Below are 72,089 nucleotides of genomic sequence, written 5' to 3'. Positions count from 1 at the left end.
CTTGAAAAAATGAAAATGAAATATTTATTTTTCAAGTAGGCAATCGACTTGAATATAATAGTATAACATTTTATCTGGCTAGTATTAAATCGTTTTAATCCGTAGGTGAACCCTATATTACAATGTGGATATGTAGAATATGTACGTCAAATAAAGCTACGCCGGCTCTAACTCTACGCCTCAGCCTCGAGCCATCCACTATGGGACCGGCGAGAAACTCGGCGGGCCTGTAGGTACAATTTATCATGCAAAAGTATTCATCAAAAAATATTAACAGACTAGGTACTCTATGGAAATTAATTAGCTGAGCAGGCAGAGTCACTGTCACTGCCCATTAGGGCAGACAAGTCGTCAGTGTCAAAAATGACGTTTTTGTTTGAAGAAACGTCCACGAATGTAATATATTAGCAACCGATTTAGGCTTATACGTGTGACTACTAGATCCTACGTAAATGGGCACAGTAGCTAATCCGAACTAACGGACAGCGCGGTCAAGGCGAGAAGGCGCGACCTTAAGTGACTCGGGTGCACGCATGCACGCATCATGATTCATGCACGTTATAAGTGGGGTTTACACATAGTATATATACACGTGATGATGGGATACTGGGTGGCTAGCCGAATGGCACAATCGCTCACGAAACGCTCACGAAACGAAGCGCTAGTAGATATCTATCTCTATCGCGCTTGCGTATTGGCGCGACAGAGCCAGCGGCGTATCGCTTTCGTTTGGCGTCGGAGAAATGCCATTCGGCTACGGGGCCAGGCGTGATTGTATTATTATATTTTAGTATGTATATATACACGTTACGTTTCAAGTGCAATTAGAACGTTTTCATATGAAACTCCACCAAAAATGCGTTCTTATTGAAGATGAAGCTGAACTACTCTAATCACGGAACGCTACATACCTATAGCTCTTCGAATAACTGACGACATAGTCGGTAGTGACTGTATAATATAGTGACCTTGCCTATGAAGTCCTGGGTTTGAATCCCGGTAAAAGGAAACATATTGAGATATTTTTTTGCTGTCAGTACGTACTTACACAGTAGTTGACCCGAATTAGCGGAAACACGGTCAAGGCGCGATTTTAAGTGACTCGAGTGCACGCGTGCACTCTTTAGGACTAATTTTTCCTATGAAATAAAACTATGGAAACGGATTATATCGCGTATAATGAATTTACAATTCATCCCGACGTTTCGAACACTACAACATTCGTGGTCAACGGGTGACCCGTCTAAATTCATATACGCGATATAATCCGTTTCCGTAGTTTTATTTCATGAATAACTATCGCGGTAATCAAAGACCATATTTTCCTATTAAGAAAATTTTGTAATTATGGAAATTTTCCATCGGCAGTCCTATTTACTCTTACATCATCATTAAGGTATACGCAAATACTTTAAATGTTCAAAAACTCGAAAACCAACATATCACCACATCAGAATTGTAAATTCGCAGCTTGAACACAAAAAGGGAAACATATTCATTAAGAACCTCTTTTGAAACCGAAGTCTACACGGCCGCCTTACAAATTGACTATTAGCGGATTACGGAAAAACTGCTGTCGTTTAAGGCAAAATCTGTCAATGGACATCTGTTTTTGACATCGTTGCAGAGTACGATTAGGGAGAGATCAAACCACGAATAAAAACAATTATGAATTGTAGAAAACATAGACCAGTGTGCGTAGCTGAATGCACTAACGCTTACGATAATATATTTTTCTACATACATACATACAATCACGCCTGTTTCCCAGAGGGGTAGGCAGAGATCACGGATTTTCATTTACTACGATCCTGACAAATCACTTTCGCTTCACACACGTTCATAACGTTTCTCATACACGCTCGTCGGATTCGAGTACTTCTGACCTGGCCGTTTTGCAATATTTCCCCAATTTGAACAAGAAAAGTTCGCCTAGGTCTTCCACTTCCGACTGACCCTTCCACTCTTTTTTCATATACTTTCTTCGTTACTCTCCTCTCATCCATCCTCTTTACATGCCCGAACCACCTTAACATACCCATCTCAATCTTTGTCACCACATCTACATCCACTCCACACTTCTCTCTTATCACGCTATTTCTGATCCTATCACTCAACATATATTTTTCTCTAGCTATCTATCTCTATCGCTCTGTGTGTATTGCCGCGACCTAGCCAGACTACATTTCTGCGGCGTTGCCGGCAATGTCATTCAGCTACGGTGCCAGAACTTGCATTGAACTACGGTATGACGTCATAGTTCCTATTCCACAATTCTCGCACTTTTCATAATATTTTTATTTAGAATATCGCATTGAATCTAGTGATATAAAATTGATCCATATGTATATGAGATAAATCACACTTAAAGTTCTCATTGATAATTTTATTCGCACATTTTATAAAAAAAATATACCAGACAACATAATAAGTTGACAGTTACAATAGTACATTGTGTATTAAGGGCGGAAAGTCCTTAAGCCGCCCGTGATATAGACCGTGTTTTTCATCACACTCGCCCGTGATATAAACCGTGTTTTTCATCACACTCGCCCGTGATATAGACCGTGTTTTTCATCACACTCGCCCGTGATATAGACCGTGTTTTTCATCACACTCGCCCGTGATATAAACCGTGTTTTTCATCACACTCGCCCGTGATATAGACCGTGTTTTTCATCACACTCGCCCGTGATATAGACCGTGTTTTTCATCACACTCGCCCGTGATATAGACCGTGTTTTTCATCACACTCGCCCGTGATATAGACCGTGTTTTTCATCACACTCGCGAAGTAATAACCAAATTTTAAACTAGAAATTTATTGAAATACATACGCTGACAACATTCGTCGATTCGTCATCGAACATTCGTCCGCCATCTTGCAATTTTCGACAGTTCGTGGAAGGCCCCACCGGTATACACTTTACCGCCCTAGGGTGGTAAAATAGCTCATTACGTAACAGTATGCAAGCATGTAATAATACTTTCTTTTCGCCGACCAGGCCATACACTGAGAGAAAATACAACCAGTTTTCATGTTCGTTTAACAAGTTTGTTGGTTAAAATAGCGCCTACGACTACGTGCTCTTTGGTTCAAACAACAAGCTACTTGTCATTTGAATCGGCAATATATTCGAATCAACAAGTCGATTTTATAAAAACAACCTGACACATATTGTTTTAAACAAATAAAAAATTTGGCTGATTCAAACGGATAAACCGCAACAAGTCGAACTTGTTAAATTCACAATGCAAATTTCTCTCAGTGTACCATAATAACATCTAGCGTCTACATACATAATCAAAAGTAGGTACACATGTCATGTAGGTATTAAACATACACTATAATTTTCATACCCTGTGCAAACTTAAAATGTCATTTAGATGCGCAAATAGTTTTTACCGGTAGTGGGCGGTTACGTAAGAACGTAATTGAATGTACATGTATTAACATTAACATTAACATGAACTGGAAATTAACAGGTAACACGTGTAATATATTGAATTAAGTTTTTTGGCGGCTGTATTCATTTCGCGTTGCTGGAATTTTATGTAAAACTCTTGGAGAAAAAAAGAAAGAGTTTTATTATAAAAACCATGAGTTTTCATTCGGTTTAGGGTTTATTTATTAGCCCGTGTGGTGAGGGGTTAAAGATTGTTAAGAATTTCACCACTCTCTTTCTTCCCGTGGGTGTCGTAGGAGTCAACTATGGGTTACGGGTTAAATTGCGGCGTAGGCGAGAGGCTGGCAATCTGTCACTGCAATGTCACAATTTCGTTTTTTGCAACCCCTTATTTGCAAAGAGATGGCACTGAACTTTGAGCAGTTTCATGTGCAGCATGTGCTGTTCTTACCCCAGTAGGCCTAGCACATGATTGCCACGAGAGTAGGTATATCGCCGCGACATACTCTCAAAAAAAGGCCTGGAGGTCGGAGTCGAAGGCCGACGCTCCAGGGGTGGAATACCGCTAAGGTGCTGGGCTGAGACCGTGAAGAAAGCTTGTGGTTCCATGCAGATGGCAGTCCATATGGCCCTAGACCGCGTCAAGTGGAGAGAAACCACTGTTGGTCACGCTCCTCAGTCATGAGGGAACGACTGAGAAGAGATGTCGCCGCGAGATAGACTACCCGTCCTTATGTCATTAATACGGGTCCATATTGGCTCATATAAAATTATTTATAGAAATCTGGTAACAAAAAAGGAAGGTTTCATACAAACTACATAGGACATTTTGGGAAACCTAGTGGATCTTGCTCAGCATCATGGACTCTATCAGCCTACCAATTTTTATCCAAATCGGAGACGTGATCCAAATGTACAAACTTAACGGGAATTGCACAAGTCATTCGAAGTTACGATAGTTATTAACATAAAATTGTTATAAATAATGATCGTTATAATGTAAAATTGTATGAGAAACATTTTCAGACTACCAATAATCTATATACCAATTTTATATGAACTTTGGCGCACCCCATTAATACAGTTAGAAGAAGACGTGTCATCTATCTCGCGGCGACATACTCTCGTGGCAATCATGTGGTAGGCCTGCAGGCGTGATTGTATGTATGTACTCGTAGTATGTATGTATAAAAATACCGAGTCCTAACAAAGCCCCGGGCAACAGATACACCGGATTCCAGTACAAATCTCCATACATCAGTTCGCAGAAGTCATCGGCATACCCAATCTAAACACGTACCGTGTCAGTGTACGAATAGCGACTTTGTTTAAATGCTTTGATAAATCTGGTAATCTCTCTTTATCTATACCATCCCATCGAACAGCACGGGAAGCATGGTCGCGCGATAGACGATAAAATATCAGCACGGGAAGCATGGTCGTGCGATAGACGATAAAATATCAGGCCGTCCGGCGTATCATGCTGCCAATTTTATCAATTATCCACGTGGATAAAGCATCCGTCACGCTTTAGCAAGTATGTCAGTGTGAGAGTGACAGATGTCTTATCCACGTGGATAAGTGATAAAATTGGCAGCCGATGATGGCACAATCGTCTATCGCTCACAAACGAAGCTTCCCGTGCAGGTTGCATGTCCTATTCCTTTTCTATTCAGGCAGCTCTGCTTTGGAATAAGTAAGTTAGTAACTTATTAATAATCTGTGACAGTTAGGGCCACTTGCACCAACCACTTAACTCAGGGTTTAGTGGGCTGTCATCTGTCAAATTCCACATAAAATGGTGGGTTAACCCACCATTTTTGTTGGTGCAAGTGGCCCTTACACGAACAAAAATCTGAACACGCTTTTATTATAATAAAATTTCCCTGTGTATAACAGGATTTAATAACCACTTTCAGCCCGTGGGTGTCGTAGGAGTCGACTGTGGGATATAGGTTCGTACTAATTTACGGAAAATAGTGGGTCACAACTAGATGAGACTAGCCCAGGACCGAAAGAAGTGGTGTACTAGAAGAGAGGCCTATGCTCAGCAGTGGGCGATAATGGGCTGATATGATGATGATGATGATGACTATTTTACGAGGGCGGCGGCGGGCTAACAACTTGTCACAGCGATATCACAACTTCGTATTTAACCCCTTAATTGCGACAGGTAGCACTAAAACTTGAGCAGTTCCATGTGGTCTACCTACCCCCTTTGGAAATATAGGCTTCAATTCAGTAGTAGGCCTGTGCAAAAAGATAATCAACAAGGAATCCCGACAAACGAGTCAAAATCGGCACGAACAAACAAACAATTTTGCAAAAACATCATCATTATGGTTTTAGCGTGTGTACGTGAACTCTGTACAGTCGGTATCATTTAAGATCTGTTGTTTGTGAAGCCTACGTAATAAGACCGGTTATGAGATATTATGCTGCTTATAAGTTTTCGTAGGCGTAGTACATACATTTTATATTTAGAACTAAGTGTTTATTTAAGCGACTGGGGATCTTCCGCGAAAAAGCTTCCATACTAACAGATAAACTAATAAGAGTTTTAAATGATACACGGTTAGTTTCATAAGGCTTATATTGACCGGGATATAAACCGTGATTACCTTTTTGTGAACGTAGCCGACGCGCGCGAATGAAAGATCGCGCGCCTTCTTCAGGGTAGATCGCGCGCCGTCTACAAAAAGGTAACTTTGACATCCACCTTAGATAATATCTAAGCCTTCCGACTCAACTATGTTTCCAGCTGTGATCATGATGCATGCAACTGCGTCGAAATAACGGACCTCAATAAAAATCAAAAAGGTAATCACGGTTTCTATCCCGGTCAATATGTCTTAGATAATATCTAAGACAATAATCTTCAACGACTTCAACTATGTACATGAACTTGGCACGAAAATGAAACAAATAAAAAATGTAATATCTAGAGGTAGAATTAGTGCGTTTTCACATTATGCGATCCGATATCGGATGTCGGAAGGATTTCAAAGGCAAAAATTAAAGATAGCGGCTTTTTAAATGTCCTACATCCGAAGCGGTCCTACATCCAATATCGGATCGGATAATGTGAAAACGCACTTAGGTAGTACCAATTTGTCATTAAGTAGGTAATTATACGTTATTTATGGGCATAATTGGTTACAAAATATTTTAAAGTGCAATTTAGAACTATCTTCGTGATTTAGGTCAAGCAAACCTCAAAACCCCCGTGCCCGTGCCCGTGTGGTGACGGGTTAAGAATTTTACCACCCCCTTTCTTCCCGTGGGTGTCGTAGAAGGCGACTGTGGGATATGGGTTAAATTGTGGCGTAGGCGAGAGGCTGGCAACCTGTCACTGCAATGTCACAGTTTCGTTTTCTGTCAACCCCTTATTTGCCAAAATTGGCACTGAAACTTGAGTAGTTTCATGTGCTCTGCCTAGCATGGCATGTTCCATGGGATACAGGCGTGATTGTATGTATGTATGTATGTATGTGTAAACCTCAAAACAAGTGCTACAGCTTAAAAAAGTTCATTTTCTGACTGCTCCTTATACTATCCAACTGTACTAAAACCTACTATATAAATGCTGATGAGTAATGTAATGAGTAACAAACACTGTCAACACGGCCTGCTAATAAGCTACGGTGACACTTACTTGACAGGTCATGAGGCCACTGATTTATTGGGTATCTGTGCCTTTGATCCTAATCTGTGACTGTGAATTTACCGTAACCAAGGTCCAGTTAGATATTACCTACTTTTGATCTTATCTACAATTTTTATAACCTAAATAGATGTCCTTTATAAAGACAATATGTATTTAAATTAAAGGAAAAATAGAATTTCTTCTATTCTTCTATAAAATGCTGCTGAATGCGTGCGAATTGAGGGAAGGCATGAAAAAATTCACACGCATCCAGCAGGCCTCCGTGACTAAGTTGGTCATAGCGACTGCTCCGACGACCGGTCTGGCTCAGTCGGTAGTGACCCTGCCTGCTAAGCCGCGGTCCTGGGTTCGAATCCCGGTAAGGGCATTTATTTGTGTGATGAGCACAGATATTTATTCCTGAGTCATGGATGTTTTCTATGTATATAAGTATGTATTTATCTATTTAAGTATGTATATCGTCGCTTATCACCCATAGTACAAGCTTTGCTTAGTTTGGGGCTAAGTTGATCTGTGTAAGGTGTCCCCACCAATATATTTATAATTTATAAAAAAAAAGCAGCAGGTCGCAGGTTCGAGTCCTCCCAGAGGTGGTATTTTTTTCATTCTTCCTTTCAGTTAAAAATATTAAGTTATCGCTCGCAGACGTTTCGAAATGATAAAAATTTTATAATAATAAGTTTGTTTTCCTTTAGAAATTTTTAGATTTCTCATAATAAAACCAAGCATTTTTAAAAGTATATTTTTATTCAAAAAATAACATTAAAGACATATAAATTCGGTGCACATCAAATTAGACTGATTCCATAAAAAAATCTTACATTCCCATATTAAAGCATACTTAAAAACTCCTTGCAAGTCTCACGTAAAAGTCGAAACTCAATAAAGTCAGCTAAATAAATGTATTCTCAATATAAAAACCTGTAAACTGTTGTCAATTTGTCAGGCATTTGCTCTGTACCCAGAGTTGCGAAACCTCGCCCACGGAGCCCAGCGGTGGGCGGAATGGCCGGCTAAAAGCCACTTGATTGGCTGTTTCCATTGCAACATACGGTACGGCATAAAATGTGCTAACTACCCTTATATTAGCCACCCAGGTACAGTCGGCCAAGAAAGTGGTCTACCACTTTTGACAAAAGTTTCTGTGACCTCTTGCGATCGCTAAGGTTGACTTGACACATGGCATGACGTAAATATCATATATAGACAGAGCAATTGTCACTGACATAATATTATTGCAAGCGGAAATCGACCTTGTTGTCTCATGACGTTCAAACGAATCGCACCCGTAGGGTGGTAAACCACATTTTTGATCGACTGTACCCACCCTCAACTCACCTTTTGTCCGAGTCTGCCTAAAACGCACTGTGACTAATTTGCATTTTGCCAAAACCCATCGAGAAGTAGTCTGATGAAGACTTAGGCCTAATGCATTTTGTCCAAATGCGACTCAGCCATACCGAGATTTAGGCTGGTTGACTTTCTCGTCAAAAGCTAATCCGACACCTGGAAGCAATGCCCCATGTTTAGGTAGGTTAGGTTCGTTAGGGATTCAGATGCCCGAAGTGCAAACCGCACTGGGATGTCGAGTTTAATGCAAATAAGATTACTTTTAACGTTTTTGAGCTAAGTAGGATCAAAATGGGCAAACAGCATCTTAGACTTAATTTGTGCCAGAAATAGATAAATATAAGTAATAGGCAAATAGCGACATAGTCCAATAGCGAATCCCAATCCAAATGTAGTTTTGGCAAAACGCGAATTATCAGAGTGCGTTTAAGGCAGACCCAGACAAAAAAGCCAAATGCATAAACGCTTACGATAATACCGTTATCGTAGCTACCAGCCACGCTCCTCAGGCTCTTCCGTATTGGTGCGACAGAGCCAGAATAGAATGGAATAGAATGGAATAGAATGGAATAGAATGGAATAGAATGGAATAGAATGGAATAGAATGGAATAGAATGGAATAGAATGGAATAGAATGGAATAGAATGGAATAGAATGGAATAGAATGGAATAGAATAGAATAGAATTTTATTGTATGACTGTGTACATGCATAGGTGTTTTTTTTACTGGTATCAACAGTTGCCTGCTAGGGCGTACAATTATGGTAGGTTGCGAGACTGCGTTTCAATCGGCGTCTAGCGTCAACGATGGTCGTTTCGGTTCGGCAGGTTGAGACGATATTTTATCAATCACGTATGAAAATGGAAACGCGCTCACGTTTGATCGTTACTACTCACATCACCGGCCAGCGCCCAATTTGGACAAAAGCTCTCGGTCGGCCTAGTGGCTAAACTGACATGACCTTTTATGATTTTTTTCTCAGGGCTGACAGTATATTGTCATGTTTAATTATAATGTTAATTTTAACTATAAAACGTGAGACTGAAACATATTAAAATATTCTAAGCGGATTACTCAATTATTATTTTTTAGTCGAAATACCGCTCAACATGTTTCGATCTATTTCCGAAGATTTCCGCGCATTCGACGAGTAAAGGCGGTTTTTTTTTACTCCGTGACAACGATACTCCGAATTGGATTGAAACATGTCGTTATTTCAACTTAATTCATACGTGAGTATGTTAACCTGCTTAAAGTATTTTAATAATGTTAATGGTGATTTTGTAGATCAAGGTTACTATTAAGAATGTGTTATGTCATGAAATGTTTTGCGCGTACGATTTGATTCATCTTTCTTAGTATAAATTGTTAAGGAATGGAATTTGCTACGTCTATATTCTCTGGAAATACAATCTGGTGAAGACACAGGTCTGTTGGATGACTAAAAGAGAGAGACTATAATGTAAACACAGCGAACTATATCGGGTAACCACCTACTTGTTTGTTGTTTTTTTTAAATTTCCAAGAACAAAACCCAACACAACAAAAGACAAAAAAAAACAAAGAAAAATAAAAGTTTCTAAATGTTAGTTTTATATATCTAGTGGTATAACTACTAAGGTGTACAAAATTAACATTTTGATAAAACCCCCGAGATATTGAACGACATACCTAAATAATTCAGCTTTCAAACAAAAAAAATTAAATCTAAATCAGTTCATTCCTTCGAAAGCTACGATGCCACAGACAGACACACACACAGACAGACAGACTCGTTGGGAGACGCGTTGGGCTCCAGGGATCCTTTAGGAAGGCAAAAATCTGCCTGCGTGGAGAGCACTGCAACGTACAGCGACTTATGGTGGTCACGACCCTCAGTCATGAGGTTTCGACGAAGAAGAAGAAGAGAAGACAGACACATTAAACTTGGTTTTTGCAATATTTTTAAAGGATACGATTTTATTCATAGGTTAAGCTAATTCAAACTCACTGAATTTGGGAAGTTTTAGATTTACGGTACTAAAATGCTGTAGATTCGCATAGTTATGGCAAAAATTATACAAAACATACTTACGTAGGTACAGAGAAAAGACAGGGGGCCGATTTTTGAGTCTCACGCGTTCGAATTCAGAAAATTGTCATTGAAAATAATAAGCAAGTCACCGTTTTCAACCAGTATTTTAGTGACAAAATCCCGCATGCGAGATTCAAAATTCGCCCCCTGGTCAGCTAAACGTTTGCGAACCTACCTGAAAATATAATATGAACGTTTCGAATTCATTTTTTTTTATTATTATAAATGGGCTTACTCCTGGCCACAGACTAGCCAAAGGCAAAGACGTGGCCTATGATGGAGTGAGCTCGCCCAGAAGATGCCTGTTCACCCTTGATTCTGCGCTCCACGCAAAACGTTTTTAAATTCCTTATAATTATGTACCGTAGGTACTTATTTTAATAATATAATGTATCGTTTCGACAGCCCTATATACTTATATTATATATAAGGACAAAGGCTCGCATTCCGTCCAAATATAGAGATTATTGTGATAGTCGGAAGTGGACCAACACACGGAACCGCTCAAACTCACGAGAACCGATTCAGAGGTCAACACATATGGTCCAGTGCAGACGAGAAAGGCAGTATGTGTATATTGTTCATGATCATCATCATATCAGCCCTTTATCGTCCACTGCTGAGCCACAGTATAAATAAACGGACAGAGTACTATCGTACACGGAACCCTATGTCCATTGAGTTATAGCACTATAATAAAGAATACTATCGTACAGTATGTCCACTCCCGCTCCCCGCTGAAAGTGCCGCCCACCCCCTCTCGGTTACCAGACAGTTACAGCCTGTCAAAAACACAAACAGTCGACCTGTCATATCTCACTCATACAATCATAGTACGCGTTCACCTACACGAGCTTAGACTGTGTGCTAAGAACGCGCCTCTTTCATAATATATTTGATTACCAGTGTCCGAGTTGTGGCTGAGCATAGGCCTCTCTTCTAGTACGCCACTTCTCCCGGTCCTGGACTAATCTCATCCAGTTGTGACCCGCAGTTTTTCGGATGTCATCGACCCAACGAGCCATATTGTTCATGATACATACACAATACATATACATACATACATACAGTCACGCCTGTATCTCATAAAGGGGTGGGCTGAGTACACAAAAACTACTCAAGTTCAGCGCCACTCTTGGCTATTAAGGGGTTGAAATGAAACGACATTGTGACATTGCTGTGACAGGTTGCCAGCCTCTCGCCTACGCCATAATTTAACCCATATCTCATATGGCGACTTTTACGACACCCACAGGAGAGAAGAAGGTGGTGAAATTCTTAACCCGTCGCTGCACTAAGAAAACGACATTGTCACAATTATAATAAAGACTACTATAGGTACAGTATGGCCACTACCTGCTTCCCGCTGAAAGTGTCGGCCACCCGTTCTCTGTTACCTCACAGTTACCGCCTGTCAAGAACGCGCCCATTCATCCTGACATATCTCACTCATACAAGCATAGTACGCGTTCACCTACACGAGCGTTGTGTGTAGGAACGCATTTATTTCAAATACTTCGACGACCGGCCTGGTGTAGTTGGTAGTGACTGCCTGCTAAGCCGCGGTCCCGGGTTCGAATCCCGGTAAGGGCACTTATTTGTGTGATGAGCACACATATTTGTTCCTGACTTTCCTGAGTCATGGATGTTTTCTATGTAGGTATATAAATATATATTTATCTATATAAGTATGTATATCGTCGCCTAGCACCCATAGTACAAAAGCTTTCGCTTTACCGTTTGCGAACAGTCAACCATATAGAAATGTGGGAAAGTTAAGAAAAGTGCAGAATGATAATACAAATAGATAAGCACTTTATAGTTACTTAATGTATTAAATATATAATTTTTAATTCTTATTGATAAAACAAAGGTCACATTACAGTTAATAGAAAACAGAGAACGATACAAAGGCAATAGGAAACAATACAATACTTTAGACAGACAAGTAAAAAGAAGCATCCGGCGCGATGTACGCAATTTCAATACCAAACTCGTTGAAATAGCATTAACGACACACTCTTCTCTCCGAACAGCCAAGCAAGGTATAAACAAAGGAAAAACGTGGATAACCAGCCTTACAGATGAAAATGGGAAAAAATGCAGCAATAGGGACCAAATTACAGACATATGCACTAAATATTATGAAAAACTTTATAGTTCTGACACTTTGAGACCGCCCTTAAATTATAACCAACCCTGTCCAGATAACATCCTCCCTATAACCGGTTCGGAAATCAACGCCGCTCTCAAGAGCATGAAATACCAGAAAAGCCCTGGGGATGACGGTGTTACAACCGAGGCACTTAAAACAGGAAAAACTACTTTGTTACCACATTTAACGAACTTTTTTAATTCAATTTTGACCAGTGGTAAAATCCCTCCTAAATTGTGCCACTCAAATATAGTACTTCTGCACAAGAAGGGCTGTAAGTCAGATATAAACAATTACAGGCCCATAAGTTTAACCTCTCATATTTATAAACTGTTTATAAAGGTAATAGAAAATAGAATCGCACCATTGCTGGATAAACACCAACCACCCGAGCAAGCTGGATTTCGGCCTAGTTTCTCCACAACAGACCACCTCCATACATTAAATCAGTTAATAGAAAAGTCTAACGAGTTCAGCGTACCTCTATATCTTGCTTTCGTAGATTATAGCAAAGCATTCGACAGCGTTAAACACTCCGCTATATTTTCCGCCATGCAGAATCAGGGTATAGATCCCAAGTATGTTGAGCTCGTTACGACAATTTATAGTAACAGTACAGCCAGCATTAAATTACACACACCTGGTCCTAGATTTACAATAGATAAAGGCGTTAAACAAGGAGATCCTCTGTCTCCTAAACTGTTCACCAGTTGCCTAGAGGAGATATTTAAAAAGCTGGCGGTCTCGTGGGAGGAGTTGGGCATTGTTGTCGGTAACAAAAGGCTAACTAACCTACGTTTTGCAGACGATATTGTCCTTTTCTCCCACACGGCACCTCAACTACAACGCATGCTACAAGATCTCAGCACTGCGAGCCTTGAAGTTGGACTCACAATGAATAGAGCGAAAACCAAGTTGATGACTAACGGAGCAAAAGATGGGGTCACGGTAGATGGGCAGGATATACAATATGTCGATGAGTACATTTACTTGGGCCAGATAGCATCCTTCGAAAACAGGCAAACTCTAGAAGTCAATAGACGCATCGAAAACGCCTGGAAGAGCTTCTGGTCCATGAAAGCGCTATTGAAGGGTGACCTTCCCCTGTGTCTCAAGCGCAAACTCATTGACATGTGTATCCTGCCTATCCTAACCTATGGTGCTCAAACGTGGTCGTTAACGGAGGCTTTAAAGTCCAAACTCAAGGTTTGTCAGCGGGCGATGGAGCGCAGTATACTGGGTGTTCGCAGAACTGATCGAATCAGAAACACGGAACTGCGCTCCAGAACTCGAGTAGTAGATGTAGGTGCCAAGACCGCTAAGCTTAAGTGGGACTGGGCTGGACACGTCTGCCGCATGCATCCTGAAAGGTGGGCTAAAATGGTTACCGAGTGGGACCCACGGACTAGGATAGATGGTGTAGGTAGAGGTACAGGCAGACCAAAAAGGAGATGGTGCGACGACCTGGAAAAATTTTATCCCAACTGGTGGGGAAATGCGAGTGATAGGGTCGAGTGGAGGAAGAGAGGGGAGGCCTTTGCCCAGCAGTGGGACACTAACGCAGGCTAGAAAAAAAAAAAAAAAAAAAAGTGTAGTGTTGCTTTACACAATAAAAGTAGGAATCAAATGAAATAGAGTATTTACTGTGATATTAATAGAATTTCTGTTGCGCAATGATAGTTTTTTTCAGTACAGATGCTGCTTTTTTTAAGGCAGTAGTGCGAGCAAATCAAGCAATGATTCATTTCTTGTCTGGTCGAAACTCTTAGCTTAGATTTAGGTACTGAAAATCGTCGTACGATACACGTGCGAAAAGGACATTCACAACTCGTGTCGATTTAAAACACTCCCTTCGTTCGTGTATTAATTTATTGCTACTCGTATCGATTTTCCTCTTTTCCGCACTCGTATCTACAAGTATTTTGTTTGGGTTACAAAAAAAACACATTATTTACTCTACTACGTTTTATTTATGTCTCTTTAACATTACAAATTTGTAGACACTTATCTATACAAAAATCTTGACAAAAGAAGTACAGATCGCTGAAATGAATGTTGATAGTAATATTAATGAAGACTACTTCAACGAGTGTCAATTGTGAAATGCCGCACAATACTAGTTGCTCTATAGAAGACCATAATAATATGATCCCCGATCCTTTACAACCCAGCAGCTCGGTACGCACGTTACAATTTTTTTTAATCTTCTTTAGTGAGGGCAACTGAGTACGACGGCATATTTAATTGTTTCTAAAGTTTGAGGATACCTGAAAAAAATGAATACAAGAAGCCATTCTGCTTTCGGTCACGCGTGTACGCTGCGACCATTTTGCGACCGTTTGTTGACCGTTTGGTGACCGTTTGGCGACTGTTTTTTACATGGAATATTACCGTCTTAATCCATATTTTAACAACTTTATTGGTTTTCTAGGCATTATTTTTATTATTTCAGTATAGTATATGCACCAGAGCACTAAAACTTCACCAATCAATATCCATAACACGCAAACACCGAGTAGTCAATAATATTATTACTGGTTAAACTGAGGTAAATTGATGGCGCGTTGATAAATTTAGACTTATTTTATGAAATCACTCGAGCAATTTAATTGGCCATGGTAATTAGCCCACATTATATTACAAATGCAAACAATATTTATCTTTAACAAATTCTTACGCCATTACATTTTAATGTCAAATGATTTTATTTCTTTTTTACTTTGACGTCTCTGACAGTCGCCATTTGAAAAGAATGAAATGAACGAATGATTTTGGGAAAGTAGTCGCCAAACGGTAACAATGTGTGCACGCGTAGTGCACACTTCTGTCACTTCTGTGACCATTTGTGCCTGTTACCAATCGTCCCCATTTGGGTCGCCGCGACTAAACGTCGACCGTACTGCGACTAAGCATTGAGACCCGAAGACCTGTGTGTACACAAAATAGGAGGATTTGCGTAGGAACGGCGACCGATTATGGTTATATGGGTCACTCATACAAGTATAGTACGCGTTCACCTACACGAGCTTAGAATGTGTGCTAGGAACGCGCCTCTTTCACAAATTTGATCGCCAGTGTCCGAGATGTGATTGTGGTGTGGTGCCGAGGTGTGACATTGTGGCGTTGTGACTTACTGCATTTCAACCCGCAACCAAAGCCGTTTGATACATTCTTGCTCCTTTTTAGGCACACTTTCAACCTGCAGCCGTCCTCGCGAACACAATAAAATAACAATAAAAACGCTCATTCACCATTTTGTTACCGGATGTACAGTCAAGTGTACGTACTTAAGACGCAACAGGAGGGGTCAATTCCCCATACAAACGCTCTCGACTATTTCCTCCCTTGTTTTTGAAGGTAGAGCAATGATTTTTTTCGAACACAGATTATTTTTTATTTTTATACATGTCAGGCTGTTTTGATTCTTTGATAGTTTTATTTTAGCACTAGAGCCCTTTAAACATTTTCAAAAACAGCCTACATAACTAATAATACATACATACATAAATTAAATGGGTTAAATTGTGGCGTAGGCGAGAGGCTGGCAACCTATCACTACAATTACATACATAAACGATTCTACAAATAGATTATTTTATTGTTATTCATATTCACTAATTTCGTTCGGATTGGTTAAGTTTTGGAAAATACATTTTTTTTATCTATAAATCTAATCAATAATGCGAGTAACAACTATACTTAACAAAAATCACCCAACTGAACGGCCCCTTTAAACTTTTGCATTTTCGCTCCTGTTGCCTCTTAACATCTTATGACGCAACATTTTCGCCTATACCTTATATGAGCATAATAAACAGATTGTGGCGTATTTCTTTTATTTTATTGCCAATTGTCGAGTTGTAATGTGTAAAACAGAACGACAGGGCCAAAAATGTAGATCACTTATGTAGTTTGCCTTTTTAGTGTTTTGTACAAAACTTTTTCAAGTAACTCTTAAGGGATGACATCTGTTTTTAAAATAAGTTAATGAAATGCTCTCTTGCTGCGAAAGCGACAAAAATGTCAGAGTGAAGAAAAATATCTTAGTGATAAAGATAAAATCGCTGTCAATAGAAATTGTCAACGGACGTCCGCAAACGCCATTATATAAAATATCAAAATTTCCTCAGTACATTTTATTATTTTAGGAAGGACATAATGCGCGCCGAATTGATTAAATAACACGCCGCCGCCAGCCACCTGGGGAGCGTCTACGTCCTTCCTATACAAAATGTAAGGAGACGCTTTTAACTACACTCAGGTTTGTTTACATTGTACACAAGTTCTATTGACGGCGACTTTATCTTTCACTAAATCAACCAAGCAGCCCAGCCCCAAACTAAGAAAATAATGTCCTAGCGATGATATACATACTTATTTATACATATTTACATAGAAAGCATCAATGACTTAGGAAAAATATATCTGCGCTCATCACCCGAATAAATGCCCTTACCTGGACTCGAAGGTCCGTGGCTTTGAAGGACCGTGGCTTTGAAGGCTGGGTCAATAAGTGCTAAGCCAAACCGATCAAAACTTTGCTTTTAATGGACTAAATGACTACGTCTTTAATTCTGTATCCTAATTCTCAACTACGCCGTAGTTATTTTATAAGGCAGTGTCATAAAAAAAATTAATAGTCGTCTCAACATCTCCAAAATTAAAACGCGCAAAAAATCTAAATCTAAACTTATCCAATCAAACGATTTCAATCCTTAAATAAATGTGATAAAAGTCTTAAAAAAATTATGTTAACATTGTCAACAATCAATTAAGTACCTTGTCACAGTAACTACTGTAACAAATCTCAACGTATCAGTATAGTTTAGTTACTACGAAAAAGTTCTAAAATAACCTGCAAAAAATCTAATGACGAAAACAAAGATATGTTTACATTTGATTTACTCGATAATGAACTTTATGTGAAAGACTATAATGTTGTCTGAAATGTAAATTTATAGTTTTTTAAGGCGGGGGTGGTGTGGGCAAAGTTTAACATGTTACAAATCTCAAAGAATGTTACTAAGGATCATCAAGTTCGATACGTTGTTAGTGTGTGAATTTATCCTCGTAAGGCCCAATGTACATTACAATGTACATAGTTTTAACTATAAAACTCCCGTTGCTCACGTATTAAGTCGATAAGCGTTCGACATGTTTCGGTTCAATTTCGTTTCTCATTTTAGGTACATGTCGAACCACGCAATATATGAGTAACCCGCTTAAAATATTTTTAAATGTAAATAGTTGTTGCAATCTAATTTGAGTTTTTCATGAACCAAATAATGTAGAATTTTATTTCCATTGATTTTTGAAACACACGAAATTCGTGGATTAAATTGTGGCGTAGGCGAGAGGCTGGCAACCTGTCACTGCAATGTCACAGTTTCGTTTTCTTTCAACCCCTTATTTGCCAAGAGTGGCACTGAAGCTTTAGTGGTTTCATGTGCTCTGCCTACCCCTTTATGGGATACAGGCGTGACTGTATGTATGTAGAATTTTATTTCCATTGATACGTTGATTTTTGAAACACACGAAATTCGTACCAATGTACTTATAGAACAAGGTTCAAATTCAAAATGGGAAAACTAACTATGGTGGGCCTAACGAGGTTAAAACGGCCAAAGAAATTCAAGACTGACAGAGCTATTTGTTAATGGAGGCTACTCGTAACTTAATTTACATACATACACATACATACATACAATCACGCCTGTGTCCCATGAAGGGGTAGGCAGAGCACATGAAACTACTCAGGTTTCAGTGCCACTCTTGGCAAATAAGGGGTTGAAAGAAAACGAAACTGTGACATTGCACTGACAGGTTGCCAGCCTCTCGCCTACGTCACAATTTAACCCATATCCCACAGTCGCCTTCTACGACACCCACGGGAAGAAAGGGGGTGGTGAAATTCTTAACCCGTCACCACACGGCATAACACTTAACTTAATTTACAAGGTAAAAAAAAACATAATACAAACAATTTGTGAGTGTGTTTAGTAAAACGTCCACTTTGTCGGTTACCATTAGGTGAGATTTACTTATATCTTTATATGAATAAACTGACAAAGCGGCTTTATAGCAATCGACAAAGTGGGATGTTTTCCGTGCACACTCACATTTTTATTGCATGCGTGAAAGACAATCTGTCTAAAAGTTACTGAAAACTGCTCTTACTTGGTACAAGAATTAGCCCCCGCTTAGGCCCTTCAAAATAGAATAAAACCGTTGAAATCACACTGAGAGAAAATACAACCAGTTTTCATGTTCGTTCAACAAGTTTTTTGGTTAAAATAGCGCCTACTTGTCATTTGAATCGGCAATATATTTGAATCAACAAGTCGATTTTATAAAAACAACCTGACACATATTGTTTTAAACATACATTTGGCTGATTCAAACGGATAAACCGCAACAAGTAGAACTTGTTAAATTCACAATGCAAATTTCTCTCAGTGCAATGAAATTTTCTAGGTATTTCTGAGCTCCATCCATGCTTCTAATATGTTATGCAATAAACCATTATATTACATTATTCTAACCCCGTTATTCATAAACGTTTACTAAAGTTATCAAGCCGATAAAGTTCGTTTGTCCTTTTCTATCACAACAATATGTCACAAACGAACTAGCTCGGAAACACGTGTTTTGTCCTTTCATACCAAAGGGTAAAAACGCATTTTATCCACTAGTGGGTAAAGTAATTTGACCTTGAATAAAGTCAAATTAACTGCTTTAAAATTGATAAAAGTAGGTGAATCTAGTAATAAAGACGATTTACCACCTGTGGAACTACTGGAAGGAGTGATAAACGCATTTTTTGCGTTGTAGTTTCCTCGCTATAGTGAGGGGAAAAGTTTTGTGTTACACTCAGGTGCAAATGTATTTTACTTCTCGTGTGTTAAAAAACTCGCAAGTTCACTCGAACCACTCGCTTCGCTCGTGGTTCAACTATAGAATCCTTTCACTTGCTCGTTTTTCAATTCCACACTCGGCGTTAAAATACAACTTTGCCCCCTTATATAACAAATAACTATTATCGGCTTGATAACTTTAGAGCACGTTTATGAATAAGGGGGTAAATATTTACATGGATATAATGGGGCCTAGTCAATTAAATTGTAGAGACACTAGAGACCTTAGAATTCTAAGAATTTTTCACCACACCAACTGGTAAAAGCTCTTTTAATCTCTTGTTACCTACCACGTTGTATCTGTTCTGAATTATGTTTCTTTTTCTTCTGTAGTGTGCAATAAAGTATTTTATTATTATTATTATTATTAATTCTCCGAAAACAGGTAACAAAATTGCATTTTATCCACAAGAGTGCAAAGTAATTTCATTACATACAAATTTAACTTTAGTGTACAGTGTACACTAAACATGAATAAAGGAAGAAACGACCCAATAAACTGTCACCCGATCCTAACAGGCCCAGTTGGAACAAAATGGCTCCTGTCAGATACAATTGCAACTGCATTCCGGCATCACTTACATTTAAACCAATCAGCGAAATGCATACTTATGGACGAGGACATTTTCAGGGATTGAGTCAATGAACAAATCTATCGCTACTCCTGAGGTTGGGGCTGTTGCAATTTACTAAAATTTGATGATTACCGAAGTATGTAACAAATCAAATTATTTTATCAAATATTTTTTGATTTGTTTTTTAATGTTGGAGATGCAAGCACAAATTGCTCCCTTAGAGTTGGTCAAAGGCGGCTAGCCTTCAGAAATAACATACACTAGAGAAATTTCGACGGGTACCTCAGCGGTCGAGGTGATGTAACGGTTTAGCACGTCAGCCGCGATAGCTGAGACCAGGGTTCGATTCCCGGCTTCGCCACCAGTGGGCTTGATCGCTTTTTATTTAGTGTATGGTATCTATTTCAGTTTATAATTTGATGATTACATCAAAACACATTCACTGTTTGTTGTTTAATAATGTGTAGTTACTCGTACTACTTTCATTGTAGTTTGATAAGAAAAGCGAACGTCAAAGCGGATAAGTAAAACGTATCGCAAACAGGATGAAGCCAGACGCACGCGGTCTAAAACTAGGTACAAAATCCAACATCCAAAGTCTTCATACTTAAAGACGGGCAAAGCTTGACACACGTCGTCCGTAACATAATCAACTCTATAGAAAAATGGAATGATCGGGTGTAGAAATGTTTACACATTTTAAATTCTACCGTAACGAAACTAATTTTAACGCTCTTTTATTTGATAAATGTTGAGCTAGTCTTATTATTTGTTTTATAGGCAACCAGAAGTCGATTTTTTTTACTAGATGACATGAATTAAACTAATATAATAACCAATTATACATATTTAAGCCCATATTGATTGGACTATAACCTCCAAGCTTCGAGACCTACTGCAGTATAATTATGAAGTATGTATCGGCACTCCGGCGTCCATAAATTAGGTTAAGTATAATATGTGCTAATTTCTGTCGCTTCGCTGCATTTCGCGACCATAACATTGCATTAAAATGCTGTAAAGTTTATTAGTGAGGAAATCAATTCAACTGAACTTGAATGAACATAAAATGTGTAGTATGGTTGTCCGTTTATAATTTATTTATTAATACCAATTGAAATACAAAGTTATATTATTATTACATGTTTTGCCGATTTCTAATACAGCTATCCAATATCTTGTGCATGTAGAGTATAACTCTCTAGCACAACTTTAAAAAAATGTATTGGTCCGACATTATGAAAAAAATATAAATTGAGGATTAACAAAAAAAAATCACGATTGCGATCTGCAAAAGAGAACATCCGGGCAAAGGAAATAATTTCTAATATCAAAGGAAAAAAAATCGCTTCTAAATTTTTTTTTTTTTTTTTTTATTATAAACTGGCCAGTGATTGACCTTAGTCGCACCTGATGTACAACAATGTAAAATTTTCATCTTTTTCATTTATTTCATAACACAAATTACAGTATAAATCGCATGTCAATCCACAATAATTCATATTAGATATTAGACACGTTACTATATCACTGTAGGTATTGAGATTAAAAGAATTTTATTCTGCTCACATAGTTTACAATGTTTACAAACACAGTACAATTGAACTCGTCGTCCCCAAGTCCCGTAAATCTTCATCTAGTTCCCTGCAGCAATTACAAGCTTTACAAGCAATACGTATAGGTACTAGTGTGCTCATGACGGGTGCGACATTATAACCTGGCGTCCACTAGACTCGCCGAGTCGAGTCTCATTAAGACGCTACAGGAGCGAAAATGCTAAAATGGAAAGGCCCCTTTCAATTTGGGAATTAAGTTAAGTATTTTAAGCGGGTTACTCACATGTTAAGTCGATATAGCGTTCGACATGTTTCGATCCTTTTTCGAGGATTTTTCTCTAGACACACACGTGACTAACACGTGAGTAACCCGCTTAAAATATTTTTAAATATGTTTGAGTCTCACGGGAGTTTTATAGTTAAAATATACTAGTGTTATTAACTAGATTTATTGAAAAAAAAATGTCCATTAAGAACAACTCAGTTAAAAGATATCGCGAAAAAATCTTTGAAATCGGGGTTCCGCTCTCGACTGTTTCCTTCTTCAAAACTAATAATCGGAACGAAATTTGAGAATCTGAATAACAATAAAGTAATCTGTGTCGGACCGTTTAGTTTTTTTGGCTAATTGTTACCAATTTTGAGTATCACACCTTTTTTTGCGCCATAATGAAAAAGGCCGTTTTTGGAAATTTTTGATGGGCTCTAGCATCTTTAAAAATAAGAATATCAAAAAAATCAAAACGGTCTCTCACAGATAAAAATAATAATAATTATCTGTGTTGAAAAAATCATTGCTCTATCTTCAAAAACCAGAGAGGAAATAGTCGAGAGCGTTTGTATGGAGAAATGACCCCTTCTGTATCGTCTTAATTCGCCTTCTACATTTCTTATGAAACTGCGTCCATAACATAAGCGACGCGTCCGATCGCAGTCAAATGTATGAGGATTGAGGACTCGATTCGACGCGGCTCGATTCCGCTTGTGGACGCCAGGCTTATCTCACCCGCGAGACTATCCATCCTTTTCCAACTGTATTAATTAAGGCAGGAGGGATAGTCTTACTGTTTGCCATAGAGTACAGAGACATTAACGTGCCACGTGCTACAGTTGTTTGTAATTGACATTAACTGACATTCCAGCCGGCATTACATTTGTCTTCATTGACAGTTGACACCCAGTTGTCTAGAGGTCGACCTATGCCTGAATGAATTTGAGGAGTTTAGGGCTGTAAATTATTTTTTTTATAAATGGGTGTCCCAGAAGTAAAGAGACAACTTTTTAATGTCGTACTGGCCGAAAACAGATTTTTCAAAAAAAGAAAAAAAACTGTCATGGCGACTGACATGAGCAAATACGTCAAATTATTCGGCATTTGCGTATTGGTTTCATAAGATTTTCGAAAATGAAACGAGCTGTATATGAGCTATTCGCGAAGCGAGTTATTCAATATTACGAGTGTCATGGTAAAATAGACACAATACACCATTTTACACAAGAGGGATCGAGAAGAACGAGCTTATATCGAATAATTAAACGTTTTGAAGAAACAGAAGAGCAAAATTTCAAAAGCCTACCGGGAAGACCACGTGTAGTTTCGACGGCTCGAAACTTAAATAAGGTAAAAAGGCGTTTAACCAGGCTCCCTCGATATCTGTCAGAGCCGTGGCGGATAAATTAAAAATATCCAAGTCTAGTGTATCTAGAATTAAAAGGCACGACCTAAATATGAAAGCCTATGCAAAGCTATCTGCTCCCAAGTACATTAAAGACCAGGAGGTGCGTGCTAAAAAAGGATGTCGTAAAGTCTACGCGAAAACATTGAAAAAAATCCTTATTATTGATGATGAGACATATGTACCGGTGGACCCGAGCGATGTGCCTGGCAAGCAATATTTCCACTCAACCACTCGAGACGCTGTGGATTACACGCAAAGAGTCTTGCCAAAGGCTAAATTTTTTAACAAATATCTCGTTTGGCAAGCGATTGACCAAAACGGCAATATATCTGAACCTTATATTTGTACTGGATCTATGAACTCAAAGGTTTATCTCAAGGAGTGCATAATTAAACGATTGATTCCGTTTATAAACAAATATCATCGCACGGAAGATGTTGTGTTTTGGCCGGACATGGCGACTTGTCACTACGCGTCTGAAGTCACCCAGTACTTGGAGTCCACAGGGATTGAGTATATACTCAAGCGTAATAATGCTCCAAATGTGCCCCAAGCTCGAGGAATTGAAATGTTTTGGGCGTTATGTAAGAAAGAATATAAAAAACGAACAGATAAGCCCAAATCAATAACAGCTTTCAAACATCGGTGGACCAGATTGGCAAAAAATGTGGCAGCTAAGTCAGGAAAAGCTGTCATGCGGCGAGCAGCAATTAATCTGAGAAAAATTGGGTACAAAGGCGTCGTTGGTGCAAATTTGATATAAAATGTTTAATTTTATTATATTTTTAATTTTTATTATACGTAACTTATTTACTTTGATCAGTTATTTTATTTAAAAAATCAATTTATTATTGTCTCTTTACTTCTGGGACACCCCAATATTTATACCGCGAAGAAAACCTTGTTATAGGGTGAATCAACTCTTTCTTGCCTGTTATTGCCATGGTTACGGTCCCCTGGGTCACGCTGGTTTTATGCAAAATTATGCTACTGAAATTATGCAAGCATGCATGTGGTCCATGTTTGTAGGTGGCAAATTAAGGAAAGGGCTTGTTAACACCGGAAAATTTAAGTACATAATTTTGCATAAAATCAGCGTAACTCAGGGGACCGTAACCATGGCAATAACAGGCAAGAAAGGAACCCTAGGCCACTCTACGACCATGTCAAAATGACAAGCAGTAGTTCTTACAATCTGATTTATGACGTCACTATCTGTTTATCTGTTTGTTTTCGTTATTATTGTAATTGTAATCCTTGAGTTTGTATTGTTAATTATAAATTTCTGTGGATGTAGGGTTAAAATAATTGTACTTATATGTCTGTTTTTGTTTTTAAATTAATGTGTTATCTGTCGTGGCATCACCAAATGGGCCCTACGGAAGATCAGCGCTGGCTACATGGCTAGCATCATGCTGAGTTGGGTCCATTTCGTGATGAACACTTTTATGTCATTTTGTTCTTTGCCATTTTATGTTTGATGTCTGTACATGTCCGTACATGTTATGTGATCGTCATGAATAAATGTCTTTTATCTTTTATCTTTATCTTTACTATGACGTACTGTGGTTGACTGTGCCAAAGAAGCAAAGTGTTAAAAGGCAGTTTATATGTAAACATTGTAATGATATTTAGAAAATGAATTATTTAAAATAAAGAGTCCTTGTAGTTTGTTATTAATTAAAATTTGTCAAAAAGGGGGTTGGTAAAACCAGATTCTATAAGAGTATGTTTGAATCTTAAATTTATCAACTTAATAATGCATCGATCAAGAGCTTTCTAGAATTACATTTAATCTGGAGATTTCCAGGAAACACTATACGAGGCACGTGCGATAATGCACACGTGTCTAATAAATTCATTTAAAGCACAATGAAACAGGCGCATAAGTTATTCAATGCTGCCGGTACACATATTGTGACGATACGGGTATTTATACTAAAAATCAAGAGTCTTAGTTGTTGAGTCAGATGGCAAAGCAAAATATTTGTTTTTTGAATTTTTACTTGTCTAACACAAGTAAAAATTCAATAAGAATACAACTGCAAAAGTTTTTTAATTATTCGAAAATTCGAAATATCGGGAGCTCAACAAAAATCAGAAAGGTTTTTTAGGGTTCCGTAGTCAACTAGGAACCCTTATAGTTTCGCCATGTCCGTCCGTCCGTCCGTCCGTCCGTCCGTCCGCGGATAATCTCAGTAACCGTTAGCACTAGAAAGCTGAAATTTAGTACCAATATGTATATCAATCACGCCAACAAAGTGCAAAAATAGTCCGCGGTCCGCGTCGTACAGCTGCGTTCGTGACCAACAAAATGGTCCCGACGGAAGACCAGCGCTGACCCTTGGGTTAGCATTTTATGCTGAGTCGGGACCATTTCGTGGTAACTTATATGTTTAATTTCTTTTATTTGCTGTTTCTGTTTTCTTACTTGTGTATTTTGTGAGGCGTGGAAGAGGTCCGTGGTGTCACCAATATTTAAATCTGGTCAGAAAAATAATCCCGACCACTACCGTCCGATATCCCTTCTTTGCATTTTTTCCAAATTATTAGAAAAAGTTGTAAACAAACGCCTTACAAGTTTCTTAGAAAAATATAAACTTTTATCTGACAGACAGTTTGGTTTTAGAAAGGGTAGATCCACTGAGAATGCCGTCGTACTACTGTCAGACCTAATCGCTAAACAGCTTGATCGGGGAAAACACTGTATCGGAGTTTTTCTTGATCTGGCAAAAGCCTTCGATACTGTCTCAGCGCCGATTCTTCTCAAAAAACTTGAATACACTGGCATAAGAGGTTCGGCGCTGGGATGGTTCGAAAGCTATCTCACAAATCGTGCGCAGCATGTCAGAGTCGGCGATACCGTAAGTAGCGATTTGCCTATCAAATTCGGTGTCCCACAGGGCAGCATCCTGGGGCCAACGCTCTTTCTTATATATATGAATGACATTCTATCAATCCAGATGCAGAACACTGAGATGATATGTTACGCTGATGACACTGTGGTCCTCTTCAGTGGTCGGTCGTGGCCTGAGGTAAAGTCGTTGGCAGAGACTGGCATGTCGCGTGTAGCTGACTGGTTAGATAGAAATTTACTTACTCTGAATACTAAAAAAACTAAATTTTTAACTTTTCATAAAACCCTTTCATCTGCGCCTCACTCTTGTAATACTTTGGCTTTGTCTTCCAGTTTCGGTTCACGCGACTCCATTGACCGTGTGGAAACGGTCACGTATCTCGGAGTGGCAATTGACCAAAAACTGTCCTTTAGATCACACATTAAAATATTGTCAGGCAGGGTTAGAAAAATTATTTATATCATGAAACTTCTAAGAGGCGGAGGGTCCCAAGTTGTATTAAAATTAGTATATTTTGCACTCTGCCAATCTATTATTCAGTACTGTATTGCAGCCTGGGGTGGCGCCGCCAAAAGCGTAATGATAGAATTAGAACGGGCGCAGCGAGCCGTACTGAAGGTAATGTTGAGGAAACCTTTTCGTTATCCCACCGACGAGTTGTACAGAGAAACATCAGTTCTTAGAGTTCGTCAACTTTTCATAGTAAAAGCTGTTACAGAATCTCATAGAATTGCTGTATCTTCTGTTGACCACATCAGGCGACGTCTGAAGCGTATTAATCACCTTACTATTTCTTGTCCTAGAGCCCATACTGCGTTCGCCAAACGCTTTCCATTCTTTCTACACCCTACAGTCTACAACAGGGTCTCCAAGATATGTAACTTTGATGACTTCTCTTGTTCTATCTTAAAATCAAAAACTAAAAAATGGCTTCTTTCTCAGTCCTACGATCAAACAGAAGAAATAATTCATACTTAGTTGCGTATACTCACACACACACACACACACACACACACACACACACACACACACACACACACACACACACACACACGCGCACACTCATTAAATGTCACTTCCACATATGCATGTCTGCCCTGTTTACTTAGTTTAAATAGCTTTTTTTTTTTTTATTGTCTCTGTGCATGCACTTTTCTAGAATTTAATGTAATTTGTATTACCTTTGTAAAAATATTTTTCAAAAAACAAAACGGCCAACATATTCCGTTTAGACAAAGTCCCACAGTTAAATCTATTTTTTCGGTTCCCGAGATACAGGCTGCGCCTAGTTTGGGGCCGACGGATATAACCTTAATGGCAAAAATGTAATTATGTTAAGTTCTGCTTGGAAATGTACCTATATAGATATTTTTTGGCAAATAAACGATTTATGATTATGATTATGATTATGATTGTAGTTATCACGAATAAATAATTGATTGATTGAAAATAAAAATGGAAAAAAATGTTTTATTACTGTACGCTGATATTTTTTTTCATTCCAACCGCAACGTGTGATATATTTTCGGATAGGTATTTAAAAATGAATAAGGGTTTACTAAGATCGTTTTTTGATAATATTAATATTTTCGGAAATAATCGCTCCTAAAGGAAAAAAAAGTGCGTCCCCCCCCTCTAACTTTTGAACCATAAGTTTAAAAAATATGAAAAAAATCACAAAAGTAGAACTTTATAAAGACTTTCTAGGAAAATTGTTTTGAACTTGATAGGTTCAGTAGTTTTTGAGAAAAATACAGAAAACTACGGAACCACAGTATAAAACCAGTAATAACTCTTCTTACAAACTTCACGCCGCGCGGTGTGTCCCCCTCCCTCCCCTCGCATGCGGCGAAAACATGCGAAACTGGTGATTATTGGGCTGGACAGTCGGGGCCGCGTTTGCGCGCTGTGTTGACGTGTTGAGTTCGGGAGAAAATGACGTCAGCACCGAAGACATATTTTCGTTACTGTAGTGTTTATGGGTGTATGGAAAGTTCTCAAAATGCGGAAATGTCATTCTTTAGAATTCCTAGACACCCAGAAAAGTAAGTGGTTGTTATATATTTGCAGTGTTAGGTACATTATTGCTTACGTAAATGGCGTAAAAGTGAGATTTAAAGCTAGAATGACACATTAAAATCAATAAGGATTTATCTGTAACGACATTTAGGTAGATGCTGCGATCTATCTAGCTCGAAAGTTTGGTACCTACTTAAATATTGTGCAAACATCTATTCAAACATTTTATGTAAATATGATTTCGTCAGTATTTAAGAAACAAATACGTACTTGAATCTTTATTAGATAAAAAGGTAGAAAGAGCGTTGGTACTAGCATAGCGCCATACACAGTTACTAATACGAGTAGGACAGTAGGTACCTACGTTTCTAGTTCAAACGAATCTTTTTTTTATTGTGATGGATTGGGTGTATTCTAGAGAAAACATATAAAATGAACACTTAAATTAACGCTTTTGCAATTATTGTTACACAATCTACTATTGCGCGTATGAGAGTAATATATTTATAATGATTTTTTGTGTCTTCAATACTGACTAATGTGGTGTCATGACGTGGTATTGTTATACTAAAACCTACTTACAGTTAATAGTACCTATTAGATTTACAACAACTTACATTGTACGAAGTCGATTATAGTAACGTTGTACATGTACAACCCTGCGTGACCTTGCGCAGTAGTAACGACCGCGCCGCCGCTGCCGGAGATTAACTACTGATATATCCTTATACTGTGACGGAACCCTACACTGAGCGTGGCCCGACACGCTCTTGGCCGGTTTTTTCCTCTCCTAATCCGATGCCTGACTAACCCCAGTCAAACATAGATTTCTGTGAATAATCAATTCATCAATAAATTATCGAATACCTATTTGAATGCCAATGAGTGAGAATACGTCAGTAGCTGACGTTCAGAACCTTAATCGTGGAATAATTATAATCACCAACACCTTATAAACTAACTTCTAGCACGTTCTAATTTTAATCCATAATGTATGACCCACTGGGGCACTATGCTTGTAATTTCCATACGAATTAACTATGTTTTTGTTACGTTTATTTAATATCGAGATTCTATTCCTTATGAATTTTCAGCTATGTTTTTTTCTGTAACGTTTATTTAATATCGGCACTGAAACTTGAGTAGTTTCATGTGCTCTGCCTACCCCTTCATGGGATACAGGCGTGATTGTATGTATGTATGTATTCCTTATGTAGTTAAATTAGCTTAATTGATAAGTGACCCGGGCTATTAAGCATGAGGTCCCGGGTTCAAATCCTGGTAAAGGCATTTATTTTTAATGTAGGTTAGGTACCTAGTATAGTAGGGTTTTAGCAAACTTCTATAGGTCACTCATTTACCCGAGATTAATAGCCATTTTATATGCATATCCTCGTCATTCAAAAGTGTATCCTCTCATTGAACTTACAGCTAGACTGTCATTCTAAATAGTAATTAAATACATGTATATTTTATTTATTTAGATTAATTATATTAGTCACTAACAGTAACGATTGTAGCCGCCCTTCGGTCTGACAAATTTAAGCGCTAGATAACAATGCCAATTACAGCTAAAATAACCTGTCTACCGCTTGTCAAGAGATAACGAAAATCTATAGGTTTTCCATTGAACTAGTTACCACTTAATTTAATTCTTACATACACGAGTATAGCCTTAGTGAGTGTGCTACATTTATACTTAGAGAACTTACAGATGCGGATGGGATTAAATTTTAAGGTTGTGTTGCAAATGTATGGAGTGTAATTAATTTAAATATATAACGCCCGACCGACCGGTCTGGCGCAATCGGTAGTGACCCTAGCTGCCTGCTAAGCCGCGGTCCCGGCTTCGAATCCCGGTAAGAGCATTTATTAGTGTGATGAGCACAGATATTTGTTCCTGAGTCATGGATGTTTTCTATGTATATAAGTATTTATATATTATATATATCGTTGTCTGAGTACCCATAACACAAGCCTTCTTGAGCTTACCGTGGGCCTCAGTCAATCTGTGTAAGAATGTCCTATAATATTTATTTATTTATTATTTTTGTTCTAACGCACTTTAGCATGTATTTTATTTTCAGTTTTTTTTTCCACAAGTGAATTCATCATCATTCCCTGCCCTTTTCCCATTATTTGAGTCGGCGCAGCAGATCATCTTCCTCCATTCCTCTCTATCAGCCGTCATTTCCATACCTTTCACTCTCATATTATTGTTCACACATTCCATACATCTTTTCTTAGGCCTTCCACTACCCTTGTATCCATCCACCTTTATATTTACCACTCGTTTTACAACATTGCTTTCATCCCTCCGCATTACATGTCCATACCATGCTAATCTACTTCCTCTCACTTTCTCTGTCACTGGCGCTACTCTCAAGCTTCCTCTTATATACTCATTCCGAATCGAATCCTATCGTCTTGTCACACCACAACATCTCATTTCATTCACATGCGGACTTCTCTCATAATTCTCCTTTCCACAAGTGAATTAACTGATAAAAATACACAATGTGTAACTTCCAGAGGTAAAATATACCTACACAAAACTTAGGCCTTTCATTCTAATCTAGGTATCAGAAAATTGTAAATTAAAGTATTTCACTACTGAACATAGTCAATGTACTAGTGTCACAGTGCCCTAAACTTACATAACTATAAATTGCCATCATAATAGCACTCCGATCTGTCAATCCACACTTCCTGCTGTCAATTTGGGCAGGAATGAGAGGAACGCCCTTCCCCTGTCACTGTCAGCTGTCAAATAACGAGTCACCAGGCAAATTCACGCCTTTTATTCATTCATATTAAATGACTTTGAAAGGAGGGCTTTGAGATGAGTTTCTTGTAGGTACCTACGGTTGTAATTTGTAATTCTCGCAGGAATGGTCCAAGAGCTGGCAGGATTTTGGAGTAGGTCCTTGAGGCAACCTGGAAAGGTGCTCAGATGCTTCTCTGATCATAGCCAACATCAGGTCTGCAAGTCTGGCAGCTGGGGAGCGGGGCTTTATCGAGCTATGAATTTTTAAAGATTTAATTTTTTGAGGCCCAAAAAAGGTGTTTGAGGCAACCTGGAATTATTAAAAAGTGAAAATAGAGTTCCTCAGAAGTCGCATAGTATTTATGCCAGATCATTTGGCCGGGTCCTTCACCGTGCCAGAACGGTACAAAGTGGTAAAAAAAAAAATTCCAAAAAAGGTTCTTGAGGCAGTCTGTCATTTTTACCAGTGAAAGATGAGGGTCTAAATAGCCATGGAAAAATAATGCCATGACATGAGGTGGGGTCCGTACCCTGCCATTCGATCTTGAAAGTCAATTTTTTAGTTTTTCGTAAATAACTCGTAAACGGTGGCCCACAGCAAAAAAATATGTTAAACAGAAAATATCTACATAAAATTTCCTACAAGAAAGGTTATGTACGTTTTTTCGATAGGATCAATATATAAATGGATAATTTAGTAAGAAAGTTTTTTTAATCGATTACATGCTCCGTTTTTCGTCAATACCTCGTAAACGGTGGCCCACAGCAAAAAATTATGTTAAACAGAAAATATCTACATAAAATTTCCTATAAGAAAGGTTATATAACTTTTTTCGCTAGGATCAATTTTTTAGTTGGAAAGTATTTCTAAATAGATATTTGGGCCGTTTTTTGTTGATAACTCAAAAACGGTGGCTCACAGCCAAAAATAATGTTAGACAGAATTAATCTACATAATATTTCCTACAAGAAAGGTTCTATACGTTTTTTCGCTAGAATCAATATTTTAGTTGAAAAGTATTTTTAAATACATTTCATGGGCAGTTTTTTGTTAATAACTCGAAATCGGTGGCCCACAGCCAAAAATAATGTTATACAGAATTAATCTACATAATATTTCCCACAAGAAACGTTCTATAACATTTTTCGCTAGAATCAATATTTTAGTTGGAAAGTATTTTTAAATAGATTACATCCCGTTAAGCAAGCAGAACTTGCGGTAACATTGCTCAATGCTACATCTGGGAGCTTGAAACTTACAATTGCAAGCTTGCAACGTTTGAGCAACGTTTGAGGTATATTGATGTTAAACGAATTCGGCCGCGCTGTAGATAAACCCTGTAAGTTTCCCAGATCGGATTTTTACAACTTTCTATAACTTTGAATAGCAATGTTGCTGATACATTGAAATATAAACTTACTGGAAAGTTATGACGAAAACTTTTAATAAGTTCATTTTTCTACATTGCAACAATAGCACAATATGAAACTTGTACGTAACTTACACGCTATTCATTACGGCAATGTTACATTTACAATACACCAATAAGTTTGAAGTTTTATATTGTATTAACTTTTCACAGATACCTTTTAATAAGTTACAAATGTAACATTGCTTTAAATAACTATTGTGAAGTTCCTTGCAAGTTTCATTTTTGTACATTGCAACAATAGCACATTATGCAACTTGTACGTAACTTACACGCTATTCATTACGGCAATGTTACATTTACAATACACCAATAAGTTTAAAGTTTTATATTGTATTAACTTTTCACAGATACCTTTTAATAATTTACTAATGTAACATTGCTTTAATAACTCTTGTGAAGTTCCTTGCAAGTTACACTTGTAATGTACCTAAAAGTAGCTCTCATAATGTTTCATTTGAAACTTCTGCTATGGTTATATTTGGTATGTTGTGTCAACGAATCACTGGCAGTTTATTCGTTTAGTGAAATAATAATATTGCTGCAATTTACTAGATGCACGTTTTGTGCAAGTCACTCGTGAACCGTTCACACAATATTTCATAGGGATATTTCAGGGAACGTGATTTTTGTGGTTGGTAGGACGTCGCAAATATAACTGCACGCAAGGTGCTCTGCAATCTGCGTGAGCCTGAGCGAGCCTCGTGCGGCTGCCAGCTGCCGGTTCAAAGAGATCTCGCTTGATTCGATCGCGATTCGATTGAAACAAGCTAGATTCTCTCCAAAAGCCGACAGCCAAAGGCTCGCGCGCGAGTATGCTCGACAGGTTCGGATCCGTGCGCAGCTTTTACAGATACTTCCCAGCATAATTTTAATGATTATGTATGATCAAAATAACTAGAAACGAAAAAGTCAAACTTAAAAACTACCTCACACAAAAATCATTGATTGTAAAACAAAAACATGGATATACAGACAACATAATTATTTTATTTGAAGTTTTTTCTTCAGACCGCAAAAACAGCACCATACTAATGAAAAATGATATGTATACTTATGTAGTGTTAGACATTTGAATTGAACATATGTTATCATAATACACACAAACACTATTTTAAAACACTGCGTGAATACTACGACGGTTAAGAGCCCGCAGGACCCGAGCTCCTTCTCATATTTGAGAATACACCCGTCGCGCTGAAGATGCGTCACTAAGGCCGTTCGCACACGCACCTACTCCTCGCCTCAGGTGACATACCTGCAAAAAATTAAATTCATTAAATCTATAATTCTGATTGTACACGTGAAACATGAGTTTGCCGCTGATGAGATGAAGGATTTATGATATTTTGTATGATTTAACTTTATTGATTATTATTATTATTTGCCTGAGCGCTTTTGGAGCTCGCATCCTGCAGTCTCCAATACGTCTGCACGATTTCTTAGAAACTGATAAGTCTTCAAGAGGAGACTTTGCAATTGTGGTTTTGTACATGGAATTTTCCTGTACTTAAAATATTTTATACCATACAAAATTACAAATGAAGCATTAGATAATTATAAGAAACACATTCGCAAAAGTTATTTTTAAATCAAATTTCTATTGAATATGTCTGATAGCGTGCATTAGGGTAATTTCGAAAGTCACAGAAAAATCACCATTATTTCCATCATCATATCAATATTCCCCTTTCGAAATTACCCGAGCATTTCTGTGCTTCGAAATTACCCCAATGCACCATGCTAAAAGAGTTGACCGTGACGTCACTAAACACGAATTCCTACTATTTCCATAATTAGCAAACTTAAAAAGAAGCTGATTTGTGTGCTACTCTGCGGAGGCGAATGACCGAAATGAACTGAATCTTTCCGTGCTCTGAGAATCGGTCTTTGCTCATTTAGTTCAGTACAGGATCGGCGAACACGAGCGGTTTGGATCGAGAACGAATGTCTGACTGCGCCGACCGAGAGTGAGAGCAGAGCAACAAAAAAAGTCAAGTTTTCATATTAAACTTCGGTTACTTACAACCTTTCGGCCCGGAATGTTACTATCTGTAGACTATTCGTATCATTTTGACACTACTCGGTCCCATTCGTTCTGATCTTTCCGACCGCAACGGTCGCTGGTCTGGCTGAACTAAATGAGCAAAAGACCTAAAAGAGCGAACTAGTTCGTGGGGGCGACTGAACGAGATCGGAGCGCTCCGATCAACGAACGAAACGGCACAAGCCTAATGGCGACTCTGCGGATGCCAGAACCATAGCGAGCATCCAAAAGTCCCAAGCCTAATAATGAAATGCAACTAAATGTACATATTATGTTTATGACTGTAAGTGGATATAGTTGAAGGGATGGAGAGTGACATAGGCTACTTTCTGTCTCTTTCTAACGCGAGCGAAGCAGCGGGCAAAAGCTAGTACTTTATAAGTTAGCTGTGGATTTCCGTTTGAGATAGCGCTTTTCGGCTTTAGGAGGCCAGTATAGGGGGCAACGAAATAATGGGCTTTGAGCGTGGAAGGGACATATCTCCGTCTCACTTACCTGTACACCTCCTGACATAATAGCTCATAAGCAGGGAGCGTACTTTTCATGCCGATGACATTAATCTGACATCACGCTCCAAATTGGGTGATCCCAAATAGTTTTATTGTAAATTATTAATCATTAGTCGTCAATTATTTTAATCATATACAAATTACTTCAAATACAGTAGTCCATTTACATGTGGCATAAATAATACCTACTTGAAATGTGAAACGTGAATAAAATTATTTGATTTGTTTTTATAAATAAATTTAAATAGTATTGTTAACAACACATTACAATAAATACGTAGAAAAGAGAATTTCTCTCTAACGTAAAGCACACCATCCTTCTTGCATTCATTACCATGCAAATAAATTCATAACTTAAAATGATATTGATGACTAATGATTAATAATTAACAATGATACAATTTGTGATCATCCTATATGGAGCGTGACGTCAAATTGATGTAATCGGCACGAAAAGTACGCTCCCTGCTCATAAGGTTCAGGTGGAATGCGGAATTACTGAAAGTACATAAATTTACTAAGTTGTAATGATTTTTTCAATACGTACATAATAAAAGGCATTTGTACGTCAATTTCCATAAGAAAAAAGTAGATAATGTAGATTCTATCTATGAGTACCGATACAATCAAAGCCCATTATTTCGTTTCCCCCTATAGGTGCAGTCATAAACATCATACGTACATATTGTACGTTATACGTAATTACGTACATCATTTTACCATAGTTAGTTGAAGTTCATTATGAAGGCATCGCCGCCGCGCCGCAGAATAGCACACGCTGAATTGACTAAAAGGAAAGTAGACTTCCCACTTAATGCTAGTTAGTTACACTGTCCAGTTTTTGGACAACTATATATATTATAAGAGTGACCCACATGTCAGTGCGCTCCCTAAGCGTATTCGGGCGTTTTCCAAATTAAATCCCGAAAATCGAATTTCACCAGATCTGGACGTGTCTGGGCTCATTCTACTCAGAATCACGAGCTGATTCGATCCCGACGATAAAAAAAAGTGTCCTAATATTTTTTTCCTTTTACGTCACGATTTTAGTATGAACTTACTACGAGCGTGACGTATTGGAAACTCGAATTTTGTATGGAAAATTTGGGACACATTTTTTTATCGTCGGGATCGAATCAGCTCGTGATTCTGAGTAGAATGAGCCCAAACACGTCCAGATCTGGTGAAATTCGATTTTCGGGATTTAATTTGGAAAACGCCCATTCAAGACTCTCAAATTTGTTGAAACATGGTCTACAATAAATTTAATTGACTTACGAGATTTGTTATTAAGAGTAAAGTTTAAAAAAACCGGCCAACAGCGTGTCGGGCCACGCTTTCCGGCCGTAGTTTTCCGTATTTTTCTCAAAAACTACTGAACCTATCAAGTTCAAAACAAATTTTCCTAGAAAGTCTTTATAAAGATCTACTTTAGTATTTTTTTTTTATATTAGGGTTCCGTAGTCGTAGTTTCGCCATGTCTGTCTGTCCGTCCGTCCGCGGATAATCTCAGTAACCGTTAGCACTAGAAAGCTGAAATTTGGTACCAATATGTATATCAATCACGCCGACAAAGTGCAAGAATAAAAAATGGAAAAAAATGTTTTTTTAGGGTAACCCCCCTACATGTAAAGTGGGAGCTGATATTTTTTTTTCAAACCAACCCCAACGTGTGATATATTGTTGGATAGGTATTTAAAAATTAGTAAGGGTTTACTAAGATCGTTTTTTGATAATATTGATATTTTCGGAAATAATCGCTCCTGAAGGAAAAAAAAGTGCTTCCCCCCCCTCTAACTTTTGAACCATATGGTTAAAAAACATGAAATTTTGAACTTGATAGGTTCAGTAGTTTTTGAGAAAAATACGGAAAACTACGGAACCCTACACTGAGCGTGGCCCGACACGCTCTTGGCCGGTTTTTAGGGTTCCGTAGTCAACTAGGAACCCTTATAGTTTCGCCATGTCTGTCTGTCCGTCCGTCCGTCCGTCCGCGGATAATCTCAGTAACCGTAAGCACTAGAAAGCTGAAATTTGGTACCAATATCTATATCAATCACGCCAACAAAGTGCAAAAATAAAAAATGGAAAAAAATGCTTTATTAGGGCACCCCCCCTATATAGTCTTTATAAAGTTCTACTTTTGTTATTTTTTTTTCATATTTTTTTAAGTTGATAGGTTCAGAAGTTTTTGAGAAAAATACGAAAAACTACGGAACCCTACACTGAGCGTGGCCCGACACGCTCTTGGCCGGTTTTTTTTTTTAAACATATGGTTCAAAAGTTAGAGTTAGAGAGTCTTTTTTTTCCTGTAGGAGCGATTATTTCCGAAAATATTAATATTATCAAAAAACGATTTTAGTAAGCCCGTATTGATTTTTAAATACTTATCCAACAATATATCACACGTTGGGGTTGGAATGAAAAAAAAATCTGTCCCCACTTTTACATGTACCCTAACAAAACACTTTTTTTCCACTTTTTATTTTACCACTTTGTCGGCGTAATTGATATACATATTGGTACCAAATTTCAGCTTTCTAGTGCTAACGGTTACTGAGATTATCCGCGGACGGACGGACGGACAGACAGACATGGCGAAACTATAAGGGTTCCTAGTTGACTACAGCACCTTAAAAATGATGTGAGATTGAGATGATTATTTATCAATACATTCTTATTATAGGCTACTTTCCTTCTAGTCAAATCAGCTTCTTTTTAAAAACTCTCAAAACGAATTTGAATGATTTGCTGATATGGAAATTAAATGAAAACGTGTCGACTGACATCAAGGTCAACTCATATGGTCATTATAAATTTCAATGAGACTTCTTAAATAGAAATTGGGTTTAAAAATATGGCAGATTATTTTTAAAGGCAATTTCTATTTAAGTTTTGCTTCGTCAATCTCCTTGCTCTCGTTATCACTACTGTCATTGTCCGACATTTTGTATTACTGAATAAAAATACAGAAATAAATAAATGAAGAGAAGGGTAAAATGTGCAAGCTAACCAAATTCCATCGGGCCAAACAAGGTGAGTGCACTGTCGCGTTGACACATGGATCTGCAGTTGGAGAATGGCCTGGCACGAAGTAGCGGGGCGCTGGGCCACAACCATCTGAAATGTCCGGTACGTGGGCTATATAAAGCAAGTGCAAATAACAGGGAGGGAGGTGCAGAAACAGTTAATGAGAAAACCCAGGAATATTTATGAACACACACAAATAATTTGCAATTAAATGCACCCAAATATCAAATGCTACGCAAACGCTACACATCTCTTAGGTTAATTAAGCTGAGCTCGGACTATCAAAGGGTCATGTTGGACTATTTACATGACGTTTTTATACTTGGTACACAATAAAATACAAATATAAATGTTGTAGACAAGATACAAATATTGTACTCTCGACGGCTTTTTATTGTCAAGTTGTAATATCAAGCAATCACAACTGACTACATACCTAAGGGTCACTTGCACCACCGAAAATGGAGGGTTAACCCGAGGCTAACCCACCATTTCATATGGAATTTGACAGTCGAAAAGGGAATCAAAATAGACGTATAAATGCGCAACTACCTTTCTAAGCTTGAGAAAGATCCGCCGCGTCATTTGCACCCGACGAGTCCGACGACGAATGCGTGATGACTTGATGACGTGGCACTGGGATAGACTTCACTGGCCATTGCTCGCAGGCCGGGTCCTGTCCTGTTGTTGATCGCCGACTTGTCCAGGATGGCGGCAGATGATGGGGCATGGGGCAACAAAAAGAACCCTGAACCTGAAGACAGTGAAAAATTATATTGAATTAGAATGTTTAAAATAAATCGCGTAATGCGCCATGTCGGTCGTCCGGTGGCGAGCCTTTTTTCTGTAATATGATATCTTGGGGATTCACGCCGCCTCAGTGCGCGCCCCGAGACACGCAACGCTTAAGTGGGAACGCTACCACAATAAACTCAATAAGCTATCGAATAGTTAACTGCCACATAGGCTGTAAATGGGTAATTAAATAGCAAATCTCACCATTTTTCCGATCCGGTCAGCTAGCTTCAGCTAGCGGATTTATTTTCAAGTTCACACAGGCACGCACGACACGATAGAAGATGGCGGCATTGCATTGGCGTCCGCCGTCACGCTCCAGGCGTCGCGGCTTTTTTTTTTTTTAATTTATTTCCTGACCATGGATACAAGTCCTTCAGTCGCTCGCGGCGCGTCGCGGTCCGGGGTTGCCAACTCTAAAACCGTTCTCAGAAACAGAGGGAAAATTATATTTATAATATTCAGAGCCCGTAACTTTCATAATAATATTATTTAGTTCCGTCACCGTCAGTGGCGAAAATGCATATCGTGATTTCGCTAGGACGGGTATATACATATAAGTTGTATTTAATAAGAAACCCCCTTAGTAATTAGTCTCTGGCATATAATTTATAAGTGTAGGTATTCAAAGAAGAAAATATTAATTTACGTGAAATGATCAATGAAGGATTTAGAAATAACTGACAAATATTATTTTGTATGTTTTAATGTTTATCTTTTAATATTTATTGTGATTTATTTTCAACACGGAATAAAAGTATAACAGCATCTCAAATAAAATAATTATAATGTATTAAATGATAATGCAAGTTTGAATATACTATACTTATGACGTTTTTCAGTACAAAATCGTGCTTCGAAGTTTCGACCCAGCATAATATAATTCGCTTCTCGCAGTGCGTAAAAAAAGACGATCTGTACTGAAAATGTTTATTAACAAAAACAAATGAGACAAAACAGAGAGAATGTCCTATATAATATTTATTTATTTATATCCGCCAGTGACCAAACTCGGCTGAGCCTGTATCTTGGCTAACTGCGAGTGTGATTAACATTTGTAATCACAAAATTTTTAGGGTTCTGTAGTCAACTAGGAACCCTTATAATTTCGCCATGTCTGTCCGTCCGTCCGCCCACCCGCGGATAATCTCAGTGAGACGTTATCACTAGAGATCTGAAATGTGGTACCAATATGTATATCAATCACGCCGACAATGTGGTAAAATTAAAAGTGATAAAATATAATATATATTAGAATACCCCCCCTACATGTAAACTGGGGAGTGATTATTTTTTTCATTTCAATCCTAACGTGTGATAAGTATATTGTTCGATAGGTATTTAAAAATTAATAGGGGTTTACAAAAATGTATTTTTTTGATATTGTTAATATTTTCGGAAGTAATGGCTCAAAAAATAAAAAATAAATGTGCCCCCGCCCCCTCTAACTTTTGAGCCACAACTTAAAAAAATATGAAAAAAAAATCACAAAAGTAGAACTTTATAAAGACTTCCTAGTAAAATTATTTTGAACTTGATAGGTAGAACAGGTTTTGAAAAAAAAATACGGGAAACTACGGAACCCAATACTGAGCGTGACCCGACCCGACACGCTCTTGGTCGGTTTTTAGGATCGGTGATCCCATTTGTGTGCGCCCAGTAAGCTAGCAAGCCAATCCAATACAACCCACCGAACACCGAATCCCCCAATGTTTTAGCTTTTTGAGTAGGATGGTAAGGTAACTGAGACAGAGTATATCCTAAATCTCTTTTATACACTGTGGGAGTGAATAGGCCGAAATATATTTAACCATCCCTTTTTTGTGTAAATCAAACAAAAAATATTACATGAATTTAGTTTCTGAATGTATTTCCATGTAAAAAGTAAATGTTTTTCATGAAACGAGTTTTAACTTTTTTTTTTCTAAAAACATGATTCTTGAAACGAGTTTTAACTTTTTTTTCTAAAAACATAATTCTTGAAAGATTTTACTTTTCACTTTTTGACATTTATCAATGAGGATAGTGAAACTTCAGTGAAACTAATCTCCATAGTGGCATCAACTCCCTTAAAAAGATCTTTTTTACTGAGTAACAATTAGATTTTTTTTCAATTGATAGTAACTCTGAAGCTAGGCGATGTCCAAAAAAGTATAAGTAGGTACATGACAATATAGTCTCTAAAAGTGGTCAGAAATACACTGTTAAAATCTTTTGACGACGTTAAAAATATTTAGGGTCTGTTTAACAATGTCTAACTAAAGTATAGCTAATCAATAAATAAAGATAAAACATCCCACAGTTTGCGTTTTGGTCCAAGAGCTGGCAGGATTTTTGAGCAGGTCCTTGAGGCAACCTGGAAAGGTGCTCAGATGCTTCTCTAATCATAACCCACATCAGGTCTGCAAGTCTGGCAGCTGGGGAGTGGGGCTTTATCGAGCTATGAATTTTTAAAGATTTAATTTTTGGGCCCAAAAAAGGTGTTTGAGGCAACCTGGAATTATTAAAAAGTGAAAGTAGAGTTCCTCAGAAGTCGCATAGTGTTCATGCCAGATAATTTGACCGGGTTCTTCACCGTGCCAGAACCGTGCAAAGTGGTAAAAAAAAAAAAAAAAATCCAAAGAAGGTTCTTGAGGCAATCTGTCATTTTTACCAGTAAAACATGAGGGTCTAAATAGCCATGAAAAAATAATGCCATGACATGAGGTGGGTGGGTGGGTGCCATGACGTACCCTGCCATTCGATCTTGAAAGTCAATTTTTTAGTTTTTCGTAAATAACTCGTAAACGGTGGCCCATAGCAAAAAAATATGTTAAACAGAAAATATCTATATAAAATTTCCTACAAGAAAGGTTATGTACGTTTTTTCGATACGATCAATATATAAATGGACTAGTTTTTTAAAGGTGCGCGGGGCCCGAGGGCATTTGATTTTTCCAAAAAAATTTTTTCTCATTCCTATTTTTGGACCCCGTTCTTACCACGTGAAAAATTTTAGCGCGCTCGGACCGAAGATAAAAAAATAACAATTCAAAGTCGGCCATTTTGAAATTTTTTAAATGCTATTCGATGGACCTCAGATAACTACATACAACATTAGTTTAAGTACTTTTAACCTTTTTCCTACCGTTACGGAGCTATGGGGATTAAAAAAACCTCCATACAAATTTCAATCGGTCTTCAAAGGCCGCCATTTTGAATTTTTCAAAATTTTGTTTTTGTATACTAATCTTTGGGCGACTGTACACGCGTCTGCCAAATTTCAGTGCGCTCGGACCATTTTGAAATTTTTCAAAAAAAAAGTCAGCCATTTTGATTTTTTAAAAATGCTATTTAGTGGACCTGAGGTGACTGTATAACATTTGTTTGAGCACTTTTCACTTCTTTGTACCGTTACGGAGCTGTGGTAATTAAAAGAAAAACCTCCATACAAATTTCAATTGGCCCTCAAAGGCCGCCATTTTGAATTTTTCAAGATTTTCTTTTTGAATATAAATTTTGAGGCAACCTTCCACCCGTGTGCCAAATCTCAGCGCACTAGGACCATTTTGAAATTATTAAAAAAAAAGGTCGGCCATTTTGATTTTTTTTAATGCAACTTTTTTCTACTCCGAGACCTGTATGACATTTGGTCGAGTACCCCCGGCTATCTCTTACGGTTTAAAAGTTGCCATACAAAATAAAAGTGGCCAATTTTCTCACACTCGTAGCATTTTTAATTTTTTTTTAATTTCATTCGAATCAAGGCCGCTTAGAGATTCAACGACCAAAATTTGAGCACTCTACGAAAAGTCGGCCATTTAAAAAAAAAAAATGGCGGCGTCAAAAATTTCCCAGGGTCCTCACTGCCAAGAATAATGTTATACAGAATTAATCTACATAAACTTTTTTAATATTATGTAGATTAATTCTGTGTAACATTATTTTTGGCTGTGAGCCACCGTTTTTGAGTTATCAACAAAAAACGGCCCATGTAATCTATTTAAAAATACTTTCCAACTAAAAAAATTATCCTAGCGTAAAAACCTATATAACATTTCTTATAGGAAATTTTATGTAGATATTATCTGTTTAACATAATTATTTTTTTGCTGTGGGCCACCGTTTACGAGGTATTGACGAAAAACGGAGCATGTAATCGAAACACTTTCGAAACCGGGCTCTACGCGGCGCTACGACATTTTCGCTACATACGGGGAAACCCATGTAATCGGCTACGCTTCTACGAGCGGTGTGCCCGACAGTCGGGTTCTTGGTAGCGAAAGTGTTAAAAAAAACTTTCTTACTAAATTATCCATTTATATATTGATCCTATCCAAAAAACGTACACAACCTTTCTTGTAGGAAATTTTATGTAGATATTTTTTGTTCAACATATTTTTTTGTTGTGGGCCACCGTTTACGAGTTATTTACGAAAAACTAAAAAAAATGACTTTCAAGATCGAATGGAAGGGTACGGCTACGGACCCCACCTCATGTCATGGCATTATTTTTTCATGGCTATTTAGTAGAGGTGTGCGCCGACCGGCGTGGCGTATGCCGCCGGTCATTTTTGCCACGCCGACGCCGCCGATCATTTCACCGGCGTGAAATCGGCGTGAGATCGACGTGAAAATAATTCCTAATTTTTGGCTTGTGCTGTGTTATTAGACGTGTGTGCCGATTAAAAATTGATCAGCAACGGCGTTTGCCATAAATCGGCGGTGGCGGCGTGTTTCCGGCGCGAATTTGGCGTGACCTTGAATTGAACCTCGTAAGTCCCGGGCCATTTTTTTCGATTTTGAATTTGGAACTTTCTTTCATATAAGAGTTCAAAACTCGAATTTAATTTGTACCTACTTGTACAAGTACGCGGGGACTTAGGAGGTATGTTTCTTATATAAAAATCATACGTATACTTTGATATAAACAGTGAATTAAATAACACACGTAAATGAACACGGGATAGGAAAAAACACTGATTACCCTAATAATTATCCTTTGATAGCTCAAAATATTTTTTTATCATTGTTGGCTTCCATTAAATAATTTATTTTCTAAATTACCATGAATCTGCAAGGCACTCTTTCTTTATGAGGACCTTTGGAAGCTGGTAAAGAGGCCCTAGAATCGGAGGAGCACTGCAACCCTATAAGGTACAAGACCTTACAGTCCAAAAAATCTGGAACTTCCTGGATTCAACGGGCATGAGTAAGGTTATTTAATCACAAAGAGCAGTCAAAATAGATCACTGCTGGTCGGCGTGACGCGGAAAGGCCCACAATACCCCCCAAATTATTGGGGGGCGATTATTAAATCGGAGGAACACACATCATCAGCACAACCGCAGGGATTCCATTGTGCGCAGTCAATTGACGAGTGTCGAGAAAAATATGGTGGAAACGAATGTCCGGCATATAGCTCTCGGCTCTCGGCATACAAATTTGAGTTGGATCAGATAGTTAATCCAGAAAACTGATTTAGTTTTTTGCGTCGTACAGCAATGTCAGCACTGATTAATGTTCCATCTGTTAATGCGATAAATACCCGGATCGGTAGTCCAAAGTAGCAACGAATGGTTACCGTGCTACCGCAGCCAGGCAGGGAAAGACCAAAAAAGAGATAAAAGATAAAAGGACGACCTCGATGCCTTTTCATAATGACTGGCGGGAGCGGACAGCAAACTGTAATGAGTGGGGATGAAAAGGACAGGCCTTTGCCCAGCAGTGGGCCACATATAAACAAGCTACATAAAAAACAAGATACCTACGATTAAATGAAGGTTGGCACTTGCCGATGGTTGTAACCACACAGAATTATAATGAAAAGCTTCAATTCCTGCAAAACCAGATCAGCAACGAAATTAAGATCACGCAAAGTGAAGCCAACCTGGGTAGTATACCTCTATGAGTAACTAGGACGAAAAAAACCATCGCGTCCCCTTCCAAACTATAGTTCTACACACAGATGGGCACATAGGTATTTTTTGAGGAGCCCTGAAATCTTGAATAATACATGGTAGTCAATGTAGTCATCCAGATGGAAAAATAGCTGAAGATACAACAGGGAGAGTCTTGGCTCTCCAGATCTGGTATTTTCGTAGGCGCTGTAACCATTTGGTTATACTCAAGACGTAAGCCAAAGCAAAATCGCACACAGATCTCCCCGCATGCCCAGTTTTTTGCATGCCATTAAGAACTGAAGTCCCTCATCTTTCTTACTGCTGAATAACAAATATTTTATTCATAGTAAAGTTTATTGGGAAATTGTAACAAATATTGCATAAAAAAGACCAAAAATATATCCAAATAGTGCAAATACAAATACCAAGTTTGAGCAGTTTAGTAACCATCAAGGTCACGCCGTTTAATAATCGGCGGCGGCGGCGTGGCAAAAATGTCGGGATGCGGTTCATATCATTATCAAGTTAGTGACAAATTTCGAGTCAAAAACGAAATAATTTGCAATTAATATTGCTAAAATCTTCATTAGAACATGAAATTGTGTCACAGGACTAGAGGTGTGCGCCGGTGGCTAAATCGTCGGCGGCGGCGTCCTGGCCAAAAATGGCCGGCGGAGTCGGCGTAATCGGCGTGATCGGTGTAATAATTAAAAACATGTAATATTTAAAAAAAACGGCACTTTTATTACCGGCGTTACAAAGTACATGTAATAAACTTTTTATCATGAGTCCTGTGACACAATTTCATGTTCTAATGAAGATTTTAGCAATATTAATTGCAAATTATTTCGTTTTTGACTCGAAATTTGTCACTAACTTGATAATGATATGAACCGCATCCCGACATTTTTGCCACGCCGCCGCCGCCGATTATTAAACGGCGTGACCTTGATGGTTACTAAACTGCTCAAACTTGGTATTTGTATTTGCACTATTTGGATATATTTTTGGTCTTTTTTATGCAATATTTGTTACAATTTCCCAATAAACTTTACTATGAATAAAATATTTGTTATTCAGCAGTAAGAAAGATGAGGGACTTCAGTTCTTAATGGCATGCAAAAAACTGGGCATGCGGGGAGATCTGTGTGCGATTTTGCTTTGGCTTACGTCTTGAGTATAACCAAATGGTTACAGCGCCTACGAAAATACCAGATCTGGAGAGCCAAGACTCTCCCTGTTGTATCTTCAGCTATTTTTCCATCTGGATGACTACATTGACTACCATGTATTATTCAAGATTTCAGGGCTCCTCAAAAAATACCTATGTGCCCATCTGTGTGTAGAACTATAGTTTGGAAGGGGACGCGATGGTTTTTTTCGTCCTAGTTACTCATAGAGGTATACTACCCAGGTTGGCTTCACTTTGCGTGATCTTAATTTCGTTGCTGATCTGGTTTTGCAGGAATTGAAGCTTTTCATTATAATTCTGTGTGGTTACAACCATCGGCAAGTGCCAACCTTCATTTAATCGTAGGTATCTTGTTTTTTATGTAGCTTGTTTATATGTGGCCCACTGCTGGGCAAAGGCCTGTCCTTTTCATCCCCACTCATTACAGTTTGCTGTCCGCTCCCGCCAGTCATTATGAAAAGGCATCGAGGTCGTCCTTTTATCTTTTATCTCTTTTTTGGTCTTTCCCTGCCTGGCTGCGGTAGCACGGTAACCATTCGTTGCTACTTTGGACTACCGATCCGGGTATTTATCGCATTAACAGATGGAACATTAATCAGTGCTGACATTGCTGTACGACGCAAAAAACTAAATCAGTTTTCTGGATTAACTATCTGATCCAACTCAAATTTGTATGCCGAGAGCCGAGAGCTATATGTCGGACATTCGTTTCCACCATATTTTTCTCGACACTCGTCAATTGACTGCGCACAATGGAATCCCTGCGGTTGTGCTGATGATGTGTGTTCCTCCGATTTAATAATCGCCCCCAATAATTTGGGGGTATTGTGGGCCTTTCCGCGTCACGCCGACCAGCAGTGATCTATTTTGACTGCTCTTTGTGATTAAATAACCTTACTCATGCCCGTTGAATCCAGGAAGTTCCAGATTTTTTGGACTGTAAGGTCTTGTACCTTATAGGGTTGCAGTGCTCCTCCGATTCTAGGGCCTCTTTACCAGCTTCCAAAGGTCCTCATAAAGAAAGAGTGCCTTGCAGATTCATGGTAATTTAGAAAATAAATTATTTAATGGAAGCCAACAATGATAAAAAAATATTTTGAGCTATCAAAGGATAATTATTAGGGTAATCAGTGTTTTTTCCTATCCCGTGTTCATTTACGTGTGTTATTTAATTCACTGTTTATATCAAAGTATACGTATGATTTTTATATAAGAAACATACCTCCTAAGTCCCCGCGTACTTGTACAAGTAGGTACAAATTAAATTCGAGTTTTGAACTCTTATATGAAAGAAAGTTCCAAATTCAAAATCGAAAAAAATGGCCCGGGACTTACGAGGTTCAATTCAAGGTCACGCCAAATTCGCGCCGGAAACACGCCGCCACCGCCGATTTATGGCAAACGCCGTTGCTGATCAATTTTTAATCGGCACACACGTCTAATAACACAGCACAAGCCAAAAATTAGGAATTATTTTCACGTCGATCTCACGCCGATTTCACGCCGGTGAAATGATCGGCGGCGTCGGCGTGGCAAAAATGACCGGCGGCGTACGCCACGCCGGTCGGCGCACACCTCTACACAGGACTCATGATAAAAAGTTTATTACATGTACTTTGTAACGCCGGTAATAAAAGTGCCGTTTTTTTAAATATTACATGTTTTTAATTATTACGCCGATCACGCCGATTACGCCGACGCCGCCGGCCATTTTTGGCCCGGACGCCGCCGCCGACGATTTAGCCACCGGCGCACACCTCTACTATTTAGACCCTCATCTTTTACTGGTAAAAATGACAGATTGCAACCGAACCCTAATAAAACTTATTATATTATATTATTATGTATTTTTTCCACTTTTTATTTTTGCATCTCAGCAAAAGCAAATTTCAGCGGTTTCCAGTCCAGGACGGACGGGCGGATGGACACACAGACAGACAAATATGGCGAAACTATAAGGATTCCTAGTTGACTACGAAATACTAAAATAAGCGCCAAATTTGAAACATGGGCGAAGGTTTATTGTGCCATAGAAAATTTGAATTAGGCGCCTTTTTTAAACGACAGTATTTGCTTGGCCATAATTTTCTTTAAATAATTTTATTAATGTAAATGTTGCAAATAATTGTGAAAATAAAGTTATCGAATAATAATACTAAAGCCTGACCAGAAATATATGACTATTATTGTCAAGAGGGCGCTGTTTATTCTGATGTATGGGGTGACATTGCAGTTTAGTATGAAGAATAGTTCTCATATTATATTTCTGGTCAAGCTCTCAGGCTTTATCAATCTATGATAATCTTAAAAAAAACTTGTATGCAATCTTTCAAACTGAGACAAGACAATCTCATCACTACTTTTTTAAAAAATTTCGTATCTCACGCTGTTCCTCAAAGTTAAAACGCAGTAAGTCTATATGCATTCCATACATACTTACTACAATTTTCTTTTCATTGATAGACGAAGATATGAGTTTTTTTTAAAGTAGTGACGAATTATTTATGTCTCCTGATTTTTAGGACGTGTCTTCTGATTTTATTCAAATTGGACCTGGCAACACTGAAATAATGTCAGAATCTTTTCTTTGACATTATTTACAATTTATATTATTATACATAATTGGTGTTTTCACTATTCTTAAGCTAAAAAAAAAACACCTGTTTGTCCTCCAAAGAATACCTTATGTACGTATGAAACATATTCTTTCTTCTAGTATGAATTGTACGCATATTGCCAAACTTCAGGTTTAATTAATATAATATTGTTAATCAAACTACCTCTTTTATTTTGCAGTGGATTCACAGGATGATTGAGGATTTGAGGGAAGCATGTTAAGACTGTGACAATATGGTCTTAAGGCAGCCGGCCTCATTGAGAACAAGAAAATACCCTGCTTTATGTAGCGGTTGTTATTTGTTAATATGACATGTCTCGGCAGTGTAGTGACCCTGTGCTTAATTAAGGCTTCAGGTTCAAATCATGGTGAGGGCATTTTTTTATATGATAAACACTGACATTTGTTTCTCAATAAATGTATTATTATACACGGTCAGAGTATAGCAAAAGGACTTAGAAAAATTTGTGAACAATTTTTTTATTGTTTTTATGCAGTACTATTCTAAAACATTACTTTGTTATAGGTAAACCAAAATGAAAGCGGCCGGTTGAAAAAGTAGCAGAGTCGAAAATGGAAATTAATGAGCTGCAGAAGTAAATTTTAGAAGAATAATTCTCTTCTTCTTTGTTGTATCCTTGTGGCTGAGGGACATGACGAATGAGGCCATTCTTTACCAGTGTTCTTCACGCCACTCAATCCTGGGCCCGGTGCATGCTAGCCTGCAGTGGTCTTTGTCAGAGACGTTATTGTGTCTGCCCAATGTGTGCCCATGCTGCCACTTCTTCACTTCCTTGCCGTGTCCTGTGATTATGGGAAGAATAATATGCAAATAAAAACCAACAATGGGCCATCGAAGAACAGGAGAGGGCATGTGGGCCTTAGAGAAAGAGTTGTTAATGTGAAGACTAAATAAATTCAACAAATAAAATCTCAACTATAATACTGTCTTTGGTACACCCGCTACCATCGCGTCAAATAGTGAAAGTGCAGTTCAGTGTAAGCAAAGACAGTGTACAAGATATACCACTCACCTATGGCATTAGTGTTACTAGACCACATTAATACATAAAGACTATTTTTCTAAACTTGTGTATAGCTCTGTGTTGTCTTAATAAATCCTATTGGAAACACTGTTGTTATTCTGATTAGCCAGGCCTGAACATTACACTTCACCATCTTATAAGAGTGCCGACTATTGGGAACCTGAACCTAAATGACAGTAAGGGTCACTTGCACCACCGAAAATCCGAGGTTAACCTTAACCCACCATTTTATATGGAATTTGACAGTCCACTAACCTTGACAAGCGGGTGGTACAAGTGGCCCTAAGGGAACGCCATCACACAATGAAGCTAGGAATATATTGCGCTGACGTCCGCGATCGCACGTGCACGACCGACAACCGATAGTTTGCACAATTCAATCTAGGAACATACTATGCGGACGTCCGTCGTAAATCGACCGCGGACGGGGATCTGGACTGGACAATGAATATACACTAAAGCTAGGAACATACTACGCGGACGTCCGTCGTAAATCGACCGCGGACGGGAATCTGGACAATGAAATTACACATAGCCGTGCAAACTATCGGTCGACGGACGTGGACGTGGCCTTGAGCGCATGGACGTCCGATCGAAATCTGGCTCGCTGGATGTTTTGTTCCGTGCACACTGATCGGTCGCGGTCGCGGTCGATTTACGACGGACGTCCGCGTAGTGTGTTCCTAGCTTTAACCGTGCAAACTATCGGTCGACGGACGTGGACATGGCCTTGAGCGCATGGACGTCCGATCGAAATCTGGCTCGCTGGATGTTTTGGTGACCGTGCACTGATCGGTCGCGGTCGCGGTCGATTTACGACGGACGTCCGCGTAGTGTGTTCCTAGCTTCATGAATATACACTGAAGCTAGGAACATACTACGCGGACGTCCGTCGTAAATCGACCGCGGACGGGGATCTGGACAGTGAATATACACCTCACCGTGCAAACTATCGGTCGACGGACGTGGACGTGGCCTTGAGCGCATGGACGTCCGATCGAAACCTGGATCGCTGGATGTTTTGTTCCGTGCACACTGATCGGTCGCGGTCGCGGTCGATTTACGACGGACGTCCGCGTAGTATGTTCCTAGCTTTATCCAGATCGCGTCCGCGGTCGAGACCCACAATATGTTCCTAGCTTTACCAGTTCCACAATATAATATATAATATTGGGTTGGTAAGAAAGTAATGAGCGATCGATTGAATTCCACATAAAATTTTTGAGAGAGTTCTAGAATCTTCTATGGTCGAAAGTATATAAAGGGCGAGTCGCACAGTTTCTCGTCAGTCATTCACTAGCTGTCGCCGAGCTAATATAAGGAAGAAAATGGACGAATTAAAAGTGCATGTAAGGCATTGCTTACTATATGAATTTCAGTCTGGCCATTCAGCCGCCGAAGCAGTGCGTAATATATGTCAGCGTGTTGCTCCTGAAGTTGTGTCTGAGGCCACGGCGAAACGATGGTTGCAGCGGTTTCGTAGTGCCGACTTTTCATTATCAGATCAACCTAAGTCTGGTCGACCGGTGAAGATTGATGTAGCCAAATTAAAAACCTTAATTGAAGGTGATCCGAGGCTAACGAGTCGTACTCTTGCTACCGAGTTAGGCTGCTCTCATGTCACCAAAGAAACACATTTACACGAGTTGGGAAAAAACTACAAATACAGTGTTTGGATACCGCACGAACTTGATAGAGATCAACTAAACCGCCGTGCCGATATCTGCATACAACTTTTGTTTTTTCGCCGCACATTCAACTGGTTGGACCATCTTATCACTGGAGATGAAAAATGGGTCTTATATATAAATCACACACGCAAACGTCAGTGGCTAGCTCCAAACGAAAAAGGAATAGAGGCACCAAAAACAGAGCCTCACCCGAAAAAAGTTATGCTGTCCGTTTGGTGGGATATTCATGGTATTATTCACTGGGAACTCCTACCAAGTGGAATGACTGTTACCGCATCAGTATACTGTAATCAGCTTGAAAATTTAAACCAAAAAATCTGTTAGAATCGTCCACAGCATGCTAAAGTTTTTTTCTTACACGACAATGCTCGCCCACACATTGCAAAAGTGACTTGGCTAAAGCTATTGGAGCTAGGTTGGAAAGTGATACCTCATCCACCGTACTCTCCAGACTTGGCACCTACGGATTACGCATTGTTCAGATCGCTAAGCAATGCCTTGAATGAAAAAAAGTTCGATGATCAAGCCCATCTACGACAGTACATAGCTGAGTTTTTTGAATCTAAACCTAAGAACTTCTTCGCCGATGCTATTCATTCTTTACCAGAACGATGGAGACAAGTAGTAGATAACGAAGGCCGTTATATTTTTGATAAATGATTAAAATAATAAATTAAATAAAAATTACAATATTGGTTATGATTCGCTCATTACTTTCTTACCAACCCAATATTATGTGGTCTGTACGTGGCTTGGCCCGAACCCCACTGATGTACACGCCGCTACGGTGGGGAGGCAAGTATGGTCGCGCGATAAATGATAAAAAACATCATCGTTTACCGCTCGACTATACTTAATGCCTGCCAGGGAGCACACGTAAGGCCGTTTTCACATTATCCGATCCGAATATCGGATGTCGGAAGGATTTTAATGGAAAAAATCCAAGATGTCGCCAGTAATGAATGGAATAGCGGTTCAATACATCCGATATCGGATCGGATAATGTGAAAACGCACTAACGTCGTTATACTCGTACCTACAGCGTCAAGCTAGGAACATACTACGCGGACGTCCGTCGTAAATCGACCGCGACCGCGACCGATCAGTGTGCCCGGAACAAAACATCCAGCGAGCCAGATTTCGATCGGACGTCCATGCGCTCAAGGCCACGTCCACGTCCGTCGACCGATAGTTTGCACGGTTATGTGTAATTTCATTGTCCAGATTCCCGTCCGCGGTCGATTTACGACGACGTCCACGTAGTATGTTCCTAGCTTCACCCTCGGATTAGGCTGGTTTTACGTCACGCGGACCGACCGCGCGGAGCGATCCGCACTGGATTTATGTGTTAACTTCAGGGAGCGGTTTAGATTTAAGCTAGGAACATACTACGCGGACGTCCGTCGTAAAACGACCGCGACCGCGACCGATCAGTGTGCACGGAACAAAACATCCGGCGAGCCAGATTTCGATCAGACGTCCACGCGCTCAAGGTCACGTCCACGTCCGTCGACCGATAGTTTGCACGGTTATGTGTAATGTCATTGTCCAGATTCCCGTCCGCGGTCGATTCAAGACGGACGTCCGCGTAGTGTATTCCTAGCTTTAGAGTGGCATGGATGGGTCCGCGCGGACGACAACATCATCATATAAATTGGTCGCGATCCGCGCGGACGGGCCGCGTGAGACTAGTAAACTGCATGCTGGGGATGAATCTATTGAGTGGTTCGTGATGGAGTCGTTGGATATCCAACATTAGGTCTTTCTAAACGTATAGGGGTTTCGAAATGAAATTCGTCCTTGATGTAACTTACCCTAATACCTACCCACCGAGCAGTAAAAAAACAATCTGAAAAATCTAATATACTTAGCTTAAAACATCTATTGTGTTTATAATTTGCCCTGATGTTATGCTATTTTGATACGGGTAATATTTATAGATTCTAAAATAGATTCATTAAAGGAAATATCAATTTGTGATAACGCAGCAAAATTATAAAAAATATATTTAAAACGGTCAATGACTGTAATATTGATGTTAAATGTTTAATAAACGTTATTATTTAAAATTGGTGCAACATTGAGAAATTAATTCTTAAAAAAAACAATTGCTGTGACATTGTATTTATAATTACCTGTAATGTTACAAAATAAATATACCGGTTATATCAAAAGGTTTTATTGAAGTAAATCTTAATTTGTGATATTGCAGCAACTGCATAAAACCAATATTTCAAGTGGTCAGTTGCAGTAATATTGATTTTGAACATTTGGGAAACTTTAAGTTTAGACATTGAAGTAACATTGAAAACTTGATGTTTAAAAGTTAATGTTGCTGTAACGTTGCATATGTAATATAGCTAATACCTTGTTGCAGCAATGTAATAAATGAACATTTAAATAACTTGTAATCAAAACATCCTTGCAATATTATAATATTAGTTTTCATTTGTCATGTTACAATAATATAGCACTACTAATTTTCTGAAAGTTTCAAATTACCAATAAGTTGAATGTTGTTGTCATATTTCTCCGACCTTACATTCTAAACTTACAAATGTGAGGTATGTAAACTTACTGCAAGTTATTGTAAGTTTCATGCTCAGTGGGATGGGCCGTTTTTTGTTAATAACTCGAAATCGGTGGCTCACAGCCAAAACTAATGTTACACAAAATTAATCTACATAATATTTCATACAAGAAGGGTTCTATAACATTTTTCGCTAGAATCAATATTTTAGTTGGAAATTATTTTTAAATAAATTTCATGGGCCGTTTTTTGTTAATAACTCGAAATCGGTGGCTCACAGCCAAAACTAATGTTACACAGAATTAATCTTCATAATATTTCCTACAAGAAAGGTTCTATAATATTTTTCGCTAGGATCAATATTTTAGTTGGGAAGTATTTTTAAATAGATTTCATGGGCCGTTTTTTGTAAATACCTCGTAAAAGGTGGCCTACAGCTAAATAAAATGTTCACGAGAAAAAAATCTACATAAGATTTCCTACAAGAAAGGTTCTAAGTATACGTTTTTTCGCTAGAATCAATATTTTAGTTGGAAAGTATTTTAAAATGGGCCGCTTTTTGTTGATAACTCAAAAACGGTGGCTCACAGCAAAAAATAACGATATACAGAATTAATCGTCATAATATTTCCTACAAGAAAGGTTCTATAAGATTTTTCGCTAGGATCAATATTTTAGTTGGAAAATATTTTTAAATAGATTTCGTTAGCCGTTTTTTGTAAATACCTCGTAAACGGTGGCCCACAGCTAAATAAAATGTACACGAGAATAAAATCTACATAAAATTTCCTTTAAGAAAGGTTCTATACGTTTTTTCGCTAGGATCAATATTTTAGTTGGAAAGTACATATTTTGAAATAGATTACATGGGCCACTTTTTGTTAATAACATCAAAAACGGTGCCCCATTACGAGAAATAATATTAAACAGAAATAATCTATATAATATTTGCTACAAGAAACGTTATGTAAGATTTCTCGTTAGGATCAATATTTTAGTAGGACAGTATTTTAAATAGATTACACGAGCCGTTTTTTGCAAATAACTCGAAAACGGTGGTCCACAGCTAAATCAATCTTCAACGGGAATAACAAACATAAAATTTGCTACAATAAAAGTTTTGTACGTTTTTTCGCTAGGATCAATAATATTTAAATAGATTTATTAAATAGATTTATTTATTTATTTACACAAAGAAAATTACACATTATGACAGTATACAAAACTAAAGCACCGTGAATTTTAAATAAACATTACAACAAGTAACACAAAATTAAATATTAAATAAAAAGCAAAATCAAAACATGACGCTCGTATAGCCCGGTCTACTGCCACGAACCATATCTGTTTTTTTGATTACATGTTGGAAAAGATGGACTCGCACCACCAAGTAGATGCGATATACTTCGATTTCAAAAAGGCATTCGACTTGGTCGACAATGACGTACTACTGCAGAAATTTGCAGCACTCGGTTTCACCCCAAAGCTCTTGTCGTTTTTTGCTAATTACTTGAAAGATCGTAGCCAATACGTGCAAATGTCGAACTTCCGGTCTAGAGAATATTATACGCGTTCGGGAGTTAGCCAGGGGAGCAACTTGGGTCCGACACAGTTTCTTATTATGGTAAACGACCTTTGCAGTAGTATTGTTGGGGCGCATTTTCTCCTCTTTGCTGACGATCTCAAGTTAATGTTGCCAATAGATAGTTCCTTGGACTGCGACTTTCTCCAGCAGATGGTGGATACAGTGTCACGGTGGAGCGCTAAGAACAAGCTGGAGCTTAACGCTAAGAAATGTAAAGCCATCACATTTACTAGGTCAAAAAACCCGATCACAGCGAGCTACCATCTTTCTGGCGTTCCGCTGGAGCACGTTTCCGCCATCCAAGATCTTGGTATTGGGTTGGATACTAAGCTCAACATGCACGATCACATCATAAGCATTTGCAAGAAGGCTAACAAGACGTTAGATTTTATCATGAGAACAGCCGCACAATTCAGTGACGTGAAAATTGCCCTACTATTGTATAATGCGTATGTCAGAAGCAAATTAGAGTATAATGCGATATAAACGCGTATAAACGCCCATCTGCTCGCAAGAATATCAACATTAGGTGCCACGTCTAAAAACTCATTCACTATTTGCAGTGCACGAACTAGCGGTTACTTGCGGCAAAACACGGTTCGAGCGGCCGGCACCGCCAGTAGGGGTGCCTACATTCACGAAAAGCATATTTCGTCACAGAGAGAACAAATAGACGGACCAGCTGGGATACTAAAACCGGGCAATCTGACTCCCCCTTCAAAATACCACATGCAACAGACATCAGCACGACATTACGCCTAACTTCTAACGAGAAGAAACCCAACGTCCCCAAAAGGAATTTTGTTGGGTACAAGAATCGGTAATACCCGTACATTTTTTTATAAAAGAAACGCAAAAATGTTTTTTGGACCTTTTCGAGCAGCAGGATGTAGGGCGCTTCATGGGGATTCCAAACGGCTGAGGCTGTCTCAAGCTTACTTCTCACCAGGGTAGTATAAAGAAGCTTTATGTCCCTGGGATTGTCAAATTCTTTGGCGTTGCGGACAACAAACCCAAGCCTGCGGTAACAGTCTGCAGCAAGCATTGTCATGTGCTCATGAAAGTTAAGGTGGGAATCTAAAACATAACCGCACAGTTGTCAACATTGAACTGATGTTTCAGAAGTTTGTTTACAAGACTCAATTCATAAACCCGATCAATATCACTTTGTAAAGATTGGTCAGAATCTTCCTGGACCCTGTAAATTAGTTTCAGGTCGTCAGCATAGAGTAGGCATTGCGCATGCTTAGGCACCAAGGCAAGATCATTGACCATAACACCAAAGAGCAGAGGACCCAGACTAGAGCCCTGACTGACCCCGGAACGGGTGGGGTAGGCACTCGACACAAAGCATCTGTGCTGCACATATTGCCGTCTATCACGTAGATAACTAGCAAAAAGGCAAAGCAGTTTAGGCGAGAAACCAATGCTGCATAATTTGCTTAAGAGTACGTCGTTATCTACGCGATCAAAGGCTTTTTTTAAATCAAAGTACAGCACGTCCACCTGCATCCCTCTATCTAAGTAGCGCGAAACGGAATCAACCAAGGTTAAGAGGCCTTATTCCTAAAGAAGAGCGTTTTTTGCAAAATGTAACATTTTTCATTCAAAACTATAATGAAACTATACTTAAGTGATTATTAAAAAACTGATAATGTTTCTAAAATAACATATCTTAAGCTAGTTAATCATAATATAATATTTTAAAATATGTTTTTTTATACTTAAAACAAATCAGTTTTTTCGGTAGACGTTTTCAAATTTCGTAGTGGGATCACTCGTTTAGAATCGTGATTGTGCTGTTAAATATGTTATTTGGGGTAATAAATGATCACAAATCACAATCCTATTTGTTATATCCAGCACGGGAAGCATGGTCGCGCGATAGACGAAAAATATCAGGCCGTCCGGATATCGCACTTACAAATAGTGCGATGGACGGCCTGCTATTTTATCGTCTATCGCGCGACCATGCTCCCCGTGCTGTACGAGGTAATCATAGTTTGACATTTTAAGATTTATTTGAAATGGTGGATAAATAACCTTCCGTATCTTCCCCATTTTTTCGATAAAAAGAGGTTTACATTATGTATTTTTCCTGCGATTCCTGCATTTATTGTAACTCTTAAATAATATTATCCTAAACTAGAACTTCTTGTTGACATATAAGAAAAAAATTATACATATAGGACATACCTTTCTGTCGACAGACATTTTTTAAAGCACCTAAAATTCGAATAAAATACACTGTTGATACGGGCCCGCTCAGTCTGCGCCGAGCGCTCGTAGACAACGGACTTGCGTTCGATCGTCCGGCGCTCCTTGCTTTCGTAAGTAGCTAGATAGTTCCGAGAAATGCTGTATACTGCGACTTAACAAATCTTGATCCCGTGGGTGGCAAACAGGCATACGGTCTTATATATAGCTGCAACCCCACTGATTTCTAACCTCTCCCTATATCTGGAGAACGGCTAAACCGATTTCGACGGTCGAAGTGTCTTTGTATAGAGGGAGCGGGGAGACGTGTGGGAAAAATATGGAATTTGGTCTGCGACTCTTGGGTCAAAAAATGTTGGACGGCCTGGCTAAACAGGGGGAGATATTGGGGGGGTGCTCGACCAAATGTCATAGAAGACCCTGGGTAGTTTTTGAAGCCGCCATTTTTTTTTTCAAAATGGCCGACTTTTTTTTGTCGATTTTTCAAGTTTATCCTAGAGTGCTCAGATTTTGGTCATAGAATCTCTCTAGGGTCTAGAATAAAATGATATAAAATTTTTTTGAAAAATGCTACAAATGTGAAAAAAAAATCCACTTTTTTTGTATGGCAACTTTTAAACCGTAAGAGATAGCCGGGGGGTGCTCAATCAAATGTCATACAGGAGTCCGAGTAGAAAAAAGTTGCATCAAAAAAATTCAAAATGGCCGACTTTTTTTTCAAGTTGGTCCGAGCGCGCTGAAATTTTGCATGCGGAGAGGTATGGGCCCCTAGAATACAAATGTCAAAAAATTTTTATCGAAAATCCAAGATGGCCGCCGTTATGGCAAAATAAATTTTTCTAATATTTTCGCGAGCCCGAAGGGCGAGCTTCAGGGTGGGAGGCCGAAGGCCGACCCCGCGGAGGGCCGCAGGAACGGAGCTCACCTTTAGGCTCCCACCCGGGCCAAATCCAAGTAATTTCACTGCGGGCATAAAGTGCTCCCATACAATTTCCTTAAAAAAGTGTCTTAAACAAGCGTAACCGGCGGGCCGAAGGCCCGACGGTGGAGCTTCGGAGCCGAGCGAAGGCCGAAGGCCGAGCTCCGCGTAGGGCCTAAGGCCCGGAGCGTCCCTGATCGACTCGCCGGCGGTCCGGGAAGTTGGAAAAATACTTTCCAACTAAAATATTGATCCTAGCGAAAAATATTATAGAATCTTTCTTGTAGGAAATATTATGAAGATTAATTCTGTGAAACATTAGTTTTGGCTGTAAGCCACCGATTTCGAGTTATTAACAAAAAACGGCCCATGAAATCTATTCAAAAATACTTTCCAACTAAAATATTGATCCTAGTGAAAAATCTTATAGAACCTTTCTTGTAGAAAATATTATGTAGATTAATTCTGTCTAACATTATTTTTGGCTGTGAGCCACCGTTTTCGAGTTATCAACAAAAAACGGCTCAAATATTTATTTAAAAATACTTTCCAACTAAAAAATTGATCCTAGCGAAAAAAGTTATATAACCTTTCTTATAGGAAATTTTATGTAGATATTTTCTGTTTAACATAATTTTTTGCTGTGGGCCACCGTTTACGAGGTATTGACGAAAAACGGAGCATGTAATCGATTAAAAAAAACTTTCTTACTAAATTATCCGTTTATATATTGATCCTATCGAAAAACGTACATAACCTTTCTTGTAGGAAATTTTATGTAGATATTTTCTGTTTAACATATTTTTTTGCTGTGGGCCACCGTTTACGAGTTATTTACGAAAAACTAAAAAAATGACTTTCAAGATCGAATGGCAGGGTACGGACCCCACCTCATGTCATGGCATTATTTTTCCATGGCTATTTAGACCCTCATCTTTCACTGGTAAAAATGACAGACTGCCTCAAGAACCTTTTTTGGAATTTTTTTTTACCACTTTGTACCGTTCTGGCACGGTGAAGGACCCGGCCAAATGATCTGGCATAAATACTATGCGACTTCTGAGGAACTCTATTTTCACTTTTTAATAATTCCAGGTTGCCTCAAACACCTTTTTTGGGCCTCAAAAAATTAAATCTTTAAAAATTCATAGCTCGATAAAGCCCCGCTCCCCAGCTGCCAGACTTGCAGACCTGATGTTGGCTATGATCAGAGAAGCATCTGAGCACCTTTCCAGGTTGCCTCAAGGACCTACTCCAAAATCCTGCCAGCTCTCCGTCTAGAAAGGGAGGAAACGGTACATCAAATTTATTGTTTAAATCACAAGGGGGCAAATGATTTGTTTTAATGTTGCTCTTAAGTATAGAACATACCTGAACTACTAAAGGATTCCAAAAATGAACTACAAAAAGGCTTAAAACAAACATATTTACTGATTTAAATAAAATATTTTCACCACACGAAAGCGTAAAAGATAAAATTTTGCCATTTTTATCAGTAACCGCTTGTTTTGTTGCGTTACTTTTTTTTCTTACTTTTGTGTTTTTATTCCGTATGTTTAGTTTCACAGTGCTTTGGTTTTTACTGTTAAGCTGTGTAACGTATTTGAAAGTAAAATAATAGCGTTATCCGCTCTCCTCTCTAAAATCATTGAAAAAGGTCCCAAAATCAGAAATATTTCCAAATGGCAAACTACACAAAATACATACATTAGGTACCAACTGCGAACCAAAAAAAATCCACTACAGTTAAATCTAAATAAGTATTTTGCAAAAAAATCATTTTTGGGTCAAACTTTTATCGCCGACTGTACCTTTCTTTCAACAGTCATCTACTGCTCTCCGAGACGTTTCTAAAAACCCCTTACTCGATGGGGATACGACGTTTCATAACAGAGTTGTCTATGACCACCGTTCTGCTCCATCATCAGATCAGCTCCATGATACCATAATATTGCATTGTCACGTGATTTACATATGTGTGCAAAATTTTAACTCAAAACGGAGACCGGGAAGTGGATCAAATTCAGCTTCTACGTTTTAACTTTTAACTCAAACTAATAACATACTAATAAACAAGGCAAGTAGAATAAAAAGCTTGTAATAGTTATTTGTTATACAAGGGGGCAAAGTTGTATTTTAACGCCGAGTGTAGAATTGAAAAACGAGCAAGTGAAAGGATTCCATAGTTGAACCACGAGCGAAGCGAGTGATTCAAGAATAGAATCCTGAACTTGCGAGTTTTTTAACACACGAGAAGTAAAATACATTTGCACCCGAGTGTAACACAAAACTTTTCCCCTCACTATAGCGAGGAAACTACAACGCAAAAAATGCGTTTATCACTGCTTGCAGTAGTTCCACGGGTGGTAAGTCATCTTTATTACTAGATTCACCAACTTTTTTCAATTTTAAAGCAGTTATTTTGACTTTATTCAAGGTCAAATTACTTTACCCACTAGTGGATAAAATGCGTTTTTACCCGCTGGTATTAAAGGACAAAACACGTGTTTCCGAGCTAGTGAGGGGAAAAATACATTTGCACCCGAGTCACAGTATAAAACCAGTAATAACTCTTCTTACAAACTTCACGCCGCGCGGTGTGTCCCCCTCCCTCCCCTCGCATGCGGCGAAAACATGCGAAACTGGTGATTATTGGGCTGGACAGTCGGGGCCGCGTTTGCGCGCTGTGTTGACGTGTTGAGTTCGGGAGAAAATGACGTCAGCACCGAAGACATATTTTCGTTACTGTAGTGTTTATGAGTGTATGGAAAGTTCTCAAAATGCGGAAATGTCATTCTTTAGAATTCCTAGACACCCAGAAAAGTAAGTGGTTGTTATATATTTGCAGTGTTAGGTACATTATTGCTTACGTAAATGGCGTAAAAGTGAGATTTAAAGCTAGAATGACACATTAAAATCAATAAGGATTTATCTGTAACGACATTTAGGTAGATGCTGCGATCTATCTAGCTCGAAAGTTTGGTACCTACTTAAATATTGTGCAAACATCTATTCAAACATTTTATGTAAATATGATTTCGTCAGTATTTAAGAAACAAATACGTACTTGAATCTTTATTAGATAAAAAGGTAGAAAGAGCGTTGGTACTAGCATAGCGCCATACACAGTTACTAATACGAGTAGGACAGTAGGTACCTACGTTTCTAGTTCAAACGAATCTTTTTTTTATTGTGATGGATTGGGTGTATTCTAGAGAAAACATATAAAATGAACACTTAAATTAACGCTTTTGCAATTATTGTTACACAATCTACTATTGCGCGTATGAGAGTAATATATTTATAATGATTTTTTGTATCTTCAATACTGACTAATGTGGTGTCATGACGTGCTGATATATCCTTAGTGTAACACAAAACTTTTCCCCTCACTATAGCGAGGAAACTACAACGCAATAAATGCGTTTATCACTGCTTCCAGTAGTTCCACAGGTATTACTAAGATTCACCTACTTTTATCAATTTTAAAGCAGTTAATTTGACTTTATTCAAGGTCAAATTACTTTACCCACAAGTGGATAAAATGCGTTTTTACCCGCTGGTATTAAAGGACAAAACACGTGTTTCCGAGCTAGTAAGGGGAAAAAAAAGTAAACGATTTCTGTTTGGCCGCTGTGTCACTCAACCAATCTAAACAAGAACACGTGTGCAAGATAAAGGGTGCACATACGGCGTGTGCATTTGTGCATCTAACTGTACTGTACTGCATAGTGCAGTCGCAGTTAAAATATTGGGATCAGTACAGTGACTAAAGAAATGAAATGTGAACCCATAACTATATGGTCGTTAACTCGTTATTCTACAAAATATTAAAAAAAACTAGTAGCTAACATAAATAAATATGTATAATGGCAATCCATCTCAGACTCTGTCTACCACTTTCCATCTGGTGTGATTAGGGTCAATATACTCAATATACAATAAAAAATCGCCAATCAGTATACAACAAAAAAAAACGTGCCAAAAACTTTCTTGTGCTTCGAGTGCAATAAGAACCATTTAATCAGATTTTCTTGTAGAATTTTTATTGTAAATCTTATTGTGTGTTAGGCATAGACCTTAACGCCGAAACACAAATTTCCTCAATCTGATCATTAAAGTTCCCACAAATTATTATATCTTACTGCCCTAAAGTTAAACAGTAGGAAAATATTTTTAATTAGTATTAATTAATTTCATCATAATTTCAATTATACAATGAGTAAGGTCGAGTATGGTTCGACTTGAATTGACAAGAATAATATTCTTATATAAATGAATGTGTGTCGTGATACTCGTGATTGCGCAGAGGACTTTTAAGCTACCTTAAAGTATTCCGCGTAGTCGTAGAAAAGCTCGGCCATGAGCCACATTTTTAATTAAAGCTGCTAAAGGCATTGAAACCCACGTAGAATAATTTCATTGTGATTCGTAAACATTTATGCTAATTTTCACTTAAATACTTGACGTTGATTTTTGTAAGCAACAGCACGTACCTACCTACGTTCATCTTTTCGTTTTTTTTTTCGCAAAATTATGGTTAATAAACTGTAAATATTAGTATTGTGTTTCACAGAGTAAATGTACAGGCCATCTGCACTTCATAACTCGGTTGCGTAATGTGACACTGGCCCAGGGTTGCCACCAATCTAATACGATGCCCACGAAAAAAACCCTTGCACTGAAACCACTGTACATTGATGTAGACAGTATTTCTTTGTAGCACGGAGAATAGGTACCTACCTACGCCTAGGAGTATACACTTTATTATTTGTACATATGTATTTTTTAATGACATACTATTCGGCTAGGTTTACAAAAACCGGCCAAGAGCGTGTCGGGCCACGCTCAGTGTAGGGTTCCGTAGTTTTCCGTATTTTTCTCAAAAACTACTGAACCTATCAAGTTCAAAACAATTTTCCTAGAAAGTCTTTATAAAGTTCTACTTTTGTGATTTTTTTCATATTTTTTAAACATGTGGTTCAAAAGTTAGAGGGGGGGGACGCACTTTTTTTTCCTTTAAGAGCGATTATTTCCGAATATATGAATATTATGAAAAAACGATCTTAGTAAACCCTTATTCATTTTTAAATACCTATCCAACAATATATCACACGTTGGGGTTCGAATAAAAAAAAATATCAGCCCCCACTTTACATGTATGGGGGGTTCCCTAATAAAACATTTTTTTCCATTTTTTATTATTGCACTTTGTCAGCGTAATTGATATACATATTGGTACCAAATTTCAGCTTTCTAGTGCTAACGGTTGCTGAGATTATCCGCGGACGGACGGACGGACGGACGGACGGACGGACGGACGGACGGACGGACGGACGGACGGACGGACAGACAGACATGGCGAAACTATAAGGGTTCCTAGTTGACTACGGAACCCTAAAAACGATTCCATAAAAAGAGTGTGTTATTCAACAATAAAATAAAGTTCTCATAAATAAAATAGTTTGAATTATCCTTTTCTTAAGCGTTTGCTACAGCTGCTGAGTTCATAAATATGTGTACATTTTTTCACCTTATTGCAACGAGTTAAAGTGAAGAAATGTACGCATATTTATGAACTCGACTACATAAAAAAATTGATAAGAAGTATGTAAAAAAGTTTATATATAATAAGTATTTATATATGTACGGTATATTTAGGTTTATTTTAATTCCTATTTATGTATGTTTATTAGTATTAAGATTATTTGACGTTTTCTATCACTCACTGCATCACCTACTCAAATCAGTTGTTTTTTGTGTCTTGTCTCCACTACCCAAAGGTTGTCTGGAAGAGATCGCTCTTTAGCGATAAGACCGCCTGTTGTCTACCATAGTTAATTAAAGTTATGTGATGTAATCTTGTTATATTGGTGAACAATAAAGAATATTTGTATTGTATTGTATTGTATTGTAAAAACCGGCCAAGTGCGAGTCGGGCTCGCGCACAAAGGGTTCCGTAGCAGCAAATATAATAAACTTATTATGTCAATTTATACACCTGCCAAAATTACAGTTAAATCAACCTATCTCAAAAACTATAAGAGATACTTTGATCAAACCAAAAATCGTTGAAAGAGTTAATTAGCATGCATCACCTCTATTTTTTTTAGAATTTTATACCCCGTAGTTATAAAAATAGAGGGGGGGGACATACTTTTTACGACTTTGAGAGCTGATATCTCAAAAACCGTTCACTTTAAGAAAAATGTTTTTTAGAAAACTTTATATCATTTTAAAAGACCTTTCCATTGATACCCCACACGGGTATGTACATCGAAAAAAAAATTTTCATCCCTCAGTTACATGTATGGGGGCCCCACCCCCAATTCTTTTTTTTTACTATTTAGTGTCATAATTTTGTAGCGGTTCATACAACACATATTCCCATCAAATTTCATCACTGTAGTACTTATAGTTTCCGAGTAAATCGGCTGTGACAGACGGACAGACGGACAGACGGACAGACGGACAGACGGACATGACGAAACTATAAGGGTTCCGTTTTTGCCATTTTGGCTACGGAACCCTAAAAAAGTTTATGAGTATATAATAAGTGGCGTAGAAACTCGAAGAGAGACCTCTGCTCTCGCAAAGGCGATAAACGGCTAATATGGTGAAATCTTATTACAATAAGAACTATAATTAATCTTGCAACAGTTTATCTTAGAAGCGCCACCCCTATTAACCGCATGTGGCGCGCGCGCATCCCAAAAGCAACCCCCCCTCTTTCTCCGGACCACACTACACGCCGGCGCTACATCCTGTTTAGCTTCCCGGAACAAAGGGAGGGTTCTGGCTTATGTTAAATTTGCCGTACGCAGAAGTAAGCGAATTTATCACGGATCTAATGTAACTTCAGGAGACGAAGACAAGATGAAGGAATATTTATTGGTGCGATGAGCACAGTGGCCTGTTTCACAACTGTGACACTTGTAGCACACCTCGGACACTGGCGATCAAATATGATATGAAAGAGGTGCTTTCCTAGCACACATTCTGTGCTCGTGTAGGTGAACGCGTACCATGCTTGTATGAGTGAGATATGACAGGTCGACTGTTCGCGTTTTCTGTGAGGTAACCGAGAGGGTGTGGCCGGAACTGTCAGCGGGGAGCGGGAGTGACCATACTGTACGATAGTACTCTTTATTATACTGTGCTTGTAGCAAGACAGTGCCACTTCACCCGTTTCATGTCCAACAAGGAAATATTGGCGCTGAGTAACAATGTTACTGACTTATCAACGCAGAAATATGCACAGAATTGTCAGTGCCAAGTTTCAATGTCACTATTTCTGGGTTGATAAGTAACATAGACTACTTGCCTCTTAGTCAAATCAGCTTCTATTTATATGAAATCGAATTGAGTGACGTCACGGTCAACTCAGTTACTTTATATATTTCTACCTGACTTATTAAATAGAAATTGAATTTAAAAATAACTTCTGTCGATATTTTTCTTATAATTATCTGATGCTTTATTTCGTGCATGGTATAAAATATTTTTCCCCTCACTAGCTCGGAAACACGTGTTTTGTCCTTTAATACCAGCGGGTAAAAACGCATTTTATCCACTAGTGGGTAAAGTAATTTGACCTTGAATAAAGTCAAATTAACTGCTTTAAAATTGATAAAAGTAGGTGAATCTAGTAATTACGATGATTTACCACCCGTGGAACTACTGGAAGCAGTGATAAACGCATTTTTTTGCGTTGTAGTTTCCTCGCTATAGTGAGGGGAAAAGTTTTGTGTTATACTCGGGTGCAAATGTATTTTACTTTTCGTGTGTTAAAAAAATCGCGAGTTCAGGATTCTATAGTTGAACCACTCGCTTCGCTCGTGGTTCGACTATAGAATCCTTTCACTTGCTCGTTTTTCAAGTCCACACTCGGCGTTAAAATACAACTTTGCCCCCTTGTATAACAAATAACTATTATTTTAACTACAGTCAAGTTCCCTATTGTTACTCTCCGCCAATAGTTCCTAGTTGAACAGGCAATGAACGGCGAAATGTCACTGTAAGGCAACAAGTGTCAGAATTGTGAAATAAGCCACAGTTCTACTACCAAATTACTACTCAAAATAATGGCGTGGTGTGGCAACTGTCTCACTTTTACTATTTTACTCAATTACCCCGCCTTCTTTCTTTTCTACGCCATAAAAAAATCTTCAAAACACATCTTCCTTATACGACAAACCCTAACGTCTTGTATCACAAAACACATGTTTTTACCAACCACCAAAATAGATCACAGGCCACACTGCAATATTTAGAAATTTACGCTTTCGAACTACCATTTTAAAAGCTAATTTTACATATCAACGAATTAAATATTAAGTTACTTGAAGTAAGACTTTAAGCGAATGTTTTTGGGTAGTTTTTTGAAGGGAAAGTGAAATAAGTTGACGATTTGACTAAGAAAGGAAGTGTGGCAGTAAAAGTTTAAGTATTGCAGTAAAAATTAAAGTAAACAAACATGGGATGTTCGGTTTGTGAAGCGTGCGCGTAAACAGGGGTTTATGGTGCATGGTGTTTGATAACATGTATTGCACTGATGTTTTTTTTTTAGTATGAATAGGTAGACGTTTGACCACGATCACACCTGATGGTAAGTGATGATGCGGTCTACGGTGGAGCAAGCTTACCTATGAGATACCACCTATTTACTCTTGCTTTAAAGAGAACTGGATTGTACTGATGTGGAAACACAGACTCAGGGCACACAAAAGAAAATATATACACGGTGCTTGTGAGCATTGCGAGATATTTTAAGAGCATATTCCTGCCTGATCCCAATTTAAGACTAAAATGTCATACCTATATACTTTTCTGTATTTCGCCTGGTTTCAGAGAAACAAATTGAAAGAAAAAATGCTTATTGTAACTCAGTACAGAAGACTTATTTATCGGCGTTGTCGCCATTATGGAGAATAGGTTCACTTCACTAAATTAGTCACTAATCCTCATTAGTAGATGTCAAAAAGTGAAAAGTAAACTTTTCAAAGCCATCTTTTGCCAGATTTATGAAAACATTCACTTATTATGTGAAAATAAATTTCAAAAAGTAAAATGAATTACCTACAAAAAAAAACTTTTCAAAAAATTACCGCCAGAAAAATAATACTTTAAAAAACCCAAAGTTTTCTCTGTCAAAGCTCAAACAATATTTTTACTGCACCCTCCCTTGATTGCATACATAGTCAATCCGCCCACACAACAACTTAATCTAAATTATGTGAACCCTCGTTAACGTTAATCCAGCGCGTAATAAAGCTTGAACAAATAAGTTAACTTTAACATGAATGCCCCCATGCTTTTCTCCTGTGCTATTTGTAGTGTAAGGGTCAGTTTACACTTACAGCTCGCTACCGCTTATAAAACGTGACTTTGGGTACATAATTATGTCATCAATATTTCTTTCCACCCTTGACTCCATTCCTTAGATCGTTTTTAGATTATCCGATCCGACATCGGATGTAGGAAGGACGTCAAATGAATATGTGCAATTTTAGCACAAAGCAATTACTAAGCATTACCTACAACTTAAGACCCTATTAGAACAATATTTCTAACATGTCATAGCGATACGATACCGATATTACCGATCTGCCAGAATCAAAAGTAACGATTTTCAGTCGGCAGAACGCTGGGGTATATCTACCCAGAGGCCATGACTTCAATTCTCATTCAAGACAGTATTTCAACTTTCAAATGTATTCTAATGATAATGTGTCCGCACCCTTATGATCCTGAGCTAATAAAGCCCGGCGCACACGATGACTCACAAAGCAAAGTTCGGCGCACACGAGCAAACACGTGTTCTGTTATCACTGCAGTTTGGGGTCAACGACCCGAGTGCCTTGTGTGTTGAATATGACGTCATTCATCATCCGCCTTGCGTTATCCCGGCACTTGCCACGGCTCATGGGAGCCTGAGGTCTCTTTGACAACTAATCCCAAGGCGTAGGCACGAAAGCGACTGCCGTCTGTCCTTAAAACCCGAAGGGTAAACTAGACCTTATTGGAATGAATCCGGTTTCCTCACGATGTTTTCCTTCACCGAAAAGCGATTGGCAAATATCAAATGACATTTCGCACATAAGTTCAGAAAACTCATTGGTGCGAGCCGGGGTTCGAACCCGCGACCTCCGGAACTAAAGTTGCACGTACTTACCGCTAGGCTACCAGCGCTTACAAGGGTAATATTTAATTAAAATTGTGACCACTAAAAGCAAAGCCTCTCATTGAACATATTTTATACTCGTCAAAAAGCTTCACTATTTCCGTCACAAACGACCTTGTCTATAATAAATTCATTAATTTATAATCGCAACTCGAAATTTAATTAATGAAATCGTTGACAGCCCTGCGTTGTGATCGATCAGCGCGGGCGCCGGTGACGAAACGATAAGACGATCAGTTGGTCAAGCGCGAGGCGGTTTTTATTCTAGGGGTGCCACAAAATAAATTTTACTGATAGCAATTTATTTAGGTGATGAACATTCGCTTCAATCATATTTTTATCTACTTCAGTATTTACAAACGAACTGTATAATAGGCAACTTGACCATTTTTAAAGTCTATCTTATATTATTTTATATTACTGTCCAATTAACCGAAAAAAATACTGACGAAATAAGACTAGAAAACCGCAAAAAACATTTTTAACGTATACTTTCACTTAATAAGTCAAAACAACATTTGCCATGTTAATCTATAGGTTGTTTGTGCATGACCTAAATCGAATTGAACACAAATTTTTCTGACATTTAAGTTATGAGGCATAAAGTTCATCATGTCAGTGATTGACTCGGCAAGAAGTTAAATTAGGTTCTATGACGTCACTACCTACACGTCTGACAGCGTTTTCGGTGGCCAAAGTTAAAATAAATATTACACACATTTTTAATCGAAAATACGTAGCCACCATACGCTTTTAATACCCAAAAGCTATAAAAATTGGTTTCTTATGTCAAATACTATAGGAAACAATCATTTCTTGTGCCAAATTCGATAAGAGTCTAGTAGCCTATTGACACTTGACACTGACAATTTTGTGCCCATTTCTGGGTTCATAAGTAACATTATTATTCAGCGTCAATATTCCCCTCGTTGAACAGGCAATGAACGGCAAAGTGTCACTGTCGGGCGAGGCAACAATTGACACTGATGTCATATAGGCAATTGGTGTCCCTAAAAACCAACGTCAAAATGAAAAGGGGTGAAGGACATCTTTTTATCTATCACATTAAACGAATTTGCCCTTAATATTTTTGAGATATTGACCGTTTGATAATACTCGTAGTTCTTTATAAATAATAAGTAAATATTTTATTAGCCTTTTATTTTTCTCACTTTTTACATGCAATATTTAAATTAATTTACATACGACAGTTTTAAAAGATAGTCATTATATTTACATGTTTAGGGTTCCGTACCTCAAAAAGGAAAAACGGAACCCTTATAAAAACTACCTATTTTAAATTTAGGTACATTTTAGTGATACCTACATTTATTATTAACTCGTAGTTAATAAATGTAAAGAAAAAGTGCCAATATCTCGAAAACTATGACATTGTCATTACATTAAGCTTAATTTTGCTTCATGTCATAGCTGATGAGATGTCCTATCGCCCCTTTTCATAAAAAAATGTCTTTTTGCCTACAGAACCCTATCAAAACTGGATCATCCGGTCACTAGACGTCTGACAAAGTTACAGTTACGACGTAGGCAGCATCGCTTGTAATGGTGACAATTTGACAAATACTGACGGGCTCTGACAATGCGATATACGGATCAATATACGAGTAATGTGAGCATTTCGTCACCTAAGTGATATCATCAATTCATCATTTAGGTACTACTAGCTTTTCCCGCTTCCCTCGCGTTAGAAAGAGACAAAAAGTAGCCTTACTTATACTCTCCATCCCTTGAAATATCTCCACTTAAAAAATCATGTCAATTCGTCGCTCCGTTTTGCCGAAAGACGGACAAACAAACAGACACACACACTTTCCCATTTATAATATTAGTATGGACTAGCTTTTTCCCACTTCGCTCGCGTTAAATAGGCTAGTTTCCTACTAGTCAAATCAGCTTCTTTTAAAGAACTGTCAAAACGATTTGCTAATATGGAATTAAGTACTATGAAATACTAAGGAGTGACGTCATGGTCTATAATTTACTTTTCAGTACAGATGGTGTTTTTTTTACGCACTAATGCGAGAAGTGGTTCATTATATGCCAGGTCGAAACTTCGGAGGGCCATCTGTACTGAAAAACGTCGTACGATACACGTGCGAAAAGGAAATTCGTAACTCGTGTCGATTTAAAACACTCCCTTCGGTCGTGTTTTAATTTATCGCCACTTCTTTCGAACTTCCTTTTTTACGCACTTGTATCGTAATGTACTATTATATATTTCTCTTTGACCTATTAAATAGAAATTAATTATGTTTAAACATGACTACTGTCCATATTTTTTTTAATTATGTGGTGCTTAATTTCGTGCATTGCATAAAATGTTTTTTCTACGACCATGCACTTAGTTTTTAATAGTTTTCTTAAATAACTTTCGTGAAATTCACACTGTTTCCTGTATTTTGACGCAAAGGTTTGCACTGTAAGCAGAGTGCAAGTGGGCCTAAGAACCCTAATTTTTTTTTCAATACTGCGTCGATCGCATAAAATCGCTCTCTTTGAAATAAATGCTTAAAAAATTACGTTCCGCAGGCCTCTAATTAAAATATCGACCTCAAAACCGATGACTTTTACGATTGATTAGTTATCTAATGATTAGTTTGATTACTCAATGGTTAGTTTTTACTTTCGCTTCATTAATCAAGGTAATCTTGCGATTTGACGCAGATTGCTTGCATTTAAAAATAGACGCAGAAAAAAATTGAAATCAAAACTATACAATATATGACATGTAATACTAGTTTATGCCCGCGGCTTCGCTCGCGTTAAATTCGAAAATTGCGGAATGCTTCATACAAACGTCCACCACCCATTTTAGGAAAGTGGGGGGTGGGAAAGGGACAAAAAGTAACCTATATCACTCTCCATCTCTTCAACTCTCTCTCTCTCTCTCTCTTAGCCTGATTCTACCCTTCGGGTGTAGGCCTCCTTCAACATGCGCCACTCGTCATGGTTTTGTGCGATCTGGAGCCACTTTTTCCCAGCTGTCCTTTTGATATCGTCCGCCCAGCGCATCTGCGGTCTTTTTTGACGGCGTTCTTCTCCCCATGGTCGCCATTCAAGTAGTCTTTTATTCCAGGAGTCGTTTTTACGTGCTATATGGCCAGCCCATTCCCACTTCAATGTTGCTACGTGTTTTATCACATCAGTGACTTTGCTCTGTTGTCTCAGCCACCTGTTCGTTTTCCGGTCTCTCAATGTGACTCCAACCAATTTTCTTTTCTCTCTTCAACTATCCCTACTTAAAATATCATGTCAAATCGTCGCTCCGTTTTGCTGTGAAAGTTTCACTTTCCCATATCCCGCAGTCGACATTTACGATACCCAGGGGAAGCAAGGAGTTGGTGAAATCATCAAAACTATGATAAGTATTATG

General features: G+C 38.3%; 3 long non-coding RNA genes across 3 annotated transcripts; 1 reads left to right on the top strand and 2 right to left on the bottom strand.

Annotated features, from left to right (window-relative positions):
* Positions 1 to 33,422: 33,422 nt before the first annotated feature.
* Positions 33,423 to 39,190, bottom strand: LOC125236813. Its single transcript, XR_007178233.1, has 4 exons — positions 39,038 to 39,190; positions 38,591 to 38,792; positions 38,022 to 38,128; positions 33,423 to 33,710 (listed from the first exon to the last, which is right to left on the bottom strand). It is a non-coding gene; the product is annotated as an uncharacterized LOC125236813 (long non-coding RNA).
* Positions 39,191 to 48,340: 9,150 nt separating this feature from the next.
* Positions 48,341 to 49,658, top strand: LOC125236546. The gene is made up of 3 exons (XR_007178216.1): positions 48,341 to 48,594; positions 48,704 to 48,892; positions 49,051 to 49,658. It is a non-coding gene; the product is annotated as an uncharacterized LOC125236546 (long non-coding RNA).
* On the bottom strand, positions 49,052 to 50,029 carry LOC125236547. The gene is made up of 2 exons (XR_007178217.1): positions 49,826 to 50,029; positions 49,052 to 49,736 (listed from the first exon to the last, which is right to left on the bottom strand). It is a non-coding gene; the product is annotated as an uncharacterized LOC125236547 (long non-coding RNA).
* Between the last annotated feature and the right edge of the window lie 22,060 nt (positions 50,030 to 72,089).

The sequence above is a fragment of the Leguminivora glycinivorella genome, chromosome 19 (genome assembly GCF_023078275.1).
Source record: "Leguminivora glycinivorella isolate SPB_JAAS2020 chromosome 19, LegGlyc_1.1, whole genome shotgun sequence".
NCBI lineage: Eukaryota > Metazoa > Arthropoda > Insecta > Lepidoptera > Tortricidae > Leguminivora > Leguminivora glycinivorella.
The sequence above is the reverse complement of the archived record's forward strand: the minus strand, read 5'-3'. Positions and strand labels throughout refer to the sequence as shown.